Below are 72,089 nucleotides of genomic sequence, written 5' to 3' on the forward strand. Positions count from 1 at the left end.
AGGGAATGAGCAATTATTGTAAAACATAACCCATACACGTACCAGCAAGAAAGGATGTAGAAATATTTTTCAGCTACTCGGCTAGAATAAATAAAACCTGTACTTTAAGAAGTAGATTTCTGACAGTGAGAGAGTTTCTAATTAACATCGGAGTTATTATTAGAGGTTTCCATAACTAAAACTACTCTTGATCATTTTTTAATCTCTTTTGCATGGAAGGATGAATACAGTATAATATGTACTTGAATATTTCAAATCAATTAAGAACAGGTTCCCCAAATAGAGTGTGTGGGTTATTTGTTTTACTCTTTGTTCAAACTATGGCATTCACACCACCGAAACACTTACATCTGTGGTCTAGAAGTTAGGAATGATTAGGGTAGCTTCGATGACCTCTCTAAATGGAGTCAGAGCTACACCTGCCTGTTCTGAGGATGTTGTTGTTGGATGAGACCCTCTCCCAGATATGTGCTTATCACATTGCTGATATGTTATGAAATGGAGGACACTTAAAACAAATAGGAGATGAAGTTTCAAAGAAAGTAAATTAAAATGGGTCTGGCTGTGTTTATTTTATTCCAGTTGTACTAGCAAAATAATCGCAAGGAGGGAGGAAAAATATGGGAAGGATGGATAAATTTCAGAATTTCATGCTAAAAACAGGGCTGTGTTTTCCAAGGGGAACTATTAATAAAGAGTAAGGAGAGTGGTAAACAATAGAACTTTCTTTGATGTTTTTATTAAGTTCAACAAGATGGCAAGAGCTTGACTCCTAACTTTTTATATGTACAGCTGTGGCATTGACAAGTGGCACTATCAAAATCCCTAAGAAGGCACCATACTGTCTGAAAAGTCAGGGATAAAATGGTGAGACCAACAGTTTTTGAACTTTAAGGGTCTATCTTGACTAACTTATTATTCTTGTCTGTTCTGAAATGGTTCTGAGCTGGCTGGGGCATGAAACCACTCCTTTCTAAAGGAGGCTATTATAACCACTCTACAAAGTGGAACAAAACATTCAAAACCACAGGCTTTGGATTCAGGCAGATTTAAAGTCCATCTCTGGTCATGCCTCATAAGGCTGTATGTCCTTGTGCAAGTTACTTCATTGGTCAATATCTGAGTTTTCCTTTCCAAAGCAAGAAGGACTGTTGGGTTGTTGGAAGGACTAAATGGTACAATACATGTTATGTACTGACTAGTGAGTGCATGATAGAAGTTTTTTTTTTTAAAAATGGAGTCTCTTACTCTCTTGAGTTCTTTTGGGTGAACAACAATCTAGGTTTGTACTGAAAGTCCTGGACTCCGGGTTTTAGCACTGAAATTTCTATTTCTCAAGACTATTCAGTCCTGGACAAATCTGAATAGTGTTCCCTTTAGTTGTTCACTTTCTGGGGAAATGGTCTTCTTGATTCCACAATGAACTTCTTGTGTTCTTTTCGTGTTTCACTACCATGTATATTTATTTAGTAGACCTTTACATAATGCTTAGTATATGCCAGGCACTGTTTTAAGCTTTCTCAAATACTTACAAATATTTAAAATATTTAAGCATTGAAAAAACTGTGGTAGGTATTATTTCCTATTTACAGATGAGAAAACTGTGGCAAAGATGAGGAAACTGTGGCAAAGGTTAAGTAAGTTGTAGAAGGCCACACAGGTATTAAGGTGGAGAAGTCTGGGTTCAAACCTTCAAATTCCGATTCTAGAATACATGCTGTTAACTGTCCTTATGTTGTCTGCATGTGATATGTGTAGTTTAACTAGTAGTATTTGGAATTAAGATGAAAATTCCATTTTACTTTCTTTCACTGATTTAAAATTTGGTTTTACTATATACCTCTGAGTTTGCTGAGCTGTAACCTAACACAAATACTTGAATATGGGTGTTAAGGGCTTTGAGCATCATGGTGGAAGGGATGTTATATGAAAAACAGGGTAGTAATATTGGCAAATGATATATTATGCTGAATTTTCCAGTGTATGAGTCTCTGGGATTCTTGTTTTTAGCTTTCTTTTCTTATTGATTTGTCACATCAAAGATGAGAGTTGTTTCACCTTAGAATATGCTGGTTTCTTTGAAAGAATGAAAAAAGAGATTTGATAGAAGAAAATACTTAAAACGTTAATCAAATCAATTATTTTGACTGTAGAATTGGATAGTCACCTAATTGTTAGATTAACATAGATTCTAAACATTACTTATGTTGTATTTTGAGTTGAATAATTATTTTTTAATTGAAATCTATCATTCTCTCCCCCTCCACCCTAACACACCTCATCCCAAGCACATATCCTCACAGCTTTGTCAGTCTCTTGACTACTGGTAGTGGCTCTGCTACAAACCTCAATTGATAGTTGCCACAATAGCCTGTAGCCCTTTAATATGATTAGTTGTGCAGATGGATTCAGGGACATGAGTAAGTCCTCCTCAGTCTTCTCTTTGCTTACTTTACCACTTTTCCTGGAAATGTTTGAGAATATGAAAATCTTATGTCTGTCCCCTTTTTATTGATTTATTTAGAATTCACAAATGCTTCATTCCAAGCATTTTTTCCTTTAACTTAAATCACAAATTTAAATTCAGCAGAAGGCACACTATCTTCATTTCATGTTATTTCATATATTTTTATGGCAGTCAACATGAGATTTCTAAAGGGTAAGGTACTATTTTGGGCATTTTCTGAGATTAAATGGTGGTGCTTCAGGATTATTCTAGAACTATTTCACACAGCACATTGTGTTAGCCCCTAGAATATAAACCAGAACTTGCCTCTCATAGGCATGCTACCAAGAATGTGTTCATGATTAGCTTTTCAATTCATTTCAGGACTTTTGGAGCACCTATTATATGCAAGGCAGGGTGCTCAACAGTCTCTTTTTGGATGCTTACTTTCAAAAAATGAGGTCCCCAACTTCAAGAAGTTATGTCTGGAAGGACTGCAAAGTAGAACATTATAAGATTTATAATTGATTTCCAAAGGGCTACTGAAAGGCAGAAAAAAGAACAGATTTTTATGGTGGGGTAGGAAGGGAGAGAAAAGTTTGGGGGGAGAGGCATCTGAGATGAGGTGGCATTTAAACATACTCTTGAGGGTCAAATAGGTTAGGAACAGATAGAGATGGAGAAGTAGGGCAAATCAAAAGTGAAGGACAACAAAAACAAAGGCACATTAAGCAAATGACAAAATAGAGAAGGACAAGTCTTCCACACAATGGTCAGTCACCTCATGTACCTGGTACAGAGGCACATGAGTGTTGTACTGACAGAGAGGTGGAAAGATATTTGGGCATCATGATGGAAAGTGTTGGCATGCTTTTAGTGTGGACTTTGTAGGCAAAAGGAGCAATTGCTGTGAGTGGTGTATGTGAGCTCATCATATAGAACACAGAGCACAGAGCAGTTTTTAGATGGCGTTAGTTGTTATTATCATTATCCTTATTTTGTACAGATGCTCTTGATGAGGTTGAGGAAGTTTTTGTCTATTCCTACCTGGATATGTATGGGGCTTTTTCCTCCTTTTTTTTTTTAATTATGAAATGGTACTATATTTTGTCACTTTTTTTTCGGTATCTACTAAAATGATCATGTAGCTTTTGTACTTTATTATGCTGATATGGTTTATTAATAGAGTTTTGGATATTGAACTAACCTTGCATTCTTGGTATAATCCTACTAGGTATAGTGAAAGATATTTATAATGTTTAAATTTGGTTTGATAGAAATGTCTTGAGGATTTTTGCATTGATATTCTTGAAGGTCTATAGGTGTTATTGTTTTGTGATTATATTAGTCTAATTGGGTTCTCACAATAAAATACCACACACTCTGTGGCTTAAACAACAGAAATTTATTTCTTTGGAGTTCTGTAGGCTGGAAATTCCAAGATCATAGTGTTAGCTGGTCTGATTCCTGGTGAGAGCTTTCTTTCTGGTTCATGGATGGCCACTTTGACTTCACATGCCTTTCTTCTGAGCATGTGGAAGTGGGGAAGAGAGAGGTATGGAGAAGGAAGTGTGGAGGATGGAGGGACAGATCTTCCTCTTATAAGGCTACCAATTCTTTTTTTTCTTTATAGATTTTATTTATTTATTCATGAGGAACACAGAGAGAGAGAGGGCAGAGACATAGGCAGAGGGGATACAGGCTTCGTATGGGGAGCCTGATGCAGGACTTGATCCCAGGATCCCGGGATCATGACCCAAGCCAAAGGCAGATTCCCAACCACTAAGCTACCCAGATGTCCCAAGGCCACCAATTCTATTTAATTTGAGCTTCACCCTTATTTCTTTTTTTTTAAATAATAAATTTATTTTTTATTGGTGTTCAATTTGCCAACATACAGAATAACACCCAGTGCTCATCCCATCAAGTGCCCCCCTCAGTGCCCGTCACCCATTCACCCCCACCTCCCGCCCTCCTCCCCTTCCACCACCCCTAGTTCGTTTCCCAGAGTTAGGAGTCTTTATGTTCTGTCTCCCTTTCTGATATTTCCTACCCATTTCTTCTCCCTTCCCTTCTATTCCCTTTCACCATTATTTATATTCCCCAAATGAATGAGAACATATAATGTTTGTCCTTCTCCGATTGACTTATTTCACTCAGCATAATACCCTCCAGTTCCATCCACGTTGAAGCAAATGGTGGGTATTTAATTGGGGTTCCCGAGGGCGCCAAAAGGGACAGAGGTCCAGAATATGCATTTGAACAAATCATAGCTGAAAACTTTCCTAATCTGGGAAGGAAACAGGCGTTCAGATCCAGGAAATAGAGAAATCCGCCCTCCCCCCCCCAAATCAATAAAAACCGTTCAACACATCCTTAAAGTTCACCCTTATTTCATTTAACATTAATTACATCCTTACATTATGCCCTGTCTCCAAATATATAAAACTAGGAGTTAGGAAATTTGGGGAGGATGTAATTCAGGTCACAGCAGTGACATCTTTGTTGAGTTTTTGGTATCAGAGTAATAGTAAGCTTATAGAATTGGGAAGTGTTTCTTGCTCTTCCGTATTTGTTGTTATTTGTGAAAGATATTGCCAAGTTTGGTATTCTTTAAATGATTGGGTTTTTTCTTGCTACCTGTCTTTCACCAGTTTTACTGTGATGCATTTGGGTATAGATATCTTTGTTTTTATCTAACTTGGAGTTCATTGAAATTCTTAATGTGTTAATAAATATTTTTCATCAAAATTAAATTGTCAATCATTTTTCTTTGATTATTTTTTTCTGCTGTTCTCTTCCTACCTCTTTTATCTTTTCCTGTCCCCTCATAATGTGCATATATTGGTGCACTTAATGGTGTCCCACAGTTCTAAGATTATTTATTTTTCTTCATTCTTTTTTACCTCTCTGTTCTTCAGACTGCATCAGTTCTATTGATCTGTATTCAACTTCACTGTTTCTTTTTTCTGCCAGCTCAAATCTGTTGTTGAGCTCCTCTAGTTAATTTTTCATATGTTTTTGTACTTTTCAACTCCAGAATTTCTATTTGGTTCCCTTTTAAAAAATAATGATTTATATATCTTTATTGATATTTTCTATCTGATAAGAGATTGTCATCACATTTCCTTCTTTAAGCAAAGCTTTTTTGTTGTTGTTTATTTTTGTTTTGTTTTATTAGTTCTTTGAACAGATCTCTAATAAGTGTTTGGAGTCTTTGTCTGCTAAGTCTGACATGTGGAACCTTTCAAAGGTAACTTCTGTTGCCTGCCTTTTTTTCCCTGTGTTGTGGGGCGCAGCTTAATTCTGTTTGTTTTTTACATATATTGTCTGTTTTTGTTGAGTATTCAAAGATTTTGTTTTATGCCTGTTTCTCTCTCTGACTTCTCTTCTATTTCTCTTCTACTTCTCCAGAGCTGGGTATGGAGACAGTGGCCTGCTTCTTTTGGAATGACACTCCAGTTTTTCAAGCAGAGTGCCAGTCTGGGGCAAGAACCACTGGTTGTCTCAACTTCTCTCTCCTTATATGGAACTTCTGACCTATGAATTAGCTGAAGTGAGGGTGATCTAGGCCCCTAGGTCTTGGGTAGAGCTTCCACCCTATGAGTGGGGGTCAGCTAAATAGAGGAAGAGAATCCCAGATCTCACAGGTGTTTTTACTTGAGATAGAACTCCTGCAGTACAGATCAGAGGGTGGGTGGAAGAGCTCTGGGAAATACTAGCAGTCTACCCCTCTTGAAGAACTACTGTTCCACTAAATTGAGAGCTAGGAGAAGGGGAGCCCTATGTTCTTGGTTTCATCTACTCAGAGTGGAGCTTCCATCATGATCAACTGGGATGAAGGATGTATATGACTCAAATGCCACAGACTCTTCCTGTTCTTACCAGGATTTTGTAGATTTTTTCTCTTATTTTTTTAAAGTTGTATTTAGTTATTTTAGAGAGAGATTGTGTGTGAGCAAGAGGAAGGGTAGAGGAAGAGGGAGAGAGAGAGAATCTCAAACAGACTCAGTGTTGGGCTAAATCCCAGGACCTAAGCTAAAATCAAGAGTCAGATGCCCAGTTGACTGAGCCACTCAGTTGTCCCAAGATTTAGTAGATGTTCTTGAGTAAACGTTTCTTCACTTATTGTATTCTCTTAAATCCATTTCTAGAATTTTTGTTCACTTGTTCTTTTTTTTTTAAATCTTTTTCATCAGTTATAATTGTTTCCTTGGGAAGAGGATTTTGGAAGTCTTCATGCTACCATCCAGAAGTCATTTATTTACATATTTAACTTCTAAGCCTGTTATCTTTGTTAATCCCTCAAACAACCTAAGAATAAGGTGGTTAAATATCAAGCCAGGATTTAAACCCAGAGACCTTACACAATACCTTGCTTATGGGAAGTGCTTAATAATATTTGCTGAATAAATTAATGAGCCAATAATATCAAACAATACAATTTAGGGAAGAATAAGTTTCTAGTTGAGGAATATTATAATAAGGGCTATTGTAGTTGGATTGGGATATCATGAAGCTTTTTTTAAATGGAAAAAATATGTAAGTTCTTACAAATTGCAGAGTTCTTAAACTTTGCACCTAAATTGTGAGTCTTCATGACTAAGACATGCAGTACAGCCAATTTTGTTAATTACACAGATGCATGATATTATAGTGGTTCTTAAATTAATTTACTGTAAGAGATGGTTCATTTGGTGACTTCATGTACAGAACAAAGACCTTGGAGGGGAAGTGCTTACTTAATGCTACACTGTTGAAATTACTGGGGCATATTTGGGAAAGGCATTGGAAGTTTTATTTGCATGAGTGCCCAATGGTATTGTTGGAAGTGATTGAGCATATAAGTGCGTGGATGAAGTTGGGGAGAAAAAGCCTTTTTTGAATATACCAAAATAGTGTCCTAATGGGCAGGGAACTTACCCTGGAATGAAAAAAAATGTTTAAATGGTCAAACCAGTTAAAGGAAACAGGGTAATGATCAGGGCTGCTATATTGTGGTATAACACATACTGTCTTGTAGCCCAATGCCTCGAAAGAATGTGTTTCAAGATCTCCAAAAGATAGTTTCTTGAGTAACATGAAAGAATGAGAAAGAGAGGAAGAAGAGAAGAAAGGAGAAATGAAGTGGAATCAAGACTGGTAGCTCTAAGAATGTTGTAAGCTTTCTTTGCTTTTGTTGTAATCTTATGTATGAAAATGAGAATATTGACAAAAGTCCTACAAGAAATCAGTGAAGTCAGTGTGACAAAGTCAAGTCCCAAAGTTTTGTCTTATTGAGCTCATGCTATTAGATGTGAAATCAAAGGCATAAAACAGGTGGTGAGATGTATTTTTGAGGATTACAGAGAATTAGAAGGAATGATGTTAATATTGTGACTTATTACAGCTAGCTACTCTTGCTGCATGTGGAACAGTAACTTAGAAAAGGTGTAATTAAAAAAAAAAAAAGAAAGAAAGGGTGTAATTTCTGAAGGAGAATGTGGGGCCAGTTGGTAATCATGAGTAAAAATAGAAGGCAGTGAAGAGGAGCTTCAAGGGTGTGAATGGGTAGTTACTACTATTATTCCCAGCAATAATTAAGGGAAACTTTAGTGGCCGAAGAGAAATCCAAGTGAGTGATTGCAGAACCATACCAACAAGGAAGAGATTGGGAAATCTGGTATTTTCTGGTTAATTTGTGGTAGAAGAGCCTAAGACTCTTACTATCATCATTCCATCCTTTGGAAATGCCTCAAGGACAGGACAGGTCAAGTATATTTCTGATTTTATTCTTTTTTTTTCTTTTCAAAATGGCTAAAATGGGAAAAAGAAAAAAAGGAAACTTTTCAATACTCTGATGATTTTTTGGTCTTGTTTATATCTCCTTCTATTTATTCTTTTGCAAGAAATCTTTTGGCTCACACCCATCTACACCTAAAGCCAGATTCCAGGATCTATGATAATTTTGTCTGTCTGGTTCCTCTCAGAGCAGTCAGTCTTTCTCTTCAGGATATAATAACCGCAGTGCTGTAGTCTCAGAGCAATGAAACCAAGTTAGATGTAGGCATAGAACACTGCCTACATTGAATTGAAACCTTGAAAAGCAGCCATGGCTGCTTAAGCTCCATTCATCTCCCAAAGCAAGTAGCAGTGTCTGCCAGATGGAAGTAGTCTAATTTGGTAGATGGAAACATTTCTAAGATTCGTGGACTGTATCACTAATGTTGCCAGTTGAAGTCTCTTTCACTACTCAGAATTGTATTCTAATAGTATTTAGAAAGCCCCGAAAAAGAATACTGAAGGAAAATAGAATGGAGCAAAGTCCATCCCAGACAACTCTTGTGGAGGTCATTTAGAGCTCACACATTTTGTTACCTACCTCTAAGGGTTAAAAGCATTTCAAAGGTTTTTTTTCCTGCCTTTAGCACATCTTTAAATGACAGGCACAGATGTTTGCCTTCACTTCCTAGCATCCTTAACCTGGGCATTCATTGTCTAAGCAGTGGAGTTTCAGTCATCACATGAAGGATTACAAAATACACAGCCAAGTCCCCTGTCCTTAGCCACCTTCCCCTCTGTGTGGGTCAATGGATAATTAGATATTTGAAAAGCACCTTGAAATAAGGGCTATAAATAATTCCTTTCTCCAATTTTAGAAAGCTCCATGGAAAGGAGGGTCATTGGAAAAATCCTTGGATCGCCCTGCATAAAGGACTGGTATTTGTTTGCCTGGGAGTAATTCAGGGTGAGAGGGAGTATTGTGTGCTGGAAACAGGTCCTGGTGGGGAGGAGAATGGGAGTTTAGTCTTACTGTGTCACTAATTAGCCGTGTGAGTTAGGGAAGTCCCTTCTCCTCATGAGCCTAGGTATGAAGAGTGAGGAATAAACTAAATGATCTTTAAGATGTTTTTTGAATATTCTGTGAACATGTGTTTTACCTCTGTGCCACGTTTGTTGTCTTCTTGTACTATCTTACTGGTGGTTCCTGGTTTGTTACTAAGTAAGTGGCCCCTCTAACCTAGTAGAGAGCTCAGGAAGCCTATTCTGAGCCCTTGAATACTTGAAGTTTCAAGTTTACTTAAGGTGTCAAGTTTTCCATTATGGGAGAGAAGTTGGTGTGGTGTACTTGTACCAAGGCAGGACAGAGATAGAAGAATTGTTGTCCCAGGAAGCAGCTGGCATAGTTAGTCAGCACATACAATTCAAGATGTTAGCTCACTGCCTGGAATTCTGGAACACATAACGATTGTCTTCCACAAGGCCTCCTGCTGACAGACGACGACAAGAGGGTGTGTTCATGGCTGAGGGGAAAAAAAGTAATTAAGGCTGTGCGTTCTGAAGTCAGACAGATCTGGAAGCTCCATTGGCACAATTGATTAGTACGTGGTACTTAAATGAAGTCAGATCTGAGTTTGTAACTTCAATTTGTCATTTTACCAGCTTTGTGTCCTTTGGAAAATTTCTTAAGCTCTCTAAGCTTCAGGTAATTTATTTGTAAGGTGGGGGGATGTCAGAAATTATCTCAGATGAGTTTTGGGAAAATTATGTATGTAGCGTATGCTTAGCACAATGTCTGGCAAATAGAAAGTTCACAATAAGCATTAGCTATTCCCGTTTTTATTGGTAAGATCACGGAGTAATGAAATTTAGGTTTACTTTATGAATACTTATTTATGAATGAATACCTTTAATAGATACCTATTATATGGTTATCACACTATAAAGATGTGGAAGACATGGGTTTTTTTCCTCAAAAGAACCTTAAAATTCTATTTTTGAGATGAAATGGTTACCTATTTAATCAAAGCCTTATGAATTCTATCAGGCCCAAAAAGATATTTAAAAATTGTGTTAATTATGAAAAACTATGCATAGAAACATTTTAATTATATTTAAAGTTACCGAAGCATACTGAGAAATGTTCTAGTTTAAAAAGTATACCCAACTGATTTCATTTCAAAGATTGCTGATTAAAGTTTAAGCCTGTGAAAAATTAAGCTTAGTTCTAAAAAATATTTAACTGGATCACTTTGAAACCTCCGGTCCTTGATTCACATGTAATTTTGGCATTGGGGTTTCAGAGTGTGTGACTATCAGGCACCTGACAGAGATGGATTAGGTCCAAATCCAACCGGACGCTTAGTGGCAGATGGCTCCTGGTGCAGTTACTCCAGACTTGGAATGTGTGAGAAGTTAAATGCTCAGAGGCTGAAACCTAATTCACTATGGACATATGTGCGATGAGTTTGGGGGAATCTGTGGCCACCAAAGAACACTGTTGTGTATCTAATACTGAATGAGGATTCATGAATTAGCATAACATTCAATATCCCCAAGACAATGGAACATTATTCTCAGGTACTCTAAGGACACAATTCAGTTTATTTCCATTCAGTTTATTTATTTGCCAAATTCCTTAAACATCCAGCTGAATCTGTTTCTTCCAAACCCAGTGGAGCAGATTCTCCTATTTATTTTGAGCAGATTCTCCTATTTATTTTGGATTAGAGAAACTCTTGTGCTAAGAGCCTTCCCCAAAAGTCTGGGAGAAAAAGTCTGTTTCTAGTACAAAGAAGCTCTAATGGACTATTTTAGCCAGCCATTGAACTCAGTGGTAGGCACAGGTTCTCACATACTCCTTAGGACTGTGAAGCACATCAGAGAAATGTGCTCATTGACCAGGATTCCTGAACAAAGCATCGCCTGTTGCCCTCTTAAGATTCAAATCAGCCATTCTCCTTGAATCAGAGTGGCTTCTCTCAAGGGTTTCCTTCATCCAGAAATTCCTAAAGCACTAAGATTCTGGTAGGAAAACAATACAGAGGCTAGAGAAGGATCCTTCAGCCTAGAAGATCAGACGACAAATATTCATAGAGTGTTTATTATGGAATAGGAATAGCTGATGATATAGATATTTGCTCATGGGACTTATATAGTCCAGTGGACTGGTCCTTTCCCTAAATATAGGTCAGGAATAGATGGGGTTATATCCTTGAAGAGAGACTTTTTCGATAGTGGCACTATTGACATTTTAGACCTTATAATTCTTTGCTGTGGGGAGCTGTTGGGGAGCTGTCTTGTGCATTGCATTGTCTGATTATCAGCATCCCTAGTTTCTACCTGCTGAGATACTAGTACCAACCCCTAGTTGTGACAAAGTCTCCAGACATTGCCAAATGACTCCAGGGGTCAAAATCATCCCCAGTTGGAAACTGCTGCTGTAAGACCATGCATTCTACTCTCTGTGCTCCTCCAGAGTCACTTGGGAAGAGGCTAGTTACTCAGTCTCCATTCAGGAATCAGGGCTCACATATCCCATAAACCAGATTTAGAAGAGTTTAAATAAGGGTGCCTTGGTGGCTCAGTCTGTTAAGCATCCTCTTGATCTCAGCTCAAGTCTTGATCTCAGGGTTGAGTTCAAGCCCCACATTGGGCTCCATGCTGGGTGTAGAGTCCACTTAAAAAAAAAGGCTTAAATACATTTTCATGGCTCTAGACCAGTTTTTCCCAGGCTGATGTTTCATAAATGCTGTTCTTTAGAATACAAATTGATGCAGGATTAAAAACAATGAATCCTATTGTCAAGTATACTTGACACATACTAGGTTAAATAAATTAAAACAAATTTCTTTATGTAGAACTTCTTATTGTTTTTGAAGTGCTCCTACAACTCTCTACAAGAGGATACAGCACTTCACATTCTCAAATTTATTTCAGCAGAGATCCCTTTTTTTGCAGAGTGTTTATTGATGTCCTTGAGAACAGAATTCTGAAGATACCATTTGGGAAACAGTACTCAAGGACATTCAACATTAACTCCAGTTTTCACTGGAGCTTGTTGGCCTAAGAAGAGGTCCCCTCTAAAGTCATCTGAAGGAAATTTAGCAGCAGGTAGAAGCAATAGGAGGTACAGCAGCAAGGTAGTTAAGTTCTGGAGTCAGCCTGGCTCTGTTCAAATCACAACTCTACCTCTTACTATTTCTGTATCCTTGAGCAAATTACTGAAGCTATCTGTGCCTCAGTTTTATCTGGGAAATGCAATTATGAAGGGTGCTACTTCAGTGATATCTGGGTGAGGATTAAGTGAGTAAATAAATATAAATCATTTAGAACATCATTTAGCATATAAGTCCTGAACTGATACTAGATATTGTTCTTATCAGGCCTTGGAAGTAATATAGTGAATCCAGACCTCAGCTATCAGGTCTGTGAGGCTAGCTCAGTTGGAGACAAAAAACCTGTTCTAGCAAATCGAAAGAGCCTACTTGTTTGCCTGAGGCTTCGGGATGTATGGAACACAGAAACACTATTCTGGCTGAACATTGGTAAGTACTATTTCAGGTGTAGAAAGATCAAAAGCAGACTGGTGAAGAAATGGATTTTCTTTTCTGTTCCCTCTTCTGGTATGTGCGGGGCATTGGTTTTAAATATTAGCTTGGATCCTTTGCAATTGACCAGTTGTTATGAAAGAAGGAGGCCAAAGCTGAGATGGTCTTTGATCTCTCACTGTGTGTTTCAGAAACCTAGCATAGGAATTCCTTATAGAATCACAAAAGATGGGATCCCTGGGTGGCGCAGCGGTTTGGCGCCTGCCTTTGGCCCAGGGCGCGATCCTGGAGACCCGGGATCGAATCCCACGTCGGGCTCCCGGTGCATGGAGCCTGCTTCTCCCTCTGCCTATGTCTCCTCTGCCTCTCTCTCTCTCTTTCTCTGTGACTATCATAAATAATAAATAAAAATTTAAAAAAAAAGAATCACAAAAGATGATGATCCCTCATCATCCTTTCAGCAAAAGGAGTGGGTAAAATTAACCAGTGATAGAGGGAAATAATCTCAAGCTGTAGTCTTCCTGAGGCAGAGGAAGGCTTCTGTGAAAAGGTAATAGAACAGACTATTTCATTCCCTGAATTAGAGGCACTTTGCCATAGCTGCAGCCACTGAAATACCAACTATGCATTTAGGCCTCAATCAAAGTTTTGGATCCATCATGTCCTTGGAAGTTTATGATTTTTAAGAAGCTTAGACCAGTGGACTGAAGGCTGTCTCTCTAGAGGTTCTGTTCGCCTCTCCTTGTCAGTAGTATCTGGAACTTTGTCATATAACTTTGTGATCCAGTCCCTCTGCTGTATCTGGCTTTCCAGGAATTACGATTCTGTGTCTTCTTCCCACCAAACTTACATTCCAGGCTTTACCCCACTTCATCGCTACCTTTTTTTCCCCCCCTGGGCCAGGAAGTCTGCTTTATCCCTTGTAAAACCTTCTGTAACCTGTTGAACAAGAGAGGGTTGGATCTTTTCTGATAAGCTCATTAAAGCTAAGGCATTATTACCCATTTCTTTTCTCAGGTATACTAGGATTTTTAAAGTGCTCAAGATCTCAACTGAGGTACCAAGGACAGCTTCATAGAGGAGGTTTGAGCATATTAGTTTCCATGGTTTTCCTTAAATCACACTGCATGTGATGGGCCATCCCTAGCATTCATTATAACTCAGGGTTTTTCTTGTGTACTTTTGTCCAATAATTGTCTCCATCTTATATCTACAATGAACTTAACACACCCTTCTTTTATTATTATTTTCATTTTATCTCAGAGATGAGGTAGCAGAATATATTAGGTGAAACTATTAATTCATGCCTGAGTTATTCTGAAGAATAGGTCAGGAAAATCTCATTTTGTAGATGAGGGACTGAGATTAAGGGAGGAGAAATGAGTTGTCCAGGACATGCAGCTAAATAGACCCCTTGCCCTTCTAGGTCATAAAAGGCATTTGGTACATGATGAGGATAGCTCTTTTTGCTATGCTTATTATCATAGGTTCTAGGATCTGATAGTGATGGAGCCTTATTTATGGATGAATGACAAGGCCACTTAGAATGTAGTCTGAATTGGCTTTGAACTTTCCATGCTCAGAGGAGCCAGCAGCAGCTGGCATTATAAAATAAGCCCAGGACTCATACTCATTCTGAAAGCATTTTCTTAGCAAAGTTAAAGGATGTCTGTTTTATCTTGTCTGTTTAGCCTTGTTCAAAGGAGAGTAAAGAGGCAAGCAGAAAAGAAGAAAAGAGTCAGTCATTTCTGGGGATTTGTCATTTCACACTCCTTTCACAGGGAGTTGAGGAACAAGAGATTTTTCTCCTCCCACATTTTCTGGAAATTTCAAAATCAGTTACATTGACTAGGAGCAATTCCTAGAGATGTCTATAATGATCCAGCAGAGTTACCTTATATAAGGCATAATTTAAGGTGTAAGATGATTTCAGGAATTGGGGAAGCCAAAGTTTACAGTTTATAGTTTACAGTTTACAGAAAAATTTAGATATAATTTCTTTGCCCTGCTCCATTGAAAATCGGTCTTTGAGTCATCTTTGATGGCTCAACTGCCTTAGATAATTAGACATTCTTCAGATGGTTTGTAGAATATCTTGAACTTTCTTCCTAATTGGGCCTGGGGGTGGTGAAAGGGAGGATTGCATTGCACTCATAGTAGCTAGGAGCTCAGTGTTCTTGCAAGTACTGGAGGACCCCCAGGATGCATTGTGGAAGTCAAACATGCTTGAGTCAGGGTTGTCTGAGTTATGTCAAAGCAATACCAACTGAATGTATAAGAAGAACTAAGACTAGTGGGTAGGTTCTTATTTTCTAAGATAATATTTCAGGTTTTTCCTTGACCGAGGTCAGTATATGCGCAAGCACATTTTCAGGAACTCTAATAGAAGAAAAGCTGCCACTTCCTTTAAAAATTCATTAGGAAACACAGCAAAGATAATCCAGAAGCAGTCAGAATGCTTCATATTTCATTTTAAATCATTCCTTTGTGGGTGTTGAGTGTTTCTTTACTGTACCTCTGGTACTACCAGAAGTGATTTGTAACAAAGCACTGGAGAGAAAGTATCCATCTCGAGTTAATCCAAACCCTACAGGACAACACACACTCCAGGAATAATATTGGTTTCCTAGTTAGGCAGCAGCTGCTGCCTCTCTTGCCACCTGAATGATTGTGTTGACAGATCTTTGTAGTGTGAATCGAAAAGCTAAAAGGCATAATGAGAAAAAAACACCAGAGCTCCCATCCACTCTTTCTGGTAAGGCTTTTACGTAGTTGTTTCAAAACAGGGAGTTGGAGGATGGATCTGTCTTCTCTGGATCTGGATCCAGTAGTGCTTAGTGTTGAAGGTATATTCATTTACCTGTGTTCAATTGAGCTCTTTAATGAGGAAGGCAAAGTTAGGGAGGGAATGAAAATGTTGGTTCCATTGCTTATTAAGACATCCAGGAATTCTGAATCTTTTTCAACCTAGTTTCTGAAAGCATAGTAAACCTTCAGAAATAACATTCTGTTGACCAGATGCCTTGGGATTTCCAAAGTTTTCAATCTGTTGCTCCAAGAGAGAGAGAAAGAGAGAGAGAGAGAGGGAGAGAGAAAGAAAAAGAGAAAGGATGAGAGAAAAAAGATACAAGGGAATTGAAAAGCAAATACCTGAACTTCAAAGATTAACAATCAGGTTAAAAGCCTCAGGAGGGACCCCGGGTGGCACAGCGGTTTAGCGCCTGCCTTTGGCCCAGGGCGCGATCCTGGAGACCCGGGATCGAATCCCACATCGGGCTCCCGGTGCATGGAGCCTGCTTCTCCCTCTGCCTGTGTCTCTGCCTCTCTCGCTCTCTCTGTGTGACTATCATAAATAAATAAAAATTAAAAAAAAAAGATTTTAAAAGCCTCAGGAATATTGATGCTGAAATACTCATTAGAAAGCAGAGAAGATAGGTCTGTGGTAAATGAAAGGTAGATGTTAGTATGTGTAGAGTTTGATCTAGTGCAGTGCACTTGAAAGGGCAGAAGCTCAGATACACACAGGATGATTTTAAATGCTAGAAGAGTCTGTGGTCTGATGGTGCTGAACTTGAAATTTGCTTTAGCCTTAGGACCATTATGAAAACCATGAACCATTTAAATAGTAGTAACAATGGCTGCCATATGTTTCAAGCATTAAATTAGACAATTATGTAGATGACTGACTTAATCGTCATGACAACCTTGCCAGGTGTTTTACTCTTCCCATTTTACAAATGGCAAAACTTAGGTGAAGAGAGGTTACATAACTTGCCCAATATGCCATAGGAGTCAGTCCCTCATGTTCGACTACAGCCCTCATGCCTCTTGAGTCAGAGACATTGATTTGTGTACTTGCATTTCACAGACTCCTTGCTAGGGGACAGAGTTCTGGCCGATGAATCGGGAGTAGAAGGCACTTGTGTGACTTCCAGGGCGAAGTAATTAAGAGTTTATCCCGGTTCTCTCTTACCCTTCTACTGAGAATGTAAAGTTCTTGAGTTTTTAAGATGTCAGTATCTCAAGATACAAGAATTTGGAGTCTGCATTTATGAAAATCACCAAGGAGATCCTTCTAACACATATTTGTCTATGATGTGGGCAATAAATAAGTCTTTGTTAAGCCACTTACACTTCAGGATGTATTTGTTACCAAAGCATAGCCTATTATATCCTAATATATTTCACCATTTTCCTTACCTACTTTGAATTTTAGCTGTTAATACAGTATACCCTATGTTTTAGTCTTACTTATGAAGGGTTAACATACTATTATGTTCAATTTGATTATTTTATTATTTCTAGAAATGTCCTCTAGAATAAGATAATAACACAAAAAACTTCGAATGGCAGTTTTTGCCTGAAAATAATGCCTTTGGTGCTATAATCAGATTTGGGGTTCAGGGGCTTGCTCATCTAATTTATGAAGAATCCACTTGATAGCTCTTGTTTCCATATGGCTCATGATCTCTTGTCAACTTCACTCTAATCAGCATATCTATGAACTGTAAATTAAACTAGTTCTCAAAATAATAAAATAAATAAATAAACTAGTTCTCTTTTCCTTCAAATTTCCTTAAAGGAAAGTCTGAAGAAAGAGGCTGGCCAGCTGTTATGTCCTGAGAGAAGTGGGTCTAACTTGCCTCCATCTTACAGATGGGGAATATGAGCTCAACTCTATTTTCTGGAAAAGTGGTATTTCAAAAAAGTATTTATTTATTTTAGAGAGAGAATGGGAGGAGGGGTGGAGCTAGAGAGAGAATCTCAAGCAGACTCCATGTTGAGTGCAGAGCCCAATCTGGGGCTCGATCCCAGAACTCTGAGATCATCATAACCTGATCTTCTGAAACCAGGAGTGGGGTGCTTAATTGACTGAGCCACCCAGGCGCCCCTCTGGAAGAGAGCCATTACTGAACTTTGACATCTAGCACCCTGCCTTTTGTTATGTATTTTGAAACCTGAAAGAAGAAACTCTCCAAAATTTTCCTGATAGGGAATGACCTTTGATTTCTTTGTTGTATATTGACTGTCCACTCATTATAAAAGGCTAATTGTGCATATGACTGATGTAGGGGAACAACTTCTCCTCAGGGAAATGTCATTGAATGGGATGTGGCAGTGACAGCAACTTGGAAATGACCATGTACAACATTAAATTCCATTTGTGATATTAGGGTTCTGTTGAAAAATCTTAAGAAATACCTTTATGTCTTAGCATTTTTTACTATTAATTCCATCTAACATTTGATGACATCTAGATTGGGAACAAACATTGGACTTTTGATCTGAGATGCTTTCTATTCCAGGTTTCTCTCTAATATACTCACATATTTTAAACACATCCTCCTTTAGCAATATGTCCCCAGAAAGGGTAAATTTTGATTATATCCTCTTTAAACATGGGTAGAAGTTGAATAACGATATATGATTCATACATTCAGGGGGAAGGAAAATTGGTGTTTTGGGGAGAATGATGAAAGGGTTAGATTTTTTGCTGTCCCCGCCCTTCCACGTGGTTGTGGTTGCCATTAGAAACCTCAGTGTTTGATTCTTCTAATAGATTATATATAGGCCACCTTTCCTTTCTTTTAGATTTATGTTGGTCCTTTAGCATTGAAATATCAATACCCACTAACACTATTAAGGGGTAGTGGAGGGGGAGGTGGGCAGGGTGATGGGGTGACTGGGTGATGGGCACTGAGGGGGGCACTTGATGGGATGAGCACAACATACAATATGTTGATAAATTGAACTCCAATAAAAATATACAAAAAACCCCCAAATCCCTGCTCAAAATTTATTTATTCAATAATTACCAGTCCTGATTCTATGGCTGATTTATCTGATTGTTTATTTATTTTTGACATATTATATGCAGTATGATGTTAATTTCAGGTTTACAACATACTGATTCAACAATTGTGTACATTATTCAGGGCTCACCATGATAAGCACAGTTACCATCTGTCTCCATACAATGTTATTACAATATTACTGAATATATTCTCTGTGTTGTACTTTTCATCTTCATGACATATTTATTTTATAACTGGACATTTGTACCTCTTTATCCCCTTGATATATTTCACCTGTCCCTCTCCTGTGGATGTTTAGAAACTGATCCTGGGTTAAGAGACTCAGGACATGGTACACCTGTGTTAGAGAATGAGGCTATAAAGATGCTTCTTCCCTTTCTCTTTGTACAGAGGTAAAGGCTTTTATGATTTTGATAGAAAGTAAAAGTTGTGCCACATTGACAGGACAGATGAGGCAAGGCACAGCCTTAGCTGTTCCATCTGGTGTTTCTTAAGTAGGACAAACTATTCTTGGAGCTCTACAAAGTGCCTGCTTCCAAAGAGTTGGAAATGACTGGGCTTCTCAGTGAACTCAATAGGTGGGAGTTGTGACTTGTAAAGCTAAATGAAAAAAAAAAAAAAAGAAAAGGAGACATACAGCCTACAGAGAATAAATGTCTAGCAAATTATGCTGTTTCTACAAGAGCTCAGCAAATAGACTTTTTATGATAAGCACAATTCTGTTCCTAATCTACAAACCTTATTTTTAATAAAGAACCTACTCTTTCTCTTTAGTAATCCTTTTGAGATTACAACTGCAGTTTATCATTTGCAGTGATAAACTCACCAGTCACCAGGTGTTTAGCACAGGATTTGGGGAGGTGAGTAAAATTGGAATTTCAGAGCCACTATCTCTGCATGTGCCTCATAAAATTTTTGGCAACTATTGCTGGAATAAAGCTTCCCTTCCATCTTCTTCCCTTGGCGCTAAAAGAGCTAGTACATTGCAATGAGCTCTGTGTAACTGGATGTTCTGTGAAGTTATCTTGGCTTATTTCTCATTTTTCTGTTTTATAACTGCTATTTCAAGCTTGATATAAACATTATTAGGTTGCACATATGTTTCTGATCAGGAAGTCCTTAAATATTTTCTTAGGATCATTGTCTTCTAATGTAGTTAAAAAGACAAGCTTGGGATCCCTGGGTGGCGCAGCGGTTTGGCGCCTCCTTTGGCCCAGGGCGCGGTCCTGGAGACCCGGGATCGAATCCCACGTCGGGCTCCCGGTGCATGGAGCCTGCTTGTGTCTCTGCCTCTCTCTCTCTCTCTCTCTCTGTGACTATCATAAATAAATAAAAGTTAAAAAAAAAAAGAAAATTTCCTTTAAAAAATAAAAAAATAAAAATAAAAAGACAAGCTTATAAAGATCCCTCCTGGATTGTGACTTGACCTGATGAGTCATATTGATAATCAGGTCCAGTAACACTAGATTTCAAATGTAATTTCCTTTGGCTTCTTATATCTCTATGTATTTGCAGAAAAAAATGCATTTATTATAGCACCAAAAACTTCAAGATACCTAGGAATAAATTTAACAAAAAAATTTAAAGGTACACATTTCCCAAAGAATATAAATCTGTACTGAAGGATACAAAAAATACTGAAAAACAGAGAGGTATAACATGTTTCTGGTGTAGATTATTCAATATTGTAATTGCATAAGTTAGTCATGAGTAAATCTATAAATTCAATGTCATAATTGTAATAAAATTCGCAATTTGACTTATGATTACCTTGAGCGTCTTGATTCTAAAGTTCACCTGGAAGAGGAATTTCATGAAAGTAGTTAAGAAAATGTTGAGGAAGAAAAATCAAAGAGGAAAGTAATAGTGATTGTTGATATTGGCAATACATTTTTGGACAGTTCAGTTTAATAGTAACTCATAACTTTTTAAAAAATAGTGCACAAATTACTTTTTGCTGGATTAATTCAAGAGTTTAATGTCATGCCACATCGTTGCCTTCCTGGTTGAATTAATTCTATGTATGTCAAATTGCTCTTAAACTTCTATTAATAGGATTTTATAAGAATATGATTCTGGATGTTTGTGACAGAATAATGCTGTAAAGATTTTATTTTTTTTATTATTTTACTATAAAAATTTCTAAGGCTAAGAAGTAATAGCAGTTTCAATAAGAAGTTAAATATTGAAATTGAAACTAAAATTATTTTTCTAGTCTTATGTATTCTGAGTGAGCTAATGACCAGAACAAGTATTTTATTTTTTCTAAAAATAGTGAATCCATGAAAGAATGGTCATCTGTTAATTGTCATGCTTAAGTATAAGAAAATTAGTCTGTTCCTGGTTTCTTAACTCTGTGTCAGTGACATCTTACAAAAAGATTCAAGCTGAGAAACAGATACAGATTTGTTGTCTAATTCACACCTAAGGGGATGATGGGAATTAAAATGAATCCGTAAACTGCTTTGCTGCTTCCATGACCTAGGACTTGACAGAAGGTATCCTGAAGAAAGCTCATGGTTTAAGAATATGATATATTTATGAAATGCTCTAGTGTATAAAGTCTTTAATTTTCATCCTAGGCTGCTTCAATGAACCATCTAAAAACAGGACAATGTGGTATTTGAAATAATGGATGTTTTACTAAAGATTCTAAGAGTCCAATTAAATCAAGCTGAGACAGCCTGATGTTCTTCTATATTAACTGAGTTTCTAATGATCATTGCTTTTGTATTAAAAAAATGTCTTAGGATGTGAAAAGATCATAGCCACCATCCTGTGAGGCTCAGCCTTGTGAGTAAAATACAGCTAATAAGACAGGATATAGAACTGGGATTTGGGCCAGCATTATAGGTAAGAAGAACTGGTATGACATAATTTTATTCATTTACTTATTTAAAAGTATTGATCAGCTGCTATGGGCCAGGCATCTTGTTAGCTATGGAGCTAGTGATGGGTAAGATAAGCATGATCACTTAAAAAGGAGCTTATAATCTAATCAATGGAGTAAAACATACACCATTTCTTATGAAATTTCTTGCCATATTAAAATGGGGTAAAAAAAAATAAAAAATAAAATGGGGTAACATCTGTTAAGTATGTGACAAGCCGTAGCCAAACAAACATTAGATTTCTTCTCCTTTGTATTTTCATGTAGAGGATACCTCACTATATTCAGTTGTCAAGAAGACTTAGTATTCAAGTGATATTGTTTACCAATTCAATGTGGCTAATAAACAACATGAGTGATGCAGGGAAGAGGTCAGAGCACAAATGTACTCTGTAACTTGTGAGCAAACAAGAGAGAGAAGCAATGTATCCACAGAAGAAAAGCAGTCATTGCAATGGTAGACATTTCAGGTACACAACAGAATAATTCTGAGGGGATAAGAAAGTGGTTAAGAATCTCTCCTGACCCAGTCAACTGAATATACATGATGTAGTATTTTTTACTAATAATGAAGTGGTGCCCCTAGAGGTTAATTGTTCAGAGGAGAATGAATGGGGCCAAGTTTCAAGTTACTGGAATAGTTATTTATTTATTTATTTATTTATTTATTTATTTATCTCTTTATTTATTTGAGAGAGAGACAGAGCAAGCCAGGGGGGAGGACTAGAGGGAGAGGGACAAGCAGACTCCACAACGAGTGCACAGCCTGATGGGGTGCTTGATTCCACGGCCCGGGGACCATGACTGGAGCTGAAACCAAAAATCAGACACCCAACTAACTGAGCCACCCAGGCACCCCACAAGCGACTGGATTATTTACATTTGCCCTCTGGGTCCTCTATCCTTTCAGGGAAGACATTATTTCAAAGAGAAATGGAAACTGAGGGATTATGATCAGAGAATGACTGAAGAGTCTCTAAGTCAGAGACAGTATTTGTTCAGGATAATGTGAATAGGTCGACTAGAGATGTTCTAGATTAAAAAACAGAAAAATCCTTCAGGAGCACTGTCCATAAGCCACTGTTGTCTTAGACTTAATTCTTGCAGTTACTATTGAAGATTTAAGTTCTGCTACACTAACTTTGGCCCTGTTTGCCTCTGGCTCTGTGTATTCCTCGCGCACCACTTGGCAGCTCCAGACACAGGGCTGTGTCTTTGACCTGGGCTTGCTTGTACGTACACTGCACAAAGAAGCAATCTGCAGAACAATGGTAATATCTTCTTGCTTTCATTTGTTTATTTAACAACATTGGGTTATTGAGTATTTACTAGACACTTATACTTATCTTCTAGATGTGGATGAGGCATCAGTGAAAAAAACAGACAAAAATTTCTGTTCATGTGGAGATTACATTATCGTGTGTGTGTGTGTGTGTGTGTGTGTGTGTGTGTAGGTAGGTATTTGGGATAGATAGGAATACATAAGTATAATGGTTGAACTATATAGTATTTAAGAAGCTGGTAAGTACTATGTAAGAAATAGATGAAAGTAAGGTGATCAGGAATACTGGGGGAGAGGATGGTGACATTGAGGTGATAGTTGAACCAGACTTTAAGGACCACAGGGAGCTAGCCTTGAGGATATCTGAAAGGAGCATTCCAGGCCAAGGAAACAAATGGAGAGGACTGAGACAGCAGTGTGCCTGGCATGTGAGAGATAATCAAGGAGGTGAGCTTGGCTGAAGTGGAGGGAGAAGGGGACACACAAAAATGAGGTCAGAGGGGGATTGGGCTCTGATTTGCATGGTTTTATAGGCCATTGTAAAGACTTTTCAGTTTCCACTCTTGCCTTGACTATGTATGGTAACCCTAATATTTTGCAATCAGTGATCAGTTGAACTTCTTTCAACATCTAATAAGAGTCAACTCATAGTTTTTGACCTTGTAAGAGGTCTATTCCAGACTATGGGAGGAGAGTAAGAGGGTTTGTGGTCCCACAAGCTGATGACTGGCTTGAAGAATGCTAAGGCTGATTGTTGGTGTTTGAATATGGGTTTGTGATTGGATGTACTCTCTGAAGATGTGATGTACCCTTCCTGCCATAGGCACAAACTTTTAGCACAACAAGATGGTCAGTCTTGCAGAGACTCCCAAACCAGGAGCCCCCAGAGGGCTGTCAATCAGGATATTCGACCTCCACACGCTGGAGATGTCCATCTCTTTTTAGCTATTTTAAACACACCAAAGAGCCACTTCTTGCTCAAGGAATATTTTCAAATTGTTTGACTATGTGTAGTTTTAATTTTAGTGGTAGGTTGTCAGAATTTTCATCCATATTTTAGAATATAATCTTTTGGTCTATTTTATTTAAAAAAATCATTACCACCTTTTAATCTTTTGCTTTTAAAATGAAGAATGGGAAGCATAAGAGAGGAAGATCTAAGGATTTTATCTTTAATCCTGGAAACGTGAGAGACTTCCTCTTCCACCTCCTAACTCTATAGGGGTTTTTCAATGATATCAAAACATATTTCTCTTTCCTACCTTAGATGAAAAAAGGCAATTTCCAAACTGTGGAAGGAGCCTCGGTGTCCATCGAAAGATGAATGGGGGATCCCTGGGTGGCGCAGCGGTTTGGCGCCTGCCTTTGGCCCAGGGCGCGATCCTGGAGACCCGGGATCGAATCCCACGTCGGGCTCCCGGTGCATGGAGCCTGCTTCTCCCTCTGCCTGTGTCTCTGCCTCTCTCTCTCTCTCTCTGTGACTATCATGAATAAATAAATAAAATCTTTAAAAAAAAAAAAAAGAAAGATGAATGGATAAAGAAGATGTGGTTTATGTATACAATGGAATATTCCTCAGCCATTAGAAATGACAAATACCCACCATTTGCTTCAACGTGGATGGAACTGGAGGGTATTATGCTGAGTGAAGTAAGTCAATCGGAGAAGGACAAACAGTGTATGCTCTCATTCATTTGGGGAATATAAATAATAGTGAAAGGGAATAGAGGGGAAGGGAGAATAAATGGGTAGGAAATATCAGAAAGGGAGACAGAACATAAAGACTCCTAATTCTGGGAAATGAACTAGGGGTGGTGGAAGGGGAGGAGGGTGGGGGGTGAGGGTGAATGGGTGACAGGCACCGAGGGGGGCACTTGACAGGATGAGCACTGGGTGTTATTCTGTATGTTGGCAAATTGAACACCAATAAAAAATAAATTTATTATTAAAAAAAAAGAAAAAAGGCAATTTCAAGAAGTCAGCCCTTTAGGGAGTATTGCAGATTCACTAAAACTAAATAAAGCAGAAGAAATAGCTGGGCATTTGAAGGAATCTGCAAACATATCTATTTCTTCATTTTTATTAACACCTGCTACTTAGGAGCCCATAGATATCTTGATATTAATATGAAGATGCTATGTATTCCAGAAACAACGTTCAGATACCAAAGCTTACGCTAACACTGAATTCAGAGGACACCGAATCTGGTAAGGTAAATATAAATGATTTAGTTCTGACCATGAGATTCAAATTCTTCCTAAGAGTGTTAGGTCATTTACAAGATGAAGTAACACATATGTGTCTTCGGTAATTTAGGGCACACTGACATGACATGTTATCAACCCACATGAGTACAAATCAGGGCTAAGAAATTAGTTATAGCTCAGAGAGGCTGGGGCATATGACATTGAGTAAAATTAAAACTGTGACATTTGAAAGGGGAATGAGGCCAGAAGAAAAGGCCTTGCAAAGCACGGGAACATTTTAAAATACTTTATTTAAAACAAAAATTTGTCCTACCAATTATTGTTTTCTCCATCTCAGCCTCCACCTATACTGCCAATTCTAGAGATTTGTGCCCTCTCTGATGGCCAATTTTATTATGTTTTTTAATTTCTGGGAAGTTTTACCATCTTCATGAGAAAACAAGTCCCATTCATAGGAATCCAGGGCCACAGTTAGACAGAAAGTAATCTTTCCTCTAAACCACCAGAGGATAGTCTGAATCTAAGAGTAAGTAAATTACACCAAACTATAAGGTGGGTTTGGGAATTTGGGTTGTTTTTTTGTCCATTTTTAGTCTTCAAAGTCTGGGAATCCAGTTTTTGGACTGCCTTCTACTTTGGGAATAAAGGACCTTGTCAAAGCAATTTTGCCTAATCACATTTTGAGAGGGTTCTTGATTCCTTCCACAACATGTGACTTCTAGCCTCTGCAGTGGTATGATCTAGGCTTTGGGACTATCCCAGACTACATTCTTACCCCAGAACATCAACCCTGTCACCTTCAGAGTATGACCCTGAACCTAACAGGATGAATTTCTTGAGGTTATGCTAGTCTTGAAGCTTCCAAAGCCCAAATGCTACACAGAACTCCAGAGAAAGCAATTAGCATTCTGAGTGGCAAGTGTCCTATCATTCGTTTTGCCTCTTAAGGACATTTAAAATGTAGGTAGGCTGAGAAGCCAAATGTAACTCTAATTAGCATATGACTTTCAGTGTATCTGATTCATTCAGATGAAGTTGGTTTCATTTTCTTTTTTCTGTTTTTAATTAAAAAGAATGGAAAGGTAAAATTTTCAACTACTAGAAATTACAAATAAAAAGTAATATATATTTTTACTTCACAATTCATCTCTCTTTGCTAGAGGTAACTATTACTCACAGGTTTTTTTGTTTATCCTTCCAGGAAAAGAAAAAAAAAATGTGTGTACCAAAACATAGATGTCTAGACCTCCTGCTGTTTTGAAATGAGCGGCAGCATCTCACGTACATCCACATCTGCTTTGCCTTTTTCAAAATTTTCAATCTGGTATTTTTTGGAGGTTAGTTTTGAGAAAATGTCTTTACTGTGATGTGTGAGTCTAAATCTAGGCAGAACACCTTGGTCAGTGTCTACGCGTATTTTAATTTTTTTGATGTATATTACCAGATGGCGGGCCGAAGAGGATGCTCCCGTTTCTAGTCTCATTAACACATCATGAGAGTGCCTGTTGCTCTACATCATGGCCAACATGCACTTTCATAACCGTGATCTTTGACACTATATTACCTGAGAAGTTATATCTCACTGTTTGAATTAGTATTTTGTTAGTTATGAGTCAAGTTGAGTATCTTCTGACTTGTAGAGAAGCCCAGTTTCCATTTGGATTGTCATGCTACCTTCCAGTATCTTTGAGAACAAGAACAGCATGCAGCCTTTGAGATCAGAAATGATATTGTCATTGGTGTTGCCAATGCCATCTAGTAGCTGTGTATAACATTTTGTTATGAAACCCTGTTGAGAGACAAGAGTACTTTCCTTATTACACTGCGAGAGAAACCTTATACTTCCCATCTAACAGGCACTTTATTAGTATTACAACACAACATGACCTATACTCAGCAAAATGTTTGCACTTTCCTTTGAAATGAATTTTACTCTTTAAGTTAGAACATCCCTCTCTCTCTCTATATATATATATATGTATATATATATCATGCACTGCTACAAATGGCCAAATTTATTATTGCCAAATTATATTTGCAGCATAATTTTAGTCTTGGGAAAAAGCAAATTGGTCATAATTAACATTTAGAAACTTCTTTTTGATAAGCAAACATCTTCATTCAGTATGATCTCTGGTGGTGTGTTTTATTTGAGCTGGTTGGGTTGTAAACACATAATACACAGTAATTGTGGTAACCAAGAGCCTGGCATTCTCCTACTTTGATAGAAGCAGCTTTGCATACGTTGTGTTTATTAGCTAGTTTCATGATACACATTGTCCGTGATGAATATGAAAATGCTAATTGATAGTTCATAAGGAACAGACAAAGGGATGTGACTCTGTTTAGGGTTGGTACATGTTAAAAGAAATGCAGTCCTTTTCGACAAACCAAGAGAAACAAAAGTAAAGAAGCAAAGATATTCTTATAAATGTATGATCAAATATTTTCTTAAAACTTTCTTAAATGGTTTTCCTGGTAAATGAGGAATAGTAGCCTCAAGACAGGGGAAATTTGATGGGATTTCAATGAAACTGATGTCCTAATCTCAATGTCTAAATAATCTTACTGTACAGGGAGCTATATAATATAATGTTTTTGGTGAGAATTGGAATATTCTTGGCCATGGTTGTGAAATATATATATATATATATATATATATATATATATAAAATACATATATATGTGAAATACATACACACACACACACACACACACTAAAGATTTTATTTATTTTGAGAGAGAGAGAGAGAGAATATGAGCAGGGGGAGAGGCAGAGGGAGAAGCAGACTCCCCACTGAGCAGGGAGCTTGATGCAATGTGGGGCCCCATCCCAGGACCCTGGGACCATGACCCAAGCCAAAGACAGGCTCTCTAAAGTATATACTAATAGTATTCCCTTGAGGGAGCCTAAATTTCTCTCATTTATTTCTCACTCACCCACCCGTGTTGAAATAGACTTTAAGGTGGACCCCATCATCTCTTTCTGCTGGTGTTCACATCCTTGTATAATTCCCTCCCCTATGCGTGTGTGGAATTGGTGAGTTGCTTTTAATCAATAGAAGATGGCAAAGATAATGGCATGTTACTCCCATGATTACATTATGTTGCATTAGGATTTTGTCTTCCTAGCAGACTTGCTTTAGAGACTCCCTTGCTGGCTCTGAAGTGAGCCGTCATACAGTGGGCTGCCGATGTGCCATGTGGCAAGGAACTGAGGGCAGCCTGAGGAAGCTAAGGCCCTCAGATCTACGAGGAACCGAATTCTACCAACAGCTATGTGTGAGCTTGAATAGGACCTCGAGGCTCAGAGGAGACCAGAACTCTGGTTGATTCCTTGATTTCCGCTTTATGGAAACACAAGGCAGATAAACAGATAAGCTGTGCCCAGACTTTTGACCTACAGAAACTATAGGATTTAAATGGGTCTTATCTTAAGCTGCTGAATTTGTGATAGTTTGTTATACAGCATAGGAAATAACCCCTAAACAAAAAACACAACCTGTGGCATATTGTATTTTTTGTTCAAAATATTCACTTCCCTTCTCTGGGGGCAAAGTTTACTTCCTTGTTCATACATGCCATTACATGGCATCATGTAATATGTGATACTCATCCCAACAGGAGATTTATACTTTCTTGTCCTTTGAATTCAGAAGTGATCGTCTGATTTTCTTTGGCTCAAAGCATGAGGATAGAAGCATAAACTTTAAGAGCCAGCTTGAGGTCGTCCATCTTTTTTTCTTTTCATTACTTAGCTGTATCTGATCTACATTGGACATACAGTGGCAACAAAAAGTAAACATTTCTTTTTATAAACTGCTGAGATTTTATGTTACCACAGCATAATCTAGTCTTTCCTTCTGAGGAGAAATAATTGTGTCAGATACAACGGGGTCAAATTGCTGTGCAGAGTTTTAAAAATTTTGTCTCAGTGACAGACTCTCTTTAGATGCCTTCCCTCATTGTATTATCTTCCTTTGAGGATTGCTTTGCATTTCATTCTGTGTCTGTGTCTTCCAGAAACCATCTGGTGCAATAGGACAATCTGGAAATGGGTATTTTTAGGACCCTGATCTGGGAAGTCTTCTTGAGATTAGGATAGATTTCAAGGAGAAGGAAAGATGAAGTGCACTACTCAAGCTTATAGGAAAAGACTTTCTGTGGGTTGATTTTTGTATCCTCCTCACCTTTGTAGAAGAAAGATCTCAAAGATCAAGGTCAGCATTGTGGTTCAAAGGAAAAAGATCAAAGAGGAAATTATATCTGCCTTTTAGAAAAGAGATTCCCAGGATCATAAATGGTGCAGCCAAGTTCACCGAGGGAGGGAACCAGTTCTAATTGGTAATAAAGAGTGTTTCTCTTTCAAGAATGTCTAAAATGCTTTGACTCCTCAAGATTTATCCATGTTAAGGGACTGGTCAAAGATTTAGCATTTGTTTTGTTTTGTTTTTTAAAAGTTCTTGTATCTCTGTCATTGGAGACCCTGTAAACATTGCTGATGGCAGTTGATTATTTAAGGACAGGGTAATAGAGGATGGCAAGGGGATAAGTTTCACTGAAATGCTACCTTAAGTTGATCATTTAATGAAGGACATGAAATTTCCAGAATTTGTATTGTTATCTTGCTACAGAATGGAGACTATAGCCAAATTCCTTTGGAAGTATTTTACTGTGACACAGGGTACATAGGAACTGGTGCATTCATTTCTACATGATAGTTAACTTTAACTTATATTAATTTAGGACCACCTTGGAATCAAACTGCCTGGGTTTTAATTCTTAGGCAGTCATTTAATTTGCTTTGTGACTTTGGATAAGATTCTTTAACACTCTGTGACTCAGTTTCCTCATCTATAAAAGATACTGATCTTCTATGATTGTTGTGAGAATTAATTAGTACACGTAAAGTGCCGGATGGAATCACCTAACCTACTGTTAGTGTTACCACACATGCTTCACAATGGAAAAACTTCTGACCATGTAATTGAAGGAGCAGCCTCATATATCCAAAGTAGCATTTCATTCATTTTCAGTTCTTTTCCTGTGTATCCAGATTGACTCTACCATACATGTATTAGAAGACCTGTAAAAATCACAGCTTTCTTTAAGCTTTCTGTCTTGTTATAGTCCCCCTACCAGCTGTTCGCTCTCTAGCAACAAAGTTGGAACTACAGTTTAAAAAATTCAGTTATGCTAATGAAGGGGGGAAAAAGTTTTTGCTTTAGATACAGTCACTTGCTTTCTTTGTACCAGCTCTAAGTGAGCTGACTTTCATTAGCTGGCTATCAACTAAATGCAAGTGTTCTGACATGCACCATACCCTTTTGTCGTTAGCAGCTCTGCCTAGCTGCATGGCAAAGCACTGTTTCCTTCTAGGGCAACAGGCTTGACCTGGGAATAAGACAGAATTGATAATTAATTGGTGGAGTCAGAAGGAAGCTGGCCATTAGAAGAAAGTAAACATCTAAATTATAGTCTGAAGTAGAGTGTCAAAATCAGGTTAGATCTAAATGGAATTAAAGTTTAAGAAGCTTCTAGTCATGGTGGGTAGGTTTGAACTAATAGGATGCTGTAGGATGACCATGGTTCTTGTTGTTGTTTGGTATCTAGAATGTATGAATGGAAAGTGTGACTGAAATAAGGTAAAGGATCTGAAAGTGTGGCCCAGCCCTGGAGAAGAAATGAATCTCTATAGGAATTAGGAAAAAGGGTTAGGACCATAATTGTCAAGGGTAGAAGTCTAAGCCAAAAATAGACTCTGGAGTCTTGAGTGTGTGGTTCTGGTAGATGGGGAAGGCTGTTGCTCACTGATCATTTGGAACCAAGGACACTGTTCACTCCGGGATGCTTACATATGCTAGAGAAAGTCTCAGAGAGGACCACCAGGCCCAACTGCACTGGACCAGGGGGGCTGGCTATGGCTGAACTTCCAAGAGAAAGATACAAATACTGGCAGCTTGGAGGAGCCTGAGGGAGATACAGTTTAAATTTTAATGCATTATTTTCTTTGCCTTTTCAAAGTATAACCTATTTTATTTTTAAAGGGGTCAAAGGCACAACCTCTACTATTGTTAGCATCCAGCTGTTTGCTGACTGTGTATGGAAATAGAAATTTTGAAGGAGCTTGTCCTTGACCTCATCAGCATGTATAGTTTCACCTCTTTTGTATCTAGAAAAGAATTCATGTAAATGCCCGTATCCCAAATTAGGTGTTTGGTAAGGAAGATGGTGGTTAAACACTTCAATCTTAAGAGTATGTTTTATTAGAATCTGTATCACTACAATAAGGCTAAACTAGGATCGTCTTAGTAAAAATTAGAAATGATAGAATACAACTGTCTTCTTTAAATGTTCACCTTTTTATACATGAAGATATTTGCATTGAATGATAGTGTATTGGAAAAGATTCTTTTAAGTTAATTATTTTTTTAAATGGGACAATTTTGTGAAAAGAAAATTATACTTGGTCAGATGTGAGGGATTTTACTGTTTATTAGGGGAATGAGGAAGATTTAATTTCTGACTTGAGAAATTTTATCTTTCTTTGAATCTCCAGTAGTCATAAAAAGAAATGTATGTATGGCTATGCAAACATATGTGTTATAGCCAAAGTCTGGAACAGGTGATTTTTGACAACAGACAGCAAAATTTATGATCAACTTAAATAGCTGGCTAAGCACCAATGTGTCATACAGGGGAAAAAAAAAAGATCTCTCACTGTAAGCCAAAGAACACTGCTAATAGCCAAATGCTACATTAGTTGGCTAAATATAGATTTGCTGACTTTCAAATACATGTTGGTCATTAGCCAACTGAAACAACTGAAGTCAACATTATCATCTAACAAATGTTATCTCATTTGAAATTCAGACTATAGCTCATAAAATTTTGGTGACAGATTGATTTTAAGTCAATGGGGAGATTGTTTTGAAGTATGTTAATGTGTTTTTCTCTTTTGTATTTGCATGTACATGATCTTCTGACTAGTTAGTCTGATTTGTTCATTTACCTAATATAGCAGTGTTTTAGCTTTGGATTAATAAGGTTTTGAGTAGAGAAAATAATTACAAAAGGTAGAATTTATCAAGAGAGAAAATTATTTTAGGAGCATTTAGCTGGTTCAGTCAGTGGAGCATATGACTCTTGATCTCAGGGTTGTGAGTTCAAGCCCCACACTGGGTATAGAGATTATTTTTAAAAAGTCTTTAAAAAACTAAAATGATTTTATAAAAACTCCTTTAACATTTTTTTAGTGTGCACTTTTGTTTGCCTATTCAGTAACCAGTAACTTGCCTTTCTTCTTTCTAACAGACTCATGATTTGGTTTAGCTACCCCATTGGACCATGAGCCTTAAGAAAGTTATATGCCTGAGCCAGGGCTGAATCATGACTGGTCTGAGCCAATTGTGGTGTTCCAAAGATTAGTTTAGGTATCAGCATTTGATACAATTCTAAAAAAGTGAGATGCTGAGGATAATTCTGATTAAGCTTTTCTTTGCTATAAAAAATTACAAAAATGTTGTTTTAACAACTAATTGAATTCATGAATTGGTCTAATGGTTATATCATTTGGTTGTTAGTGAGAATAAGTTTAAAAAGGCTTTTACAACATAATTCTAGAGGAAGTACTATGTGTTAAATCTAATTAGCATTAAATAACTGATTGTTATTCAGGCAAACCTCCCCCCAACCCCCACCACACACAGACATTGAGGTACTTCGCTAGAAGGCCTAATAAAAAATAAGTGACAGTACAAGTGTTTACAAGAATATGGGACAACCGTAAACTCTTACATGCTGGTGGAGTATGTTATACCTCAATTTTAAAAGGTTTACAAAATAAATAAATATAATAACCTAATAGAGGAAAAGGCAGTTATCATCTGCTGCTAGATATTTATTATTGTACCTTTCTGGGACATCCAGAATGGCGGGAGCTGTCATGTGGCTGTCGACTGGTTAAGTATGGAAGGGAAGAAAGATGTAGGGAACTTGTCCTCGATGACGCAGTTGAGCACTGAAATAACCAGAAATCAACCTACCTTGGGAATAATCACATCGGATAATGCCATTTCTTTACTTTCTAAGCCAAAATGAGTTGGCATTGTCTACTAATTATAGCTGAGGGCATTGTAACTGGTAATTAACATATCAAGAGCCATACCTGACCATCTAGAGTATAGCATTTCTTCCATGATGTAAAGAAGATAGCCCTATCATCATTAAGAAAGAGACATAGAAATAGTTCATACAGGAGTGAGGAGGGTATAACATGAGGGGAGTTCATTTGAGAGAGGAGAAACTTACCATTCTAGTGCAAAGAATTAATGGGAATGGAGGCAAAGATGAGATGTGGACTACTCCTGACCAACTAAAGCCCTGGAGAGACAGAGGCATAATAGTCAGGAAATGTAAATCAGAGCATCTTTTGCACCAATTTATATTTTATTTTCTAGGCTAAAATCATATTGTAAAAGAGATCTAGAACTCACCTGTGGGAGAGTGCAGCAGTGTTAAAGAGACGGTGCTTGCAGAGGGAGGACCTCAGTATGGCTCCTCTGAGCTACTTTGTTTTTCATGTAGTAGAGATAGGAAAGCCAAACCCCAGGATTTCTTTGAGGTAGGGAGACAGAAAGTTAGCTGAGGGTTTGGTGGGGAGTTTCCCAAGAAAAGGTAGCGACTGCAAGGAAGAAAAGGTAGTGACTGCAGTGTCCAAGGACTTTTTGACAGCCTGAAGGGAGGTTGCAACAGTATGGGTTGAAGCCAGTAGAGAGGACCAGCAGGCCCTGACCACACTGAAGGAGAGGAGATCATGATTTAGTTCTTCAGTGTAGCTACCAGAAATAGGTGCTAGCAGGGTCAGTAGTGATGAGGCAGACAAGGGGGTATGAGTTGATTAAAAGCAAAGGATGCTGCACCAGGCACCTAGGACGAATAAGAGACTCTCTCCCTTTGCCAACAAAGGATTCAGTAGCCATGTTCCGATGATAGCTTGGGAAGACCAGGAAGAAGATGAGGGGATCTGAGAGGCTGAAAGAGACTAAGTACCCCTATGAGACCAACTAAATTAAACATTGTAATTTCTTTGTGCTTCTCTGACCCAGTTGCAGGCAGTTCTTGGTCTGAATCTTGGGCCCATGGTTTACTAACTGCGTGAGTGAGGTAGATTATTTAAACTTCATGAACTTTAGTTGTCTTTTGCAGAGAGAACGAGAATAATAAATTGTACACTTGGGGCTATTGTGAGAATTAGCAGTTACATCTAGAAAGTACCAAACAGAAACCAAACTAGGTAGATTACTTGGGACATGAAGCATATGAGCATGCTTTTCTCTTGCAAAGATCAGAGTAGAATAATATTCTTACAGATGTGGCACGCTGGCTGCATTAGCCCAGACAGGAGACTGGTTATCTTGAGGTGATCTGTGAGTTAAAGATCAGAGCAATGATCTGAGGTGCTCTGTCCTGGTTGAGGCTGGAAGTGAGAGTGACTTGATATCAAGCTATATTTGTCTGGAATTGCTGAAATCAATTTATGATTGGCCAGAATCTCAAAAGAAGGACGAGCCTTAATGTAAAGAGATGAATTTGGCCCAGGTTTGATGGATTGGGGTAGCCTAGGGAATATAAGATAGTTTGGGATAGTTGCATCCCAAAGGGTCTTTCATTCTCCCATCATGAAGAAAATGTCAACTTCCTTCACACTTTAGTCCCAAATAATCACACTGCATCTGTATTCATAGTTAAACTGACCTAACACTTCAAATATTTATCAATAGAAAATGCCTCAATGTAGGAGCTGAATGGAAAAAGAAACTGTGTCCATAGGGAGGCAGCTGAGGTTGTATCTTTGATTTCACTTTGTAGAGATGAGAATCTAGCCTTGTTTGGATGGACTTGAACATTGGAACATTTGAGCCAATTTTCTATTTTGTACATTTAGTACATTAGTTACTATTTTTTGTTCCAGATAGTCATTGGGACAAATGACAAAAGTCTTTGTCATTGGGACAAAGAATTAATTTCACTGTTGCATTTGTGTGTTAGGGCTGCTATAACAAAATACCACAGAGTTGTTTAAAAGTACAGAAATTATTGTAGAAGCTAGAAGTCTGAAACCAAGCATTGGCAGGGCCGTACTCTGTCTGAGACTGGGTAGCATCTCCTCGTCTCTTCCTAGCTCCTGGTGGTTGCTCGTAATCCTTGACCTTCCTTGGCTTGTAGCTGTAACAGTCTAATCTCTGCCTCCACCAGTAATGGCTGTCTTCATATAGTACCTATCTCTGTGTCCAAATTTTCCTTTATAAGGACACCAGTCATACTGGATTAGGACCCACTCTAATAACCTCATTTTAACTTACTATATCTACTAATACCCTATTCCAGAGAATGTCACTTTCTGAGTTATTGCGAAGTACCTTTATTGGGGATGACACAATTAAACCTATAACAGTTGACTCACCCTGCAAAATGCATGTCTTTCCCACATGCAAAAACCATTAAGCCTATCCCAACATTCCCAAACGTCTTCATCATTTCAACATCTACTCTAAGTCCAACATTTCATTTAAACGTCATCAGCTAAAAGTTCCAAATCTTATCTAAATCATCTAAATCAATTACAGGTGAGACTTGGAATATGATTCACCTTGGGGAAAGATTCTTTTTTATCAGTGAACTTGTGAAGCTAGACAAGTTAATGCTTGTGAAATGCAATATTAGGATCACACAGAATAGACATTTCTATTTCTAGGGAGAGAAATCAGAAGGACCAAAGGAGTCACAGAGCTGAAGAAAGTCTGAAATGCAGCAGGGCAAATGTATACAGTGATTTGAGAATCCTCATGGGCTTGATGCCTGCCCTCCAGGCACATGAGGATGGCATCCTCAATCCTTGGATCCTGGGAGGTAGCCATGACCTCTGGAACCCAGGAGATAAATATCTCTGTAGAGAAAGAGAAGATTATCTATCATCTATCTGTCTGTCTATCAATCTATCCTTTCTATCTATCCTATCTATCATCTAATCTACCTGTCTCTAATCTATCTGTCTTATCTATCTATCTATCATCATCTATCTATCATCATCTATCATCTATCTATCCTGTCTGTCTATCATCTATTATCTATTCATCTATTATCTATCTATCTATCTATCTATCTATCTATCTATCTATCTATCATCTATCATCTATCTTTCGTCTATCCCTGATGGTATTGGCTCACATGGTTATGGGGACTGGCATGTCTACAATTTGCAAGGCTGAGTGGCAGTTGAAGACCCCAGGACAGTTAATGGTGCCACATGGAGTCCAAATGCAGTCTGCTGTCAGAATTCCTTCCTCTTCTGGAGATCTGTCTTTCCTCGTAAGACCTTCCACTCATTGGAATAGGGCTGTCCACATGGGTAGTGGTGGGTAGTCTGCTTTAGTCAAGCTTGCTAATTTAAATCATAATCACATCTAAAAACTACCTTCACAGTAACTTAGACTTGTATTTGACCAAACCACTGGGCAGCATAACTTATAACCTAGTTAAGTTCACCCATAAAGTTAACCATCACAGCTGTATAAAATTTTCCCTTTTGTGATATTTTGACTTTTAATTGGGGTTGAGTCTAGCAAAGGAACTACGATCTAAATTTAGCTATGCTTCCACCTAATTTCAAAGATGTTTTCTCTATTCATTTACAAAGAAGAAAGTACATAGAAGCAAGTAGCAAAATTCGACTCTTGATTTCTCATCTTTTGCCCTTAAACTTTGTAGTCACATTAAAATAAAGTCTTTGTATGTATGTGTGTGTAGTAGGGTGGGTAAGAGAGAAGCAGACTGAAGGAGAGAGAATCAGAAAAAGAGATACACAGGGTGTAATTTTAAGTTCTTAAAACAAGGCCTCTACATTTTCATTTCTTCCAAAATTGAAGTTCAGGGTTAAGTAAGTAGACAGATTGTTGGGAAGCTGTGGATAGTGGATTTAGTCTTTTGTCTAAATGCTGGCTCTGTTTTTTCTTTCATACTATCTAAAATAAGCAAATCATTGCTAATAATTCAATCATTCATTTATCTTCTAAGTATTATAGAAGCATTCGTAAGCAGTCCCATTACTGTTTCAAACAGAAAGTAATTTATGTGCTTTGGCTTTCAGATAGAGTCAGTAGATAATAGAACAATGTTCTTTATTTAACAACTAGAAAAATATGACATAAATCATACTTTTGAATATAATGGAGAATTGTGAAAGCAATGAGAATCAGAGGAAATAGAATTCTAAGATTTCAGAGAGGTAAGCTGTATATTATTGACTTTTGTTTCTGAAAGCATTTGGTGATTCAGGATGTAAGGTAAAGATTGAGCTTGACATAGGTGGAGGTATCCTAGTAGGAGGAATAGAAATCAATGTGGTCACAACTGAAAAAGAGACTGGGCTGGAAGAGAAAGCGAAATCTCTACTATTCTCAATGTCTCAGGAGTCACTGTCCTATGGGGGAGAGAAGGCTTCATCAAGCACACAGCTGGTCTCCCCTCAAGTAATTTTCTGGAGGCTAAAGAGTAAGCCGGTATCTCTGAAGGAAAGAACTGAATCTTTTGAAATATTTCTAGGAAGAGGAAACAGACCTGACAAACTCTGAATCACATATCCAGAAGGGTAATTAACCTGAGAAACAGGAATAAATAAAGGATGGATTGAGTCTAATTAAATTTGCAAACCAGTTCTAGCACAATTGTTTGTTGGGTTCTGGTTATAAGAACCTTAACCTATCTGCCCAACAGAAAAAATCAACCTTTTCTGGTATAAAGTACTATCATCTGAGGTTCTTTTATGCACAGTGTCCAGGGTACAGTAACAAGGTAAAGGACATGTGAATAGAAAATAAACATAGTACCACAATGATACAACTATGAGGTTACTAGAAGAGAACTATAGGGGTGCCTGACTGGCTCAGTTGATAGAGCAGGTGATTCTTGATCCTGGGGTCATAGGTTCAAGCTGCATGTTGGGTGCAGAACCCACTTTAAAAATTCTTAAAAAAAAGTAAAAGAAAACAATAATGTAACATGATTAATATGTTAAAGAGAATTGAAGGAAAGATGGACAAAATGAAAGCTATCAACAGAGAATTGCTATTGAGGAAAATGTTGTAATGCATATCTTAGAGCTGAAAATCATAAAATCTGAAATTAAGAACTCGTTGGATTGACCAGAGTAGGTACATAGAAAGAGAACTAGTGAACTCAATGGCAGCTTAATTGAAATATCAATGTCTATCTAATATGTATATAATTGTATTCTCAGAAGGAATCAACAGTTAAAAGTAGATGACTGAGAATATATAAAAAATGATGCAAGATTTTAATCCACAAATTGAAGGAGCACAGAAAATTGCATGGAGAATAAATACAAAGAAAACTACAACTCATATAGGAAATTATCTTTAAGACAATAAGATTGAATAAGGCTGAATTTTCAACAGTAACCATAGAAGTCAGAAAATAAATGATAGACCACTTTTTAAAAAAGATTTTATTTATTTATTTTTAAAATTTTTATTTATTTATGATAGTCACACACACACACACACAGAGAGAGAGAGAGAGAGAGAGAGAGAGGCAGAGACACAGGAAGAGGGAGAAGCAAGCTCCATGCAGGGAGCCCGATGTGGGACTCGATCCTGGAACTCCAGGATCATGCCCTGAGCCAAAGGCAGATGCTCAACCGCTGAGCCACCCAGATGTTCCAATAAACCACTTTTTTAAATGAGAAGAGAAAGCAATTACCAGCTTAGATTGCTATAACTTGTGAAAATATCTTTCAGAAAGAAGGTGAAATATTTTTCAGACAACAGAAGTTGAGAGAATTTGTCACCAGCAGAACCATTCTATGAAAAATTCTAAAGGAAATTTTTCAGTGTGAAAGGAAATGGTCATGTAACAACAACAAAAAAGAAATAGACTCATAAATATGATAACAAACTGGTAGTTGCCAAAAGGGAAGGGAGAGGTTAAGGCATGGGTAAAATAGGTAAAGGGAACTAAGAGGTACAAACTTTCAGTTATAAGATAAAGTCACAAGGATGAAAAGTACAGCATAAGGAATATAATCAATAATATTGTAGTAACCTCACACAGTGATGATTGTTGACTATAATTATTGTGGTGAGCACTTAATGATATGTAAATTTGGTGAATCACTGCACTGTATACCTGAAACTAATATGTCAACTATGGTTCAACTTAAAATTAAAAAAAAAAAAAAAAGAAACGAAATGGTGATAGGTTGAAGCACAGAAGTTCGTGAAGGAATGAAGAGTAATGCAGAACCTGGGTGGCTCAGTCCCTTGGGCTCCAACTGTTGGTTTTAGCTCAGGTCATGATCTCAGGGTTTTGGGATTAAGCCCCATGTTGGGCTCTGCCTTCAGTGGGGAGTCTGCTTCAGATTCTCTCTTTTCCTCTCCCCCTGCTCCTCTCTGCATTTACATGTGCTCTCTCTCCAAATATATAAAATCTTAAAAAAAAAAAAAAAAAGAATGAAGAGTGCTGGGAAGAGTAATAATGCAAGTAAATACAAATAACAGTGATTGTTTAAAACAAAAATAAAAATGTTTTTGAGACTTATAGTAAGGGTAAATGTATAATAAGAGTAGCTCAAAGGGCTGAAAAGGGGTAAAACGTTAACTATTGTAAGGTTATTGCATTTGGGGGAAGTGGTAGGTGTACCAAACTCCCTGTGATAGCTGAAGTATATTTACCATAATTTCTAGGAGAACAACGAAAATTAATACAAAAATGTATAACTAAGAATGGAATAGAAGAGATAAAATAGAAAAATTAAATTATTGAATCATAAAGAAAAAGGAAGGAGAAACAGAGGAATGAAGGATCACTAGAATAAGTTAACTGGTAGGATGGCATGCTTAAGTGCAACTATATAAAATTACACTAAAGGTAAAAGGTACCTGGGTGGCTCAGTTGTTGAGTGTCTGCTTTTAGCTCGGGTCATGATTCCGGGGTCCTGGAATGGAGTCCCACAATGGGCTCCCCGCAGGGAGCCTGCTTCTCCCTCTGCCTGTCTCTGCCTCTCTCTCTGGTCCTCTCATGAATAAATAAGTAAAATATTTTTTAAAAGGTAAATGGACAAAATATTCCAATTAAAGGGAAATATTTCATAATATATTTTAACATATCCAACTCCATGGTGTTTATAAGATATGCAATTTAAGTATAAAGACAAATAAATTGAAAGTAAAAGTATGGGAAAAAGATATACCAAGTGATCACTAACTGAAAATAAAGTTGGTGGATAGACCTTAGGAAAAAGTATTTGTAGAGATAAAGGGGACTGTTTCATTTTTTTAAATAAATTAATTTTTTGTTGGTGTTCAATTTACCAACATACAGAATAACACCCAGTGCTCATCCGGTCAAGTGCCCCCCTCAGTGCCCGTCACCCACTCACCCCCACCCCCCGCCCTCCTCCTCTTCCACCACCCCTAATTCATTTCCCAGAGTTAGGAGTCTTTATGTTCTGTCTCCCTTTCTGATATTTCCCACACATTTCTTCTCCCTTCCCTTATATTCCCTTTCACTATTGTTTATATTCCCCAAATGAATGAGAACATACACTGTTTGTCCTTCGCCTATTGACTTACTTCACTCAGCATAATACCCGCCAGTTCATCCACGTTGAAGCAAATGGTGGGTATTTGTCATTTCCAATGGCTCAGGAATATTCCATTGTATACATAAACCACATCTTCTTTATCCATTCATCTTTCGATGGACACCGAGGCTCCTTCCACAGTTTGGCTATTGTGGACATTGCTGCTAGAAACATCGGGGTGCAGGTGTCCCGGCGTTTCATGGCATCTGAATCTTTGGGGTAAATCCCCAGCAGTGCAATTGCTGGGTCGTAGGGCAGGTCTATTTTTAACTCTTTGAGGAACCTCCACACAGTGTTCCAGAGTGGCTGCACCAGTTCCCATTCCCACCAACAGTGTAAGAGGGTTCCCCTTTCTCCGCATCCTCTCCAACATTTTTGGTTTCCTGTCTTGTTAATTTTCCCCATTCTCACTGGTGTGAGGTGGTATCTCATTGTGGTTTTGATTTGTATTTCCCTGATGGCAAGTGATGCAGAGCATTTTCTCATGTGCGTGTTGGCCATGTCTATGTTTTCCTCGGTGAGATTCCTCTTCATGTCTTTTGCCCATTTCATGATTGGATTGTTTGTTTCTTTGGTGTTGAGTTTAATAAGTTCTTCAGAGATCTTGGAAACTAGCCCTTTATCTGATACGTCATTTGCAAATATCTTCTCCCATTCTGCAGGTTGTCTTTTAGTTTTGTTGACTGTATCCTTTGCTGTGTAAAAGCTTCTTATCTTGATGGAGTCCCAATACTTCATTTTTGCTTTTGTTTCTTTTTCCTTCTTGGATGTATCTTGCAAGAAGTTACTGTGGCCAAGTTCAAAAAGGGTGTTGCCTGTGTTCTCCTCTAGGATTTTGATGGAATCTTGTCTCACATTTAGATCTTTCATCCATTTTGAGTTTATCTTTGTGTATGGTGAAAGAGAGTGGTCTAGTTTCATTCTTCTGCATGTGGATATCCAATTTTCCCAACCCCATCAATGAAGAGACTGTCTTTCTTCCAATGGATAGTCTTTCCTCCTTTATTGAATATTAGTTGACCATAAAGTTCAGGGTCCACTTCTGGCTTCTCTATGCTGTTCCATTGATCTATGTGTCTGTTTTTGTGCCAGTACCACACTGTCTTGATGACCACAGCTTTGTAGTACAACCTGAAATCTGGCATTGTGATGCCCCCAGATATGGTTTTCTTTTTTAAAATTCCCCTGGCTATTCGGGGTCTTTTCTGATTCCACACAAATCATAAAATAATTTGTTCCAACTCTCTGAAGAAAGTCCATGGTATTTTGATAGGGATTGCATTAAACGTGTAAATTGCCCTGGGTGACATTGACATTTTCACAATATTAATTCTGCCAATCCATGAGCATGGAATATTTTTCCATCTCTTTGTGTCTTCCTCAATTTCTTTCAGAAGTGTTCTATAGTTTTTAGGGTATAGATATTTTACCTCTTTGGTTAGGTTTATTCCTAGGTATCTTATGCTTTTGGGTGCAATTGTAAATGGGATTGACTCCTTAATTTCTCTTTCTTCAGTCTCATTGTTAGTGTATAGAAATGCCATTGATTTCTGGGCATTGATTTTGTATCCTGCCACGCTACCAAATTGCTGTATGAGTTCTAGCAATCTTGGGCTGGAGGCTTTTGGGTTTTCTATGGAGAGTATCATGTCATCGGCAAAGAGGGAGAGTTTCACTTCTTCTTTGCCAATTTGAATGCCTTTAATGTCTTTTTGTTGTCTGATTGCGAGGCTAGGACTTCCAGTACTATGTTGAATATGGTTCTTGGTTTTTCTCTTGCTAATATGATGAATCACATTGATTGTTTTACGAGTGTTGAACCAGCCTTGTGTCCCTGGGGATAAATCCTACTTGGTCGTGGTGAATAATTTTCTTAATGTACTGTTGGATCCTATTGGCTAGTATCTTGTTGAGAATTTTTGCATCCATGTTCATCAGGGATATTGGTCTATAATTCTCCTTTTTGGTAGGGTCTTTGTCTGGTTTTGGAATTAAGGTGATGCTGGCCTCATAGAACAAATTTAGAAGTACTCCATCTCTTTCTATCTTTCCAAACAGCTTTAGTACAATAGGTATGGTTTCTTCTTTAAATGTTTGATGGAATTCCCCTGGGAAGCCATCTGGCCCTGGACTCTTGTGTCTTGGGAGGTTTTTGATGACTGCTTCAATTTCCTCCCTGGTTATTGGCCTGTTCAGGTTTTCTATTTCTTCCTCTTCCAGTTTTGGTAGTTTGTGGCTTTCCAGGAATGCGTCCATTTCTTCTAGATTGCCTAATTTATTGGCGTATAGCTGTTCATAATATGTTTTTAAAATCGTTTGTATTTCCTTGGTGTTGGTAGTGATCTCTCCTTTCTCATTCATGATTTTATTAATTTGAGTCTTCTCTCTCTTCTTTTTAATAAGGCTGGCTAATGGTTTATCTATCTTATTAATTTTTTTAAAGAACCAACTCCTGGTTCTGTTGATCTGTTCCACAGTTCTTCTGGTCTCGATTTCATTGAGTTCTGCTCGAATTTTAATTAAGTCTCTTCTTCTGCTGGGCATAGGGTCCATCTGCTGTTTTTTCTCTAGCTCCTTTATGTGTAAGGTTAGCTTTTGTATTTGACTTCTTTCCAGTTTTTGAATGGATGCTTGTATTGCGATGTATTTCCCCCTCAGGACTGCTTTTGCTGCATCTCAAAGATTTTGAACAGTTGTATCTTCATTCTCATTAGTTTCCATGAATCTTTTTAATTCTTCCTTAATTTCCTGGGTGACCCTTTCATATTTTAGCAGGATGGTCCTTAACCTCCACGTGTTTGAGGTCCTTCCAAACTTCTTGTTGTGATTTAGTTCTAATTTCAAGGCATTATGGTCTGAGAATAAGCAGGGGACGATCCCAATCTTTTGGTATGGGTTCAGACCCAATTTGTGACCCAGTATGTGGTCTATTCTGGAGAAAGTTCCAGGTGCACTTGAGAAGAATGTGTATTCAGTTGAGTTTGGATGTAAAGTTCTGTAGATATCTGTGAAATCCATCTGGTCCAGTGTATCATGTAAAGCTCTCGTTTCTTTGGAGATGTTGTGCTTAGAAGACCTATGGAGGGTAGAAAGAGCTAGATTGAAGTCACCAAGTATAAGTGTATTATTATCTAAGTATTTCTTCACTTTGGTTATTAATTGGTTTAAATATTTGGCAGCTCCCACATTCGGGGCATATATATTGAGGATTGTCAAGTCCTCTTGTGGATAGATCCTTGAAGTATGAGATAGTGTCCCTCTTCATCTCTCACTACAGTCTTCGGGGTAAATTTTAGTTTATCTGACATAAGGATGGCTACCCCTGCTTTCTTTTGAGGACCATTGGAATGGTAAATGGTTCTTCAACCTTTTATTTTCAGGTTGTAGGTATCCTTCTGTCTCAAATGAGTCTCTTGTAGACAGAAAATAGATGGGTCCTGCTTTTTTATCCAGTCTGAAACCCTGCACCTTTTGATGGGGTCATTAAGCCCGTTCACGTTCAGAGTTACTATTGAAAGATATGAGTTTGGGGTCATCATGATATCTATTCGGTCCTTGTTTTTGTGGATTGTTCCACTGAACTTCTTAAAGGGGAATTTTAAGAGTTCCCCTTAAAATTTCTTGCAGAGCTGGTTTGGAGGTCACATATTCTTTCAGTTCCTGCCTGTCTTGGAAGCTCTTTATCTCTCCTTCCATTTTGAAGGAGAGCCTTGCTGGATAAAGTATTCTTGGTTGCATGTTCTTCTCCTTTAGGACCCTGAATATATCCTGCCAGCCCGTTCTGGCCTACCAGGTCTCTGTGGAGAGGTCTGCTGTTACCCTAATGCTCCTCCCCATAAAGGTCAGGGATTTCTTGTCTCTTGCTGCTTTAAGGATCTTCTCTTTATCTTTGGAATTTGCAAGCTTTACTATTAGATGTTGAGGTGTTGAACGGTTTTTATTGATTTTAGGGGGGGGGGGGATCTCTCTATTTCCTGGATCTGAATGCCTGTTTCCCTTCCCAGATTAGGAAAGTTTTCAGCTATGATTTGTTCTAATACATATTCTGGCCCTTTGGCCCTTTCGGTGCCCTCGGGAACCCCAATTAAACGCAGGTTTTTCTTCCTCAGGCTGTCGTTTATTTCCCTTAATCTGTCTTCATGGCCCTTTAATTGTCTCTTTTTTCCTCAGTTTCCCTCTTTGCCATCAACTTGTCTTCTATGTCACTCCCTCGTTCTTCCACCTCGTTAACCCTCGTCGTTAGGACTTCTAGTTTGGATTGCATCTCATTCAATTGATTTTTAATTTCTGCCTGATTGGATCTAAATTCTGCAGTCATGAAGTCTCTTGAGTCCTTTATGCTTTTTTCTAGAGCCACCAGTAGCTGTATAACAGTGCTTCTGAATTGACTTTCTGACATTGAATTGTAATCCAGATTTTGTAACTCTGTGGAAGAGAGGACTGTTTCTGATTCTTTCTTTTGAGGTGAGGTTTTCCTTCTAGTCATTTTGCTCAGTGCAGAGTGGCCAAAAACAAGTTGTATTGGGAAAAGGAGAAAAAGAGAGAAAGAGAAGGAAAGAAAAGAGAAAAAGAAAAAGGGAAGAAAAAAAAGAAAAAAGAGAAGAAAAAGAGAAAAAAAGAAACAAAGGTGAAAAAAAGGGGTGGGGGAAGCAATCAGAAATCAAAAAGAAAAAACAAAAACAAAACAAAAAACACGGGGGAGTATCTTCTGCTTCTGTGTACTTTAAGTCCCTTGACTTCCCCTGGAACTTGTCCGTCTAGCTGGTCTTCTGGGGGAGGGGCCTGTTGTGCTGATTTTCAGGTGTGAGCACTTGGGGGAGCTGCTCTGCCCCTGCCTGGTGCAGGGCTCAGTGGGGGCTGTTTACCCCGTGAGGCCGCAGGAGGAACAACCCCAGTGGCTGCCGCAGCTCTGGAGCCCTGGAGTCAGCTCCCGCAATAAGTAGCTCCGCAGCTCTCGGGAGGCTCCGGGGCGGGGCCGCTGATCTGCTCAGCTCTGGGCAGGAGCGTCCTTGCTGTCCTGGGCCCTCCCGGCCTCTGCCTGTCCCAGGGGGAGGCTGGATCCCGGGCTGTGTCCCGGCGCCCTGTGCTCCCTGTCTGCTCTGTTGGATTCGCCCTCCCGCCCTGTAGCCCCTTCCGCGGAGCCGCCCCCGAGCCCCCCGCAGCTGCTCCCGCCCCGCAGCCCCCTCCGCGGAGCCGCCCCCGAGCCCTCCCAGAGCTGCTCCCGCCCCACAGCCCCCTCCACGGAGCCTCTTCCTCCGCCCGAGCCCCCCGAGCTGCTCCCGCCCCGCAGCCCCCTCCGCGGAGCCGCCGTTGGAGCCCCCCGAGCTGCTCCGGTCCCGCCGTGCGCCCTGCAGCCCTTGGGGAGCTCGGCGCACTCTCCCGGGGCGCAGGTGCCTGTTAGTGTCCCCGGGAGCCCGAGGGCATCCCCGCCCTCCTGGGTCCTGCTCCACCTCCCTGTGAGCCCCTTTCCGCCCGGGAAGGTCGGTGCAGCTCCTGCTCCTCCGGGACGGGGCTCTCCTGTCCTGGGGACACTCGCCCCGGCCTCAGCCCGGCTCCTCGCGGGGCCCCTCCCCCTTGGAGGCCTTTTGTTTCTTTATTTCTTTTTCCCCGTCTTCCTACCTTGGTAGAAGCTCGAACTCTTCTCACTGTAGCATTCCAGGTGTTCTCTAATTCTCAGGCCAAATTCGTAGATGTTCAGGATGATTTGAAGGTTATCTAGGTAATTTGGTGGGGACAGGTGATTTGGGGACCCTACTCTTCCACCATCTTCAAGGGGACTGTTTCATAAAAGTAGACTGGTCAATTGTCTAGGGAGATAGAACAATTCTAATTTTTCAAAAACTTAAGATAGTTTAAAACATATACATAAAAACTGACATAACTACAAGAAGAAATAGACACATCCAAATCATAGGTGAGTTAATAAACCTCTCTAGGTAATGATAGAATAGGTAGACAAAATATCAGCAAGGACATGGGAAACTTGAGCAAAATAATAACCAGTTTGGTCTAAACGACCAATTCTGAATACTGCATCTAGGCACTAAAGAGTACATAGTCTTTTTAAGCGAACATATGCCAAAATAGACCTTATGCTAAACAGTACAGCAAGTGTCAACGAATTTCAAAGGGCTGCAGTCACAGAATAGGACAGACTGCAGTGGATTAATCAGGAAACCAAAGACAGAACAACAATTAGAACACGTATAAATGTTTAAAAAATTACATATCACATTTCTAAATAATGCATGGAAAAGAAATAACAAACTAAAAAAATTTGAACTGAATAATATAAGACCAGTTACAAGCTATTGGAAAGTGGCTAAAGTAGGACTTAGATGGAAATTTATACATTTGAAAGTATTAGGTAGAAAAGAAGAAAGTTTAAGAATCAGTTATCTAAGTTTCCATCTCAAGGAAATTTTGAGGAAAATGTAGTTTCACCTCCTTTTGGGGTAAATTGAATCATATTTTTTAAATAAAAATCATGGGGTAATCAAGTAGTCTGTTTCCAGTGGTAGATATAGTACTTTAAATACACTTTAAAACATTTAAAATTGAAAATACATTAAATAATAATAGCATTAAAGTAATCATAAGGGCAAATCAGGTATAATTCTAAAATGAGTTAAAATTCATCTTTAGTATAATAATAGAACAATAAAGAAAATGTAATGTTTAAAATTTAACTCTCTCCATGAGATTTGCATAGACAATGGACACTAGTCCAATAACAACTGCTTGAAGCAGATATATCCAGCTTTGTCCAACTCAAGGAACTTTTCCTTCTGGTATGACTGAAAAAAATGTGTATGTTCTAGGCAGGAATACCTGTATGCCTAAAATTAACTTTTGAAGTAATAATTTTAAAATAATGAGTTTGATAAGGAGGTACAAAGGGGCTAAAATGATATAAAGACTGGATTATGGGAGGAGTGTCTTTTTTGGTGAAATATTTGTTCTCTCTAGCATGATTATAATTTATTTATCTCTTCCTTTTCTGTTGTTTCTTTGCAGATTCATAGCTCAGTATCAAGTTCCCATTACCGTACTCTATTTTTTGCCTTTACTTTTTAGGCCTTAGGGTTGTTTCTCTTGCTAGATCAAGAATAATAAAGCAAGACCATGATAATTGCAGGTTTTACCTTCCTCAGAAAGTTTAGGATGATTGTCAATCTTTCAAAATTTTATTTACATACTCTGATGTGCTCTAGCAGTACTGCCCTATCATCTGGCAAGCATGGCCTCTGTTTCTGAGGCATAGATTAGGAACTGTGGGTTTTCACATGTCTTTATCAAAAATTTCTAAGTACCCTTTCAAAGTCTGGGACTAAACAGGGTTACCAGTGCCTTCTAGATGAGGCAGCTCAGGAAGTTTTATAAGACTTGATTCTTGCTTTTTCCCTTTGGGATACTCTTAGACCCTCTATTCCATAAGAGTAGGTTAACCAGACGCCCAGAAATATTCTGGGATTTGATACTATGGGGTCATCCTTGGGTCCTCTGGCCTGGAGATGTTTCCTGAAGAACAGCATGACAAGCAGATTGCTCCTGCTGGCTGTTGCAGTATTTCTTTTATGGGGACACATGATATTGGGTCACAGAATGGAGATTATCTGTTGATTGGGTGACTCTCAAGTCAGAGGCAAGATGGGTTTACGGCTCTGGGCTACTAGTGTTCAACCACTTACTCTTTAGCTTGAACCATTTGTATGAATCTGTGCATTAGGTATGACTCCTCCTTTTCTGACCACTGCACTGCCTCTGATCAACATTACCCAAGGGATGGGGCCACCCTGAGGACTTCTAGACTTCTCTCGCCTCTGACTAACGTACCATCAAGCATGCCTGGGCTGGTCTTTAGCCTGGGCTGGTCTTTAGCCATACTGAAGGGGTGTGATGTGGTCAACATTGAAAGTGATCACTTTTTGAGAATGACATGATTACAGTCTAGAACTCAAGAGAAGAGATGGTTGGAAGATATGTTGCCTTCTGATTATGTTGTAAAATTGAGAATGGTAAATTTATCAGTCTCAGATAATTATCATACATTTTTCTGCATACTTTGACTAAAACTTGCATTTATGGTTTTCATCAAGGAAGTGCAGTAACAACACTTGATTGAGTCATTGACATCCAGCATTCATGAGAAGCATGAGGGGTGATACACTGCCATGACTAATGACATAACTAGCATTAAATAAGTAGCATTTATTCATTAAGTAGCAACAAGATCTATACAAACGTGTTCTGAAGAGCCATGATATTGTGGATAATAACAGCATCATTACCTTTTTCTTACAGTGGGAAATATAAAATTAGACAGGAATGACATATTGATCAATAAAGAACATTATGGGATGGTTCTTGGACCAATTAAATAGGGACGGATGTTGCCTGAACCCTTTGAAGAATCTTCTCTTGCACTGAATTGAAAAATAAAAAAAAAAGTACTTCTTCACTCATATTTTAAAATCTTTATTGATAAATAACCTGTGTTATAATGCATTTTCAATAAACTTGCTTATATAAACAGACCAACCTTGGCTGAGAGAAACCAAGAGTACTTTGGAGTTGATAGTTAATTGCCAGGCCTCTGGCTGCATCTGTATCCTAAGTCCTAGGGACAAACTGAACCAAGAAGGGCATACCTAAGATAAGCTAATACTGCCATGTTGCCAGGGTGAAGGTGAAGAATTGTTACTGAAAAAAGCACAATCATAACTGGAAGTTAGCAGTTTGTTTCAAAGAGTTGGTAGGGTGCCTGGCTGGAGATGTAAGAACTAGTGGTGAAGTGGTGGTCAGAAGAGTTGGAAGCACGTTGAGCACTGTGATGCGCAGTTCATTTGAACAGTTCAGAATAGACCATTAATAGCTATAGGCACTGTGAAAACTCTTTCATGTAGGGTCTGGCCAATAGATAGAGCAGAAATAGTACCTTAGAGAAACCATTATCAGCCCGACGTGGGAATTAAGACCATGTGTCCCCTGAAGGCAGAGACTGATTTTTATTTATTGTTGGAATCACAAACTCTATCTTCTTACCTAAGATACAGGAAAAGCTCAGGAGATGCTTGTTGGATCAATGAATAAAATCACTCAATAGAAAGAATAGGGTTTTGTCATTTTGAGGATTGGAAAAATACAGAAGCCAAATCTACCACAGCTGCCTTAGATTTCCAAGAGACTATTCCCTTCTACTTACGTTGAGGAAAAAATTCAGTTGATGCAGTCAAACTGGAGTTTGGGGTCATGAGAGACATATCAGTACAAGGGGCACTGTCCTGAGGGGAAGTGAGGGGTTTGTTTCTCCTGAGAGCACCGATTTATAAACACACACACTTGAATCCAGAGACTTAGTAAGAGGTGATGTAGTCTTTTACTTTTACTGGGACCATAATTTTTATTGTGGCTCAAGACATAAGAGTTAACTACAACTTTCTGTTATGGCCTCCCTTTATGTTCCTCCCAGAGGGTGAACAGATCTAATTGCATTAGTAATTCCCTTGTATTCCTGATTCTGTTCATAAGACAGAATCATATAACTTCATCTGGTCTGACATCAGCTTTTCCCCATCTTGTGTCCCTGAAGTGGGAATGATCTTGCTGGGGTGTGGCTGGCTCTGGAGATGTGGCACAGCAGACCTCACCTTAGATTGTGGCTGTTTGGTGTTTTTTTTTTTTTTTTTGTCATTTTGAGATGGATTAAGGTACTTATTTCCTATGGGATGGAGATAAAGAGTGGTTGCTTGTCAACTCTGACAATATATCTAAAAGAGAGAGCCTATAGAGAAAGGAAAGCTAAAAAGTAAACTGATTTGCATCCTAATTCCCTCTTCCCCCATACACCTATTTTTTTTTTACTGGTGGTAATTATGGGTTGTATTATATTGGTGGTGCTTTTAAATTGACTTATGTTACCAGCTAGCTAGTAAATGCTTCTATGTAAAGATTTATTTGAGGTCGCATGTTTTTCCCAAAGGTACTTTACACAGCATATAGTGGACATGCCACCCTCTGAAGTCTTTTATCTGGCATCAACTCTTTTTTATTCAATCTATTATGACTCAGCTTACTTCAAAACACAAGCAATGGGACCATTTTCTAATTCACACTGTGAATTGTAAACCAGTCTTTGATGTGATTTCACACAATAGTGTGCTCCCTCACAAGGTAGGGACTGGTCACCATTTTGTTCTTGCCCTGGTAAGCAGCTGTGAATTCAACCATTTACTGAACAACACTTCCCTTTGGGATACAGTTCTTGGCTTACCTAAGGGAGAAGTAGCTGAAGCCTCAGGCCTAAGTCTATTCTCTTCACATCACTCAAAACAGAGAAGTCATTAATATTGGGATTCCATGGGGAGGATCCTTCTTCTACTCACTTTTTAAAAAAAGATTTTATTTATTTATTTATTTGTTTGTTTTAGAAAGAGAGAAAGTGTGCATGAGTGCAGGGAGGGGCAGAGGGAGAAGAAGAGGGAGAGAATCTCAAGCAGATCCCCTGCTGAGTATAGAGCCGGACTTGGGGCTCTACATCATGACCCTGAGATCACGACCTGAGCCGAAACCAAGAGTCAGAGGCTTAACCGACTGAGCCACCCAGGTGTCCCATCTGCTTTCTTTATGAGAATCCAGAATAGGCCTTCCGTCTAATACACCAATACCTTTGCTGTCTTCATTTGGCATTCTCCCTCTGCCCACTGCCCCACAGCTCCCTAGGCTTAATGTAAATGTAGAGGCGTGCCCTGGAATTTACAGAAATTTTTGAATACTACAGAGAATAAAATGCTCAAACCACGAATCAGAGAGGTGCAAGTCAAGATTACCTCACACCTGTTAGAAAAGCTATTATAAAAAAGAAGACAAATGTGGGTGAGGATGTAAACAAAAGGAAACCCTTGTATACCATTGGTGGAAATGTAAACTGGTTCAGCCATTATGAAAAACAGTATGGAGGTTTCTCAAAAAATTAAAAATAGAACTACCAATATGGTCCAGCAATCTCACTTCTGTGTATATATCCAAGGGAATGAAATCAGGATCTCGAAGATATATCTGCACCCCTATGTTCATTGCAGCAGTATTCGCAAGAGCGAAAACATGGAAATCATCTCTGTGTCCATTGATGGATGAATGGATTAAAAATGTAAATGCATACATTGGAATATTATTCAGTCTTAAAAATAGGAGGAAACCCTGCCATTTGCAACAATATGCATGAACATAGGACATTATCGCTAAGTGAATGAAGTCAGACACAGAGGGACAAATACTACATGACAGCGCTTATATGAAGAATCTAAAACAGACTCATCGAAGCAGAGAATGGAATGGTGGTAAGTAAACAAGGCAAGGAGGAAATGGAGAGGTGTTAATTAAAGGGTACAAAGTTTGTTTTGCAGGGTGAATAAATCCTAGAGATGTACTACTATACAGTGTAGTACCTACTTGATATGTCTATGTACTTAAAATTTTGCTAAGAGGGTAGATTTTATGTTGAGTGTTCCTATCACACACCAAAAATAGGAGAAGAGGAAACATTTGGAGGTGATAGATATGCTTATGGCATAGATTGTGGTGATGGTTTCATGGATGTATACTTATCTCTCCATACTCATCAAGTTATATATATTAAATATATACAGCTTTTTGTATGTCAATCATACCTCAATAAAGTGGTTTGTGAAAAAGTAATAGAATTCTAGGAAGCCATGGAGAAGAGAACATGCAGGCTAGTTGAGGAGTATAATCCCTGAACAGTAAAATTGGCACAAAATCTATGGCATCAGAATCCAGCCACAATTCTAGCTCAACTCCTAGTTAGTACTGAAACTGGACTCCAGTCCTAACCTTCTGTGTTGACAATGAGGGCTAGTGGGTTATGCTGTTTGTCATTCAGAGACAGTGCAAAAATGTGTAGCTTAGTGTTTCAGTAGTGCTAGTAAAGAGCACTTAATAAAGAAAAAAAAAAAGGCTGTTTTTACCATAATCTTGATTGTAAATGATGATCTCCAAAAAGTGTGCTATATTTTTCTAACCAAAATCAATGGGTATAAAAAGATTTCGACTCCATTGTAAAAACATACATTCTACTTTTTGTTTTCACATATACATATTAGGAGTGTTCTCTTTAATAATTTACTATGACAAAATTCTAAAGCAAAATCCACTTTCTATGTTTTATCTCATAATCAATAATTTTATTTTCTATTGCTCTCATTATGTGGGCCAGTATTGATTGCCTTACTCTTTTGCTTTCCAGTTTCTTCAGAGTTCTCCAGAGACTGGGTGAGTGTGTCTTTTGGTGCCTGCTTGGTGTTCAGTCCTGAGGCCATCTTTTGAGTCGGACTCAACTCAGGAAGGATGTTACACGTCTGCTTTGAGGAAGATGAGGTCATGTGTTCATTCTTAGAACATTTAGAATTCATGATGTAGATTACTCTAGGTGGTACCTTGAAGAACCGGAAACAGTCCTTGTTACACTTATCCCCTATCCAAATAGATTTATTTTTTCCTGATGGGATAAAGTCTATTGGTCTCTTATAATTTCTGGAAACAGAAACTTTAGGTAGGATGCCTTTCCCCTCCTAACTTCTAATAAATTATGAGTAATGTAATTTATTTTTTTTGAGTAGTGTAATTTAAAGCAACATCTTGAAAAAAGATATACAAACTTGACAGGCAATAAAGCTGACATTTATTGAACCTTTGTTTTGAACTGAGACCAAGACAACAGACATTCCACGGATTAACGAAGTTATCCTTTTTACAATCTTATGTAGATACTCTTCTATGAATCTTATAGATGAGAAAATTGAGGGTTTAAGAGGTGATTTTGTCTATGGGAGACAGATGATGGGTGGTAGGGTAGGGGTTCTAATGCAGGCAGTGTGGCTCCATAAGCCACACTCCTAATCACTATGTTATATGGTTACCTTGAACTGATGACTGATTTCCTTAGTGGGTTTTTAAAGTAACTACTTAAATCATGAGAAATCACTTAACCTAGCTGTGTCTCAGACTCTTCATTTGTCTGAGGGAGGACGGGTCAAAGTGGTAATTTCTATCTCTTTCAGCTTTATAACCATAAAAGGTATCCTAAATTAGAACCCTTGGAACTTATATCTGCTCTTCTAGAAAATTCCTGCCACACTCAGCATCACTTAATTGCTAGGTACAGTACTATGTGTGTTGTGGAACTAGGCTATAGTTCAGACCCTGGTGAAATACAGAAGTGTTACTTTGACAGTTTGTTTCCTTTATTTCCATTGCAACTAGCCTCACAAAACATTTATATAAAACTAAGCAAATAATACTGTAATATATAGAGTATGAGTGTATGTGAGAGAGTGAAAAAATGTAAGAAAGTAAAAGATTGTCTCTGAGAGTAAAAGAGTGCAAATATGTAAGAGAGTGAGTGATTTGTATGTGAGAATGTGTGAGTAAATTTTGTGTGGAAGAGTGTGAAACTGAGGGTGAAAGACAGTGTATACAATGAAAGTGTATATAAGAGTGCGCAAAAGAAGGCATAGGTGAGTGTCCAATGAAAAGTATGCACAAGAGTAAAGTATGAATACAGCAGAGAATATGGAAGGTAAGGGAGTGGGAAGGGCATGTGTCAGAAAGTGACAGATTGTGAGTGTGAGAAAATGATTGAGAACATGTATGTACATAAGAGTATATGTTTGTGAATGAATCTTTGTGTGACCGTGTGTGTGAATGTCTCACTAATTGGGCACATGAGTTTCCCTGAGTGCTAGAAACCAGCCTCATTCCCTACATGCAGGTACACACACCCCGTATATGCTTCACCAGTCTGCATATGTCACATGGTCACCACTCACTGTAAGGGATGCCTGAAAAATGAGTATATGACACAGGAAAATGGATTGACATAAGTGGCTTAGATGAATCATGATTACACCCTGGTTAACAATATTGTTGCCCTGAAACAAAGGCTTTTTTTTTTTTCATAGAGGTAGGGATAGTCTTTGGTTTGTCAGTGAACAGAATGTGCCATAATAGGAATAGCCATTTTTGGAGAAGATAAACAAGAAAGTACTGAGATATGGGGTATGAATTTTAGTTCACAACATATTCTCATTGTTTAAATCTTTTACATGAACATGCAATATTTAATATGAGAAAGAAATCCAAAAGGCTCTTTTAAGCTGCTGTGTGACACATAGGCCTTTAACTTCTCTGAAGCATATACACCTTCAATAATAGTTTGCTACGTTCAATTATATTTTATATAAAATTGTTTTGGGTGGGTATCAAGGGATAACTACTGTTATCCACATTTGGGTTGCTGCCAGGATGGAGATAAAGTAAATGCTATAAGGCCCAGAGCAGAGAACAGAGGTTCAGTTAAGAAAGAAAATCCAGTGGCACCTGGATACCTCAGTTAGTTGAGCCACAGACCCTTGATTTTGGCTTTGGTCATGAGTTCAGGGTCATAGGATCAAGCCTCACTTCAGGTGCTGTGCTCAGCAGAGAGTCTGCCTGAGATTCTCCGTCTCTCCCTCTGCTCCTCCCCCCACCTCCCATGCACACACATGTGCTCCCTCTCTCTCAAATACATACATACATAATCTTAAGAAAGAGGAAGGGAGGGAATCCAAAGGTAAAGGTAACCAGGAGAGTCCAAGTACCTAGGAAATTGCAGATTTCTCAGAGAATGTATTACATTTACAACAACTTGAATTAATATTACACATCTTAAAGAGTGGTATCTGTGTTACAAAAGGTGGAATAAAAGCCCTGTGGTCCCACACATGGGACTCATCTCTGTTTATTGTCTTGATTCCAAATACCTGGGTCAGCTACAGATTAACATTTCATTGTCCCCAATTAACCCAACTTTTAAAATAAGGCCCAGATAAAATTTAGTGAGCAAAGAGTATTTCATTTTGATAAAAAGTATTCAGGCCTTTCACATGTCCAACAAACTTTTCTAGTTCCTACTATCTTTATGAAACAGTGCTGGTGTTAAAAAGTTAGGGAGGAAGAAGATTTTGCCTTGCATTTGAATGCAGAGCAAGTACTCAAATACTCTAAGGGGCTTCCCAGGACACATACCAAAACATATGTCTATGAACATTCAGAAGATGAGTCTTTCCCAACAGTTTGGGGAAAATCAGAGACCACTTTATCAGAAAAATGCTCATATACCTATTTATAAGATTTCATGTTTCTTGTGTCCCTAAATTTTAAAATGCAACATACAACCCATAAGATTATAGATAATTACTCTGAATGTATATTCACAGGGAAAAGTTGCATGAGACATTTTTACATTTAAAAAAATACGTAATTAATTCAAAATGTAGTTAATAACAACGAGCTCTGTAAAATTAGCAGTAAAAAGTTTCCTTACGACTGTGATCTTCACCTCCTACGACTCTTGCCAGCAGCTAATCTACCCTTCAGACTCCTCATTTCAGGATAGAAGGATTATGTGACACATCCTGCTCCCCAAGGAAGACATAGGCAAATCGTATCTCCTGGAATTCCTTTCCAGGTAGGTCTTGACAGAGAAGGGCGAGGTATTAGAATCTGGCGGGGGGCAGGGGGCGGGGGTTCAAGTGAATCGGTAACATTAGGTCTGTGGGTCAGTGTATCCTGGCGACAGCTGTGATTCAAATGTATTTTAAATACAAGTAGAATAATAGGTCAGAACAGCTTGTAAAGAACACAATAACTGAATAACTTAGGCTACACATAGTTCATTTTTAAACTCATGTAGTGATTTTAGGCCTGTAGAGGCTTTAAAAATACTGCATATATTTTGTTTTTATTCAAGATGTATGTTTTATTTTATAGTAGAAACAATTTAGAGTGCTGGCATTTGCAGAAACATTCCATCTTCAGTTGTACCTTCTTCATTTGGTCAGTTGATTAAGTTTAATCAGATACAAATAACTTTGTTTAAGCAATCACATATAAATTATGATTAATACAAGTAACTTCATCAACTTAAAATATATCATACTTAGACGTAGGATTACACTAAAACATGTTTTTTTACTACACGCGAACTGCCTTGCACAGTGCATATCACCTGGTTAGACGCTCAGTAAAGATAGGTGAAAGAATGTGTACATGAATAAATAAAAGCTTGCAGGGATCCCTAGGTGGCGCAGCGGTTTGGCGCCTGCCTTTGACCCAGGGCGCGATCCTGGAGACCCGGGATCGAGTCCCACGTCGGGCTACCGGTGCGTGGAGCCTGCTTCTCCCTCTGCCTGTGTCTCTGCCTCTCTCTCTCTCTCTGTGTGTGTGTGTGTGACTATCATAAATGAATAAATAAATAAATAAAAAGTTAAAAAAAATAAAAGCTTGCATGTATAAATGATGAGATCTATTTATGAGAGCATGAGCTGAATATTTGGGTTCAATTAGTTCATTAAGTGTTCCCAGGAAAAATCAAGAAGGAATTGGGAAGAATTCAAGCAAAGGTCTGCTTTCTAGTAAAGTCCTGCCTACTACCTCCAGGGCTCTGGGGTGTACATTGTACATCACAACTTTGCCATCCTAGGAAACACTGGATGTTTATATTTAGCACAGGTTGGGAAGGACATCAAACTCTTAGGCACTTCTGGTTCTCACATGTAGGTAGCTCCGAAGTCCAAGGGTGACCTTAAAAACAAATTTAAGGTTTCCATAATGAGCAGTTAGCAACAAAACATGTAGAATCTGGAGGGTTGACACTCAGTGCCTCTGAGATGGAGTGACAGGATCTAAGTGAAGTGCCAACAGGGTTTTTACAGCTAGTAAGTATCGTGACCAAGACTTTAAAGTGAATCCTTAGTTGAAAGAATGAGCTTTTAAAATACATGACAGTAACCCATTTGTTAAAAAAATATAAAGTGTAACCATATTATTGTTTGGTTAACAAGTTCTAAAACAAAGTACTACAAATTTAATCTTTAAATACAAGTACTTTCAATGTTCCTGTTCTCTTTATCCTTGCGAAACATTTCGCATACCTTTAACCAATGTGCACAGACCATTTTGTAGTCCTTTTTCCCCCCCATATTAACATACACATAGTGCCCGTGACTTTTTAAAGTTTTAATTTAAGTTCCAGTTAGTTAACATACAGTGTGATATTGGTTTCAGGTGTACAATATAGCGATTGAACACTTCCATACAACACCCAAGTGCTGTCAATCCCCAGCACTTGGGTATAGTATATTTAACCTATACTCCCACCTACCCTTCCAGTAACCATTAGTATGTTCTCTGTAGTGATGAGTCTATTTCTTGGTTTGCCTTTCTGGATTTTCCCTCCATGCTCATTTGTTTTGTTTCTTAAATTCAACATATGAGTGAAATCATATGATATTTGTCTTTCTCTGACTGACTTATTTCATTTAGCACTATACCCTCTAGATCCATCCATGTTGTTGCAAATGGCAAGATTTGGTTCTCTTTTTATGGCTAAGTAACATTCAATTGTCTATATACACCACATCTTCTTTATCCATTTATCAGTTGAAGGACACTTGGGCTTTTTCCATAATTTGGCTATTGTAGATGATGCTGCTATAAACATCTAGGGGCATCTATCTCTTTGAGTTAGTATTTTTGTATTCTTTGGGTAGAAACCTAGTCGTGTAATTGCTGGATCGTAGGGCACTTCTATTTTTAACTTCTTTGAGGAAGTTCCATACTGTTTTCCACAGTGGATGCACTCGAGAGCTAGTGACCTTAGGGTTCCATGAGCTTTGCTTGCCTGGTCCACCTCTGTCTCACTAGTCCCATGCCTTCTATCTCCCTATACATTAGCCATACTCATGCTCTTTTAGTTTCTTAGAATCAACAAGCCTCTCCTTCATTTAGGTCCTCACTCAGACTGGGCTGAACTGCTACTTTCTTCAAATGACTGGCTCTGTCTCAGCCTTTAGAGCTCAGCTCACAAGCAGCCGGCTAACGTAGCCTTCCCTGAGCGCTGTCTTTAGAAGGTCCCATGGAAATTGTCTACCCCTCACTTTGTGCTTGGACTCTGTGGCACACACAATTAATGCCATGTATTTTTGTTCTGACTTACTCATTGTTTCTCCACTTTAGGCTCCATTAAATATAGAGACTATCTCTGTTTATCACTTTGTACAAAATAGGTGTTCAATAAATATTTGTTGGTAAATAAACTGGCAATCTAAATTAATTGTGGTTGACATACCTGCAAAAAGGGAAAAATAAGATTCTGAATCTCTAAAACCCTCTTTAAATGCAGTCAAACAAGACTAAATTATCCAATTGGAAGGAAAACTTATCTGTTTTAGTGATAAGTTCATAGGACATTCATTTTTAAGATAGTTTCCTTTTTTTTTTTAAAGATTTTATTTATTTATTCATGAGAGACACAGAGAGAGACACAGGCAGAGGGAGAAGCCGACTCCATGCAGGGAACCTGATGTGGGACTCAATTCCGGGACCCCAGGATCACACCCTAAGCCAAAGGCAGGTGCTAAACTGCCGAGCCACCCAGGTGCTCCAGCTTTCTTATTTTTAAGTACCTACTTACATTGCTGACAGGGGTAGGGAAGGGAAAGTAGGCTGTATCTTAAAAATCATGTCAGTGTATTTTTGGTAGTTATTTTATTCATGTTTAGCAGTTTTTACCCATAAAGTGGTTTATAATGATCTGAAAAGAATTTCTTGGCCTTCAACCTTTACCAGGCTTAGTTGTCTTTAGTAGGTGGCTTCCCCAACCAGCTGTTTTAAATGGAGTAGTGGGGGACATCCTACGATTAGCCAGCTCCTGTTGAGAGTCGTGTCCTCAGGAAACTCAGGTTTCAGGTGGGTAGCCAACAGTCGGTGAAGAGAGAAGACACAGAGAAGCATGCTGATCACTGTCCCAGTCCTCATGGAAGCAGTGTGCAGATGAGAAAAGGAGGGGCAGGGAGTTGGGCAAGGGGAGAGGAAATGAAGGGTGGTCTGAGTGTGACAAGGGCATTGGGAGTACACAGAAGATGGGCACGCTTTGTACTTACAGTGGCATGCCCAGGGAAAGAGGAATGAGGTGGAGGGCTCGTGCACCCGACAATTTCTTGGATAGAGGGCCATTTGGGACCTCTGAATTCTGCTACAGTTGGGAGGGCGGCCTGCAAATTTGGCGTTGGTGTATGGGAATGGGCAGGTGGCTGCCGAAGGCTGTGGCACACGGAGCAAGCGGCCTAGAGGAACTTGGATTTCTGGGAGAACCCAAAAAGATGGGGAAACCCTGACATTTGGGCTACTCCGAAACACTTCCTTTCCAAGAAAGTAAAAAAACAAAAAAGATTTACTTACTGCACATTTTAATGTACATGTCAATGGGTTTTAACAATTTATAGTTTACAACTTAACAATTGTATGGAGTTGTATAATAACCACACCAAAGACAAAATATAAAAAATTTTTGTTGCCCCAATGTTTTCCCATACTCCTTTACAATCAATCATTTGCCTGCATTTCGGGTCCCTGGCAACCACTGATCTGATTTCTAAATGTAATTTTGCCTTTTCCAAAAGGTCATATAAGTAACATATATAAATGGAAACTTAGAGTGTCTTTTGTGCCTGGATTTTTTACCTATATGATACTCTTTTTTTTTTTTTTTAAGATTTTAGTTATTTATTTATGGGAGACCGAGAGAGAGAGAGAGAGAGAGAGAGAGAGGCAGAGACACAGGCAGAGGGAGAAGCAGGCTCCATGCAGGGAGCCCGACGGAGGACTCGATCCGGGACCCAAGGACCAGGCCCTGGGCTGAAGGCAGCGCTAAACCGCTGGGCCACCTGGGCTGCCCCCTCGGCATGATAGTCTTACAATTCTTCTAAGATGTTGCATGTATGTGTAGATTATTCTTCTGGGTTTTTTTTTTTTAACTATTAAGTAATATTCGTTATATGGCAGCAGTGTATTTTGTTTATGCAGTTGAGCATTTAACCTGGTTCCAGTTGTTGGCAATTATGAATCAAGCTACTATAAACATTTGAATATGAGTCTTTGAGCATTCATTTTCATTTTTCTTAGGTACATATCTAAGAGTAAAATTAGTGGATTAGTAGATATATGTAACTATATATCTAACTTTATAGATAACTTTCAAGCTATTTTCCAATGTGGTTCACTATTTTGTATTTCTGTCAGCAATATGTGAGAGTTCTGATGCTTTGCTTCGTCATCAGCACTGGGTATTATCAGTTCTTTAGTTGTGATTTTATTAGACTTGTAGTAGTCTTTGTTGTGTTGAGTTATAAGGTTTTTTCTATGATGTCTTCTAGAAATTTTATAGCTGGGAATTTTGTGTCTGTGTTTAGGAGACATGAACATGGTCTGTAATTTCTTTTGTGGTGAGGTCTTTTCTGGTTTTGGTATCAGGATAATGCCGGTTTAAAAAAATGAGTTAAAAAAAAAAATAAAAAAAATAAAAAAAAAAAATAAAAAAAAAAAATAAAAAAATGAGTTAAGACTATCATAATTTTTCAAAGGCCGTGTCTACATCCAGCTACAAAGAGTTCTGTAAGTTTAGTGGGCAATGTTACATGTGTAGAGAAACAGGCTGTATATTGTGATTAAAATTTTTACAAATCACTATTGGGGCTTCTGCTGCTGCCATGATGATATTTAGAAACATTATATTATGTGATATTTGAGAAAGTCCTCATCCTGGCCCTTTATCCTTAGTAGATGCTCGATAAATATTAGCTACTGGTAATAATCATAGTGGGCTATCATATTTTAAGCCTTGTGCTCTGAAGAAAATGATTTTAGATAGAACATCGCAGAGAAGACCAGACGGGATCCACTTAGTCCCAATTATGTAGCAATTCACTGCATAATCATTTTGACTTTAATGGAATTTTAAAGGTAAAAAATAACTTGAGTATAGCTCTTGGAATTCTAGCCTTGACAATTCTTTTTGAAACTTCATCCAAAATGTAACATCTTTCTCTGTATCTGTCATAGTGATAAGGTGGCATAAAAACCATGGTTCCCCTCTCCCTACTAATATTAATCTTCATTAGGAGAAAAGAAGAGAAGCTAAAGCCTCCAGGTCTGCTACACTTCCTACTGTGCACCCATGATAACGTGGTGAGCCGCAGTGATGCTTGAGGAGTCAGTGCCTTCCACATCCCCTCAGAGCCGTTAGTGATGCAAACCCATGTCCCCCCCTACACACTAAATCAAGGGGAGGAGGAGTCTGTTTTGACAAGCTCTCTGAGCGACTGATTTTCACTAAAGCTTGGGGAGCACTGACGGAGCAGGTATTTGACAGGGTATGAGGTGGTTGGAAATAGTAAGAGTTAAATGTGGCCCATCAATTTAAAATATACTATGTTTCAGCTGCACTGTGAACCACAGAAAACGGCACAGGGTACTTGTAGCAGGTACCATGCTCTCAGCACCCTCCTTCTTTTTCACCCACTCATGCCATCTGCCTAAAATGAAACTGAAAAAAAAAAAAAACAGATTTAATGGAAAGAATAGAGAAATGTGTTTTAAAACCAGATATTCAGGAATCTGGGTTCTGTGTCTATCCTGCATTTTTCCTAATAGCCAACACATTCAACTATCAAATGCTCACTGAATATTGAAAAACTTACTATTTTTTAAAGGGCCTATTCTTTTCTTTCTAGGTACACATACACATCCTTCTCCACTTCTCTTCAAATTACTAATGTAGTAGAATTTTTGAGTTCAAGAATTCAAAACCTAATCTAGAAAGGAAAAGATGAATCATATTAAAATTCTCTAATGCCAGCTCTTGATTTTATCCCAACCCCCACTCAAAGCCTGTCTTGATTTTTACCCCAACCTTGCCTAATTTTTGTTATTACTCTATACTGTCTTCTAAAGAAATGTGATCATCCCATGGTGCACATTGCATCATTAAGCCCACAGATTAACTCAAAGAAGTTTAAAGATCAGAATCCTTTAATTTAGGAAGGTAATATAAGAGCAAAATAAATGATTAATTCTTGCAAGTATTTGCAGTTTAAATGGCCTAAAAGCGATTGCAGGTTCTGTATGACTTAGCTAATGTGAGGATCTTTACTAGGAAAATAACATTTGATATGATGTTAGAAAAAAAAAAACTTTTTTTCAGAGAGAAATAATATATAATATCTTTTTATAATGAAACACAATAGAATCTGAAATCCAATCTCATTGGCTTTGGGCAGTGGGAGTCAAGGGTTCTCTTTATTTATTACTACAATTATTGATCTGATAACCCTAATTAGATTACACTAGGGTCTGACTGTTCAGAATAGAAAATGGATTTATTTATCTATGTATTTATCCTGATAGAAATTACTATTCAGTTTTATAAAAGAGATAAGGCATTTGTATATCTGCTCAGTCAGTTATTTTAAGTTCTGTTACTGTATGTCAGAAAATGGATTCTTTGCCTAAGAAAAATATTCTTTAATGAAATAGCATTCATAGAGATTTTTTTATGCATCCATGGTTCACTAAGTTGCAGAATGCTGAATACTGCCTAAAATGCTTTAAAAAATCAACAAGAAGGGGTACCTGAGTGGCTCAGTAGGTTAAGCATATGACTCTTGCTTTTGGCTCAAGTCATGATCTCAGGGTTATGAGATTGAGTGAGCCCTGTATCTGGTTCCACACTCAGAGGGGAGTCTGCTTGAAATTCTCTCTTTCTCTCTCTCCCTCTCCCTGTATCCCTCCCCACTGTGCACACACACACACTTTCTCTCAAATAAATAAATCTTAAAAATAAATATAAATAAAAAGTCAACAGGTATAGTGTATCTGCTATTGTCAAGAACTGAGAGGGGTCTGCAACTCTGTTTTGCTAACAAGCTAGCTAGCCACCTAAGACCACTGGGACTTATTACTCAGCACAGCAGGAAATGTGAACTTCTATCATTAGTTATGTTTCCCCTGGTTCAGTTCTACTCTACACCCAAAGGCCCATGGGTGAAGGGTGAAGCATACACTATGGCTTTGTGTCACAGTGGAGGACAGACTTTAGGGAGCCTGCCCCTAAGCCATGCCTCCAATCTTCTAAAAAGACTGCTAGCAAAACCTACTTCACCTTTGCTCCATAGAAGACATGATCTTTATTATCCTGAACAGGAAACAAGTCTTCTGCCCCAAAAGGAGATGTTATCTGTCTTTCAAGGCTGTTTGTTGTGTAAGCATCATTAGAATGATAGTCCAAGGATGTATAGAAATGCATGAAGAATTGCGTGTCAACATTATGTACTTATTATATTAGGTACTGTAAAGGATAAGAAGAAGCAGGAAGATAGAAATGACTTGCCTTACTCCAGAATTTCTTTGTGGATGAAATGAAATAAATAGACCATGTACTCTGGAACATTCATTGGCTGATAAAATGGAAGCATTGGGATGCTAGTGAGAATTATTAAGAGCAGTAGGGCTTTCAAATAGTATAATTAGAGAAGGCAGCCCTATGTTGAACATAACTTCATTTATCTTTGAATGAGGAAATCCGCAGTTATTATGATACAACACTGATGTCAGAGAAGAATGAATATATATATTTCTTTTCTAGTGAGAGAAGGTCTCTATACATGATTTTGTGCACTAAAAATATTTGTAATTGATTTAATTTTCTCTTTTGTTCACTAAGAATTGAATGGATGAAGTGTTTTAAAACAGTGGTTTTTCTGAAATAGTGTAAAATGTTGGACAGGGCCCTAGATAATGGAATGCCACACAGCATATCATACCCATGAATTTCCTAGGCAACAGTAGACTTCAGCGACAAAAAATCTATATTGGCAGAGCTAAACCAGGAAAACATTTGCTTTGTTAGGACAGCTGACAATAGCTGATGAAGGGCAGCATGGGAACACTTATCACTCAATGATAGCTTGAAATGGAAAAGGGAGGGGTTGCCAGGAGGTAATAAGAAGCTGTATACTCTATCATCATAATTCCGGTTGCATGAATCTACCCACTTTTCGCAAAATCAATTGTTACGAAACCAGAGTGCACGGTTTTGACCCATGGAAGCACATTGTCACGAGAAATTACAGCATGCTATATTAAACTGCCATGCACTGTGTTACGCGACAAGCCACCATGATGAAATGCTGTCTTTTAATCCCGCTAAAATGATGCTAGATTTTTCTTTTTAAGTGAACAGGACTTTAAACATTTGCTCAAAATTTTACATAGCAAGGCTAATATTTTAATGCTTAGAATAATACGATTTGATCATTAAGAATAAGCCTGAGAAATTGATTTGTGAAAAACATTTAATTAAAAGTTAGATAATCCTCTGCTAGATTTAAAAAATGAGACAATAACAAAATAAAAGCAAAATGTCTGGTTAATAATGATGTTCTATTGAGGAAGTCTTGATTTGTAAATATCATTGACAGTTACCTAAAGGCTACTGAGTAGCCCAAATAATGTCCACCAATGAGACTATACTCATTATTTTTGTGGCAACGTTACATGTTAGAATGAACCCCATTCTCTTGAATCTTGTGCAGGCTAACTTTATGATGGCAGCGCCCACTGCCATCACCACTACTCTTGAAATTCCTTACAAAATTCTTCTGAGAGCCAAGTCCTAGGATGTCTTCTTTATATCTTATCTACTTAAATTTTTATTTGTATTTTGGATCATTAATTCATTCACATTATTTATTGCCATGTTGTTGCAAGTTTTCCTCTTACTCTTTGCTCCTTTCCACCATTCTCATTGTTTACACTTCCACAGAAGTGGTCACAATGATTAGGTTATTATCCATCAGAGATTTTTAAAAACATGTAATCAAATGAAGAAGTTGTCTATTTTTATAAATGGCTTCACCAAATAATGTGCATTAGTAGACTTAATTTACACTTCAGTATTTTGTTGCCGTTATATAGATGAAAATTGGCACCCCATAAAGTTTTATAATTTGTCACTCCCCTACAAAATACTAGCAACTTATTTTACTAAGTTGGATAAAACTAAGTTGTGTGACTTTTCCAAGCATACACAAGAAGGTGATGCAAGTTTAAAACTGAATATTCTGATATTTTCTCTAATGATCTATTACATCATGAAGTCTTTTTTGATATTTAATTTTCTGTTGGTATGGGTGAATTTATATACATCCTGCCTTTCAACTAGACTGAAAATTCAAAATTTTTCTAGTATTTTTTTCATCCTGTGAGCCTTTAAAAAGTGCTTCATCTTATTTAAAAATTTTTAAAATGTTAATGACAGTAAAATTCATACTTTGTGGTGTGCAGTTCTATAGATTTTGACTAATACTTAAGAGTACTGTATTTATACAGTGATCATGATACAGAACAGTTTTATCAACCCTTAAAATTTCTTCTGGATGCCCCCCTTGAAGTCAGCACTTTCTTCACCTCAATCTATGATGACCACTGATATTTTCCATCTACATTATTCTGTCTTATCTGGAGTGTCATATAAATGGAATTGCTCACTATTTTTCTTGGGCTTTTTTTCTATTAATAAATTGCAGTGTGATTGACTTATGTTCTTTTGTGAATCAATATTTCATTCCTTTTTAATTGATGAATATCCCATTGTATCAATATTTCCTAGGGTTTTTTAAAAATCCATTCACTAGTTGCATCAGTTTTTAGTAATAATAGATAAAGCTGCTATAAACACTACTATACAGGTTTTTGTGAGAACACATGTTTTTATCTCTCATGGGTAGACATGTAGGAGTGAAATTGCTTTATCATAGAGTAGGTATATGGTTACCTGGATGAGAAACTTCCAAACCATTTTCCAAAATGACTATACCACATCTTCCCATTAATAGTATGTGGAATTTCCAGTTGCTCAGCATCCTTGCCAGCATGTGGTATTGTTAAGTCTTTTTTCCCCCTAATTTGATCATTTTAACAGTCATATAATAATATTGCATTGTGTTTTAAATTTGCAATTTCCTGAACTATTGATGAAGTTTAACATTTTTTCTTGTGCTTATTTACCATCTGCATAACCTCTTCAGTGAAATGTCCATATCATTTGGTTATTTTTTATAGAATTATTTGTTTTCTTATTATTGTATTTGAAAGTCCTTTATGTAGTCTGGAGTCAAATCTCTTGTTAGTTTTGTGATTGGTAAATATTTTCTCCTAGTCTGTGGCTTTTTTTCCCCATTCTTTTACTAATGCCTTTCACAGGGTAAAGATTTTTTATTTTAGTGAAGTTCAGTATTTTTCTTCTATGGGTCATACTTTAGTGAAATAGCTATGAAAACTTTGCCTAACCTACTGTCACAATAATTTTTCTGCTATTTTCTCTTATAGAAGTCCCTTAGAGTCTTAGGTTTTAGATGTAGGTCTACAATTTGAGTTAATTTTTGTATATGGAGTGAGATAATGATCAAATTTCCTTTGCTTCTTTTTTTGCACCTGAATATGCAATTTTCCAGTCTTTCCATTTGTTGAAAATACTATCTTCATTCATTCAGTTGCCTGAATACCTTTGCCCAAAGTCCATTGTCCATGTATGTGTGGATATATTCTGGACTCTATTTTGTTTCATTGATCTGTTTACCTTTTTTTTTTTCCAGATTCTGACTCAATAGGTTTATTTTATTCCCCTCCCCAGCTTTATTGAGATATTATTGACATGAATAAGTTTTTTTTTTTAAGTTCATTTAAACAATCTGTACACCCAGTGTGGGGCTCAAACTCACAACCCTGAGATCAAGAGCCACATGCTCTACCAACTGAGCCAGCTTGGTGCCCCAACATGTGTAAGTTTTAGATGTACAATATGATGGTTAGATTCACATATATATTGCAAAATGATTACCACAATAAAGTTAGTTAGTTCATATAATTACCTTTTTTGTGTGTGCATCATGATAACATTTAAGATCTACTGTCTTAATAACTTTTAAGTATATAATATAGTATTGTTAATCATATTCACTCTATTGTGCATTAGATCCCCAGATCTTATTTATCTTATACCTGGAAGTTTGATTTCCCCATTTTTCCCAACCACCAACCACTATTCTACACTCTCTTTCTATGAGTTCAGCTTTTTTAGATTCCACATATGAGTGAGAACACACAGTATTTTTCTTTCGCTGTCTGAGCATAATATCTCAAGGTCTATCTATGTTGTCACGAACAGCAGGATTTCATTCTTCTTGTGACTAAATAATATTCCACTCTTTACATATGCTACATTTTCTTTATCTATTCATCTATCAGTGGACACCTAGGTTGTTTTTAAGTTTTGGGTATTGTGAATTTTGCTGCAGTGAACGTATGGGTCCTGATATCTCTTTGAGAAAGTGATTTTATTTCTCTTGGATATATTCCAGAAGTGAGATTGCTGGATCATATGGAATTCTATTTTTAACTTTTTGAAGAACCTCCATATTGTTTTCCATAGTGGTTGTACCAATCTGCACTCCCCCCAACAGTGAGCAAGGATTTCCTTTTTGTACATCCTTGCCAACATTTGTTATCTCTTGTCTTTTTGGTGTTAGCCATTCTAACAGGTGTGAGGAAATACATCATGGTTGCTTTAATTCGCATTTCCCTGATGATTAGTGATGTGAGCACCATTTCACATACTTGTTGGCCATTTGTACCTCTTCTTTGGAGAGATGTTTATTCAAGTCTTTTGCCCATTTTTACATCATTTTGTTTGTTTTTTTTTTTCTGCGATTGACTTGTGTGAGTTTCTTATATATTTTTGAATATTAGCCCTTTATAAGATGGATGATTTGCAAATATTTTCTCTCATTTCATAAGTTGCCTTTTCATTTTAGTACTGTTTTTTTTTTTTTTTTTTACCATGCAGAAGATTTTAAATTTAATGTAACCCCAGGTGTTTGTTTTTGCTCTCGTTGCTTGTGCTTTACATGCCATGTCAAAAAATTTTTTTGCTGAAACCAATGTCAAGGAGATTTTCTCTATTTTCTTATAGTAGTTTTACACTTTTAGGTCTTATATTTAAGTCTTCAGTCCATTTTGAATTATTTTTTGTGAGTGGTGTAGGATAGGGATCCAATTTTGTTTTGTTTTCTAGTTTTACCAACACCATTTGTTGAAGAAACTATCCTTTCCCCATTGCATCTTTTGGCTCTCTTGTAAAATCCTTGATTGTACATGAGTGGGTTTATTCCTGGAATCTGTCTTTGTTTTTGATTTTAGACAGTTTTTTAAATGCATCTCAGAGATCATTTGGGGTGAAATTTCAGGGTTATTTTTAGCTTCATGAACTTGGGTATCTAAATCTCTCCAGATTTGGAAAGTTGCCTCTTATTTCTTTAGTTAACTTTCTGCTCCTTTCTTTCTTAATTCTCTTGGGACTCCAATATGTAGCTTGTTTCTTTTGTAGTATCCTATTACTCAAGTAGGCTTTCTTCACTCTGTCATTCTTTCTTCTTTTTGTTCCTCTGATTTCAAATAACCTGACTTCTAGTACATTAATCCTGCTTGGTTGAGTTTTTCAAGAAGCTCTTTAGTGAATTCTTCAGATCAGTCATGATAGTCTTCAACTCAAGGATTCTGCCTTTTTTTAAACAGTTTTTGCTGAACTTCTCATTTTCTACATTCATTGTTTTCCTAATTTCATTTAGTTGTCTATTTGTTTATTCCTATAGTTCACTGAATTACTTTAAGAAGATTAATCTGAATCACTTGTCAGTTCATAGATTTCTCCTTAGATCAGTCATTGGAATTTTATTAGTTTTCTTTGGTAATGTCATATTTGATAATTCATGAATATTATGTGTCATTAGTGTCTACACATTTGAAGTTGTAGACACCCCTTCTTGTCTTTTTATTTTGTCTTCTGCAGGCAAAGACTTTCATCAGTCAGCCCATCTAGAGATTCTCAGTGGCCAATCTGGTGATATCCAAGGGTGGGCTTTCAGCTCCAGTCCTTGGGTGGCCTGGTACTGATGTGGGTCAAAATCCTGGAAAGATGGTATTCAGCTTGGCAGTGGGTCTCTCTTGGACTCTAGATTCATAATTACCTGCTGGAACCTGGGTTTGCCAGTGTTGATAGGAAGCCTAATGCCACTCATGCCTATGGGGAGTCACTCAGTGCTGGGATGTTAGGAGTGGAGTTTGCTAGAACCCACTGGGATCCTGGTGCCATAGGAACTGCCTGGGGCTGCAGTGGCTACCAGATGGCAGGGTGAGATGAAATTTAATATGCTCACCATTGTTAATTTCTTAAAATGAATGATAAAATTATTAATTTGAGAACTTTATTTTTTTTCTTACATAGATATTTAGTGCCTTAAGTTTTCCTTGAAGTACTATTCAGTGGTATCTTATAAATTTTTATATGTTGGGGATCCCTAGGTGACTCAGTGGTTTAGCACCTGCTCTCGGCCCAGGGCATGATTCTAGAGTCCTGGGATCAAGTCCCACATCAGGCTTCTGAAAGAAGCCTACTTCTCCCTCTGCCTGTGTCTCTGCTTCTCTCTCTCTCTCTCTCTCTCTCTCTCTCACTGTCTCTCATGAATAAATAAATAAAATCTTTAAAAATAAATAAATAAATTTTTATATGTTGTGTTTTCATTTTCATAAAGTTCAAAGAATCTTAAGTCCTCTTGATGCCTTATTTAATCCATGGATTGTTTAACATTTCACTATTAACCTAACTATATTTTATATTTTTTTAATAAATTAATTTTTTATTGGTGTTCAATTTACCAACATACAGAATAACACCCAGTGCTCATCCGGTCAAGTGCCCCCCTCAGTGCCCGTCACCCACTCACCCCCACCCCCCGCCCTCCTCCCCTTCCACCACCCCTAGTTCGTTTCCCAGAGTTAGGAGTCTTTATGTTCTGTCTCCCTTTCTGATATTTCCCACACATTTCTTCTCCCTTCCCTTATATTCCCTTTCACTATTATTTATATTCCCCAAATGAATGAGAACATACACTGTTTGTTCTTCTCCAATTGACTTACTTCACTCAGCATAATCCCTCCAGTTCCATCCATGTTGAAGCAAATGGTGGGTATTTGTCGGTTCTAATGGCTGAAGAATATTCCATTGTATACATAGACCACATCTTCTTTATCCATTCATCTTTCGATGGACACCGAGGCTCCTTCCACAGTTTGGCTATTGTGGACATTGCTGCTATAAACATCGGGGTGCAGGTGTCCCGGCGTTTCATGGCATCTGAATCTTTGGGGTAAATCCCCAGCAGTGCAATTGCTGGGTCGTAGGGCAGGTCTATTTTTAACTCTTTGAGGAACCTCCACACAGTTTTCCAGAGTGGCTGCACCAGTTCACATTCCCACCAACAGTGTAAGAGGGTTCCCTTTACTCCACATCCTCTCCAACATTTGTGGTTTCCTGCCTTGTTAATTTTCCCCATTCTCACTGGTGTGAGGTGGTATCTCATTGTGGTTTTGATTTGTATTTCCCTGATGGCAAGTGATGCAGAGCATTTTCTCATGTGCGTGTTGGCCATGTCTATGTCTTCCTCTGTGAGATTTCTCTTCATGTCTTTTATCCATTTCATGATTGGATTATTTGTTTCTTTGGTGTTGAGTTTAATAAGTTCTTTATAGATTTTGGATACTAGCCCTTTATCTGATACGTCATTTGCAAATATCTTCTCCCATTCTGTAGGTTGTCTTTTAGTTTTGTTGACTGTATCCTTTGCTGTGCAAAAGCTTCTTATCTTGATGAAGTCCCAAGAGTTCATTTTTGCTTTTGTTTCTTTTTCCTTCTTGGATGTATCTTGCAAGAAGTTACTGTGGCCGAGTTCAAAAAGGGTGTTGCCTGTGTTCTCCTCTAGGATTTTGATGGAATCTTGTCTCACATTTAGATCCTTCATCCATTTTGAGTTTATCTTTGTGTCTGGTGAAAGAGAGTGGTCTAGTTTCACTCTTCTGCATGTGGGTGTCCAATTTTCCCAGCACCATTTATTAAAGAGACTGTCTTTCTTCCAATGGATAGTCTTTCCTCCTTTATTGAATATTAGTTGACCATAAAGTTCAGGGTCCACTTCTGGATTCTTTATTCTGTTCCATTGATCTATGTGTCTGTTTTTGTGCCAGTACCACACTGTCTTGACCACAGCTTTGTAGTACAACCTGAAATCTGGCATTGTGATGCCCCCAGATATGGTTTTCTTTTTTAAAATTCCCCTGGCTATTCGAGGTCTTTTCTGATTCCACACAAATCTTAAAATAATTTGTTCCAACTCTTTGAAGAAAGTCCATGGTGTTTTGATAGGGATTGCATTAAACGTGTATATTGCCCTGGATAACATTGACATTTTCACAATATTAATTCTGCCAATCCATGAGCATGGAATATTTTTCCATCTCTTTGTGTCTTCCTCAATTTCTTTCAGAAGTGTTCTATAGTTTTTAGGGTATAGATCCTTTACCTCTTTGGTTAGGTTTATTCCTAGGTATCTTATGCTTTTGGGTGCAATTGTAAATGGGATTGACTCCTCAATTTCTCTTTCTTCAGTCTCATTGTTAGTGTATAGAAATG

Source organism: Canis lupus, chromosome 36 (genome assembly GCF_011100685.1).
Source record: "Canis lupus familiaris isolate Mischka breed German Shepherd chromosome 36, alternate assembly UU_Cfam_GSD_1.0, whole genome shotgun sequence".
Classification (NCBI taxonomy): Eukaryota; Metazoa; Chordata; class Mammalia; order Carnivora; family Canidae; genus Canis; species Canis lupus.